Source organism: Ochotona princeps, chromosome 2, assembly GCF_030435755.1.
Source record: "Ochotona princeps isolate mOchPri1 chromosome 2, mOchPri1.hap1, whole genome shotgun sequence".
NCBI classification, from domain to species: Eukaryota; Metazoa; Chordata; class Mammalia; order Lagomorpha; family Ochotonidae; genus Ochotona; species Ochotona princeps.
The window spans coordinates 22,163,436-22,233,062 of NC_080833.1; the positions used below are offsets into that span (position 1 = coordinate 22,163,436).

The window sequence follows — 69,627 nt, forward strand, 5'->3', positions numbered from 1 at the left end:
CAAAAATCTAACTTCCCCATGATGACACGGCGTGCAAAGCTTCCCCTCTGAAATGAGAAACAAGACAGCAGCAGATGCTACTGTCACTTCTAGGAAGGTGAGAAAAGAAACGAAATGAGAGATTACGAGGAACAGAAAGGGAAAAACAAAGCTGTCATTATGTTAGATGTGATTGTGTGGAAAATCTAGAAGAATTGAGATAAATTGAATTAATGAAGTCTCACAAGTTAACCGGATATCAAACATATATACTGAATTACATTTCCGCACATCAGTAAGTGGGAAGAGATGTCATTTACAACTGGGAGAAAAATATCAGACATCTAGCAATGAATCTAATGCCAGTTGCTGCAGCCCTTACTGGAGAAAATCAATAGCGTCCACTTAACCTGCTTAGCACAGCCCCGAGCACGGCACAGTCCTTAGTGTGTACGCATTCCTTTTTCACTTCCCCGTAGCATCAGTATTCATCATCACCAACCCAAAGGCAAGAAAAAGACCAATTTATTAGGACAATGTCTGTTGAATCCCAGTGACATGTCGCTTTAAAAGAAAGCTTAACATTTGCCTAATGCTTTTGAATTCCCCTCGCATTATCACCTTCCCTGCCTTTCACAATTGCTTAGCAGGTTGAGCAAACTGAGGCTCAGGAAGGAAAAAGACTTGCCAAAGGGCTAATGAGCTATGCAGGCAGGGTCTGGATCTGGCTCTGTCTGCTGCCACAGCTGAGTTGTGTCTGCTCCACCAAGGCTCACTTGCTAATTAATTCCTCGTGTGTTTATTAACATGGGCTAGAAGCTGGGTTCAATCAGCAGTGAGGTGGACTTGAACTCACTTGCACAGGGTCTAGAGTCGATTAAAGGAAACAGATCACTCCAGGATTATCGTAGGGTTGAATAGTTCTGTGATTGGGAGAACGCAGAGTGGGAGCACAGGAGACGTCCTAGAGGAAGGGCTATCCACTTGTCAACCACAAGAGGGATGGGCATCGTGCTGATAAAGCAGCGGGCTGGTGGGTGAGAGTGAGGTGGGAAGGTATTCCAAGCTGAAAGAACACCATGTGCCAAGGCCTGGAGGAGAGAATGGCCTGAACACGCAGTCTGCTCTGGCTAGGGCTTAAGCTGCACCCACTGAGGGCTCGAAGCAGAGGCCAACTGCACACACAGCAGAGTAAGGAGTTTTTGCTGGATCCTAAGGATCATCAATGGCCCTGCACCTGAGACAGCAACGCACGATGGTACAGGTGCCTGGGTCCCTGCACCTGCAAGATGAGAAGCCAGAAGACCTGGCTTTTGCCTAACAGTCCATGCTCTGTTCTCACATTCTTAGCCAGCCCAGATGGCCCTGCCAAATCCAGCCTTGATTTCTGGGACAGGCATTTGGTGCAGCAGTTAAGATGTTGCTTGGAGGGCCCAGCACGGTGGCCTAGCGGCTAAAGTCCTCGCCTTGAAAGCCCCGGGATCCCATATGGGTGCCGGTTCTAATCCCAGCAGCTCCACTTCCCATCCACCTCCCTGCTTGTGGCCTGGGAAAGCAGTCGAGGACGGCCCAAAGCTTTGGGACCCTGCACCCACATGGGAGACCCAGAAGAGGTTCCTGGTTCCCGGCATCGGATCGGCACGCACTGGCCGTTGCGGCTCACTTGGGGAGTGAAACATCGGATGGAAGATCTTCCTCTCTGTCTCTCCTCCTCTGTGTTATCCGGCTTTCCAATAATAATAAATCTTTAAAAAAAAAAAAAAAAAGATGTTGCTTGGGTTCAGAGTACCTGGGTTCAAGTCCCGGCTCTGCTTCTAATTCCAGCTTCCTGCTAATGCATGCTCTGCAACCCACCCATGTGGAAGACCAAGACAGAGTTCCTGACTCTGACTTTGGTCTGGCTCAGTCCCAGGTATTGCAATCATTTGGAAAGAAAGCCAATAGATGAGATTTCTTCTCTCTCTGTTTCTTTCTCTTTTCTCTCTCCCCACCCCTCTGTTATCTCGGTCTTTCTGCCTTTCAAATAAAGAAAATCTTTGTTTTAGAGAGAGCGATCTTCCATGCACTGATTTCTTCCATAGGTGGCTGTAGCAGCCATGGCTGAGCTGGAAGCCAAGAGTAGCATCCTGGCTGCCCCCCTTGGGTGGCAGGGGCCCAAGCACTTGAACCTTCTACCACTGCTTTTCCCAGGCCATTAGCAGGGCAGCTGGATCAGAAGTGGAACAGCAGGGACAAGAACTGGCACCCATGAGATGTCAGTTTCTCAGAGAGTGGCTTTACCCACTATACCACGATGCCAAATAAATCTTTAAAAATAATGATAATGCTGTGTAGAGATGACCCCCAGCAGATGACCTACAAGACTGTTCTGACAATTTTAGCCAAATAATCACATCACCAGGTGGGAAGATATTTCTTATTCATTTATTTATTTATTTATTTATTTACTTGCTTGCTTATTTTATTTGAAAGGCACCAAGATAGATGATCAGAGATCCCTCACTAACTGGTTCTCCCTGTGAATTCCAACTGTGGTTGGAGCCGGGCTGGAGTCAGGAGCCAGTAACTCAATTCAGGTCTCCCATGTAGGTGGCAGGACCTAAGGATTTGGAGCCTTCATTGTTATCCCCAGGATACATGTGAGCAAGAAGCTGGAATTGGAAGCAGAGCCGGGACTTGAACCCAGGTACTCTGAACCCAAGCAGCATCTCAACTACTGCACCAAACTCCTGTCCCGGAAATCAAGGCTGGAATTTACAGGGTCACTGGGTCATCAGACAGCTTATCTCCTGCTGCCCGCACCTCACAACCTCCTAGAACCCACAGCCCAGACTCCTGTACCTCACACAAGACCCAACCTGGCAAACCCTTCAGCTGAGGAATTGCACGTCAGAGTGTCAATACAGGAAGAAAGCCCAACGGGCACACAGAGCAGCATGCACAGGGAATTTGAGGGCTAGATTTTTATAGCGGGAAAGAAATGAAGGAGCCCACATGCCTGTCGATAGGGAAGTGGTTTAAAACAAGATGATACATTCACGCCAAGAAATATGATGCATGGCCTCACTGGAAAGCAAGAGGCAGCTCTGTGTGCATTGGCAGGGAAACACATTGCGGCAACACCAGCAGGAACAGCAGCCAGACCCCCAGCGTGCAGTCACTAATAGATGTTATGTCCTGCAAACCCTGCAGAACTAAAGTGCCTGCATAGAAATGGGTCTGTAGGAATTATTGGCTGCCCTGGTAACAGCGGCTGTGTGGGAAAGGAATTCAATGGTAGAGATGAGTTGTGGAGGAGGCAGCCTAGGGAATGTGGCCTCCCTCTCAACAGCTCCATTACTCACACGTGACAAAGAGAACACATGAATGCAGAACCCAGGGCCGGCACCGTGGCATAGTGGGCTTAGCCACCATTTTTGCAATGCCAGCATCCCACTTCAGAGCACCAGTTTGAATGCTGGCTGCTCCACTTCCAACCCAACTCCCTGCCAATGGGCCTGGAAAGGTAGTGGAGGATACCTCGAGTGCTTGGGCCATGCACCCACAAGGGAAACCTGGGATGAAGTTCCTGGCTCCTGGCTTCTGCCTAGTTCAGCCCTGGTTGCAGTCATTTGAGGAGTGACATATATATGTCTCTGTGTCTCCCCCACTTTCTGTTAACTCTGCTTTTCAAAGAAATAAATACACTTGTTGAGGAGGAGAAGGAGAAGAAGAAAGGAAAGAGAGAAAGAAAGAAAAAGAAAGGAAGGAAGGAAAGAAACAAAGAAAGAGAGCGAGAAAGAAAGAACTTAGAAACTATGCAATCCAGTTGAGGATTTGGCCAGAAGTTGGAGGCGGAGGTGCGGCGGGGGGGACAATGCTGTGTGCATGACATCGCCGAAACTCACAACCAACCTCAGCACCCTCTTGCAGGAACCAGCTGAATGAGCACAGGTGCCTCTGACAAAAAAGATGCTGAAGAGCAGCTGTAAACAATGGGACGGCCCCAAACAGAAAAGCACGCTCCGCTGAATCAGGCAAGCTGCAGAGAATGCTGGATCTCGGGGGTTTTTCAAACAAAGCCAAAGGTTACCATCCACGTGGGATGCAACTGTTGTCCAGACCCCTTGCAAGGACAGGGGAAAGATGTGCTCCCCAAAAGGCTGGACTGAGTTCAGTCCCTGTACTGACACCGGCTGAGGGGTCTTGGGGCTTACCCTGGTGCCTGGAGCTCCTTCTACCTATTTAGCACGGGATGACAGAAGATGCCACTCCCAGAGTTGCAGGAGAGAAGGGATCAGATCTGCTCTCCCAGGAGGGATCTGGGTGGTATGCTCCCTGCCTGCCAGAAGCAGGTTTGAGCTGGGACAACTGGTCACCTAAAATCTTCAGGCACGTATACACTAAACAAGTGTTAACAAGGAGCTCGCGTCGCTCGTGTATCTATCTACTAGAAACTAAAAGGGGACGGTCACCTGGTCCAGAACTGCCCGTGACACGTCCACTTTGTTAGGGTCCCCACCCATGCCTGTGCTGGTGGTGTGGGCTCCAGAGCCTGGCACGCCAGCCACCCCTGGTCACTGCCAGGAGGGCACCTGTCCAGCTGCCACCAGCCCTCACCTTGACAAAACTGCATCTAGTTCTAAGACTGTGACTGCAGAGACAGGGCAGCCCAGACAGGCCCAACCCTCAGAACACAGCCATCCTCCCTGCTGTGGTCGCGACACCAGGGGGACAGGCAAGGACCAGTGATGAGTGTTCTCACCTGCCTGCATCCTGCGATTTAATATAGTTTTGACATTTCTCCAGCTGAGTGGCAGCCAGGTCTCCAGCCGCAGGAAATCAGGCGGATAAAAGCTGGAGCAGAGGGCACGGAGACCTTGACTTCCTGTCATTTTGCCACCAGCTCTGCCAGAGATGAGCCAGTCCACAAAGCCGCTGGAGTCGGTGGCAGAATGGATTGGGACAGAGAGCAGCAGAGAGTGAGGAGCCCATAGAACAGCTCCCCACTGGAGAGTCACGCAGCCCTGATGCTGCCGCCGCCTCCTTGGTATAGCAGTAGCTTCAGGAAACTCCATCAGCTGTGCAGAGGGGACCCCAGGCAGCTGGCAGTGGGACCCAGGGGACTCCAGGCTGGTGTATGGAACACCTACTGTGTGTCAGGCCGGGGCAGGCCCATGCTGAGCTGGACTGACAAGGCCCCAGCTATCAGCAGCACAGTATCCTCCAACCCTGGTGGGCTCCTGCAAGCCCACCCCCATGCTAAGTGCTCCACATGCAGCTCTCACATCTAAAATCCTCAAAAATACCCTCAGACTGATTTTTGCAGAAAAGGAGGCTCTGGGAAGGTCAGAGTGTCACCTGTCATGAAATGGTAGAAACTAACATTGGAGTTTGTACCCCAGCCTCTAGAACTGCTGTGGAGCCCCGGAACCTGAGTGCATGCCCTGGCTATGGTCAGGTCATTAGCCTCATTAAGCTGGCTGCAAGGGTGCCCTCCTGGAGTGAGTGGTGGGAGAAAGAGACTCTTACATATATCTGTTCTCTAAATTATGTGTATTTGAAAGAGTTACAGGAAGGCGGGGGGCGGGCAGAGAGAATCCTCCATCCATTGGTCCACTCCTCAGATGGCAGCCCTAGCTAAGAGGACCAGGTCAAAGCCAAGAGCTTCTTCCAGATCTCCCACAGAGATGCCAGAGCCCAAGCACTTGGCCATCCTCTGCTGCTTATCCTAGGCCATTGGTAGGGAGTCGGATCCCAAGTGAGCAGCTGGGATTTGAACTAGCATCCACAAGGGATGCTGGCACCACAGGCAGCTTTACCTGCAGTGCAGTGTGGAGCTATATCCATTCCCACAGCATACCTGACTGCTTCCTGCCACGCAGAGCCAGCGCCTGGTAACAGGGGACTACCCTTCCCATCCTGAACAGTGCTCCCATGGCTTGAGTCACCCACAAGTTCCTTCACAGTCCCCTCCAGTCCCTGCACCCCTGCTCTGGCATCCCAGGTCCCCTGTGCCCACAGCTCGTTTCCCCTCATTCTCACACCCCAGTGATGGGCGCTGACTGCTGAGTACCCAAATCCCTGATTGGACCATGAGATACCTAACACAGGGCACTGCAATTGAGTTTGGAGTTGAAAATGAAAGCCAGACCCTGACTCCAGACAAGGAGACCCTATCCAAGAAGGGGGAAAGGGAGCTGGGGTGGGAGGAGAGGCCCCAGGATTGTTTCACTCAGGCCCTGCTACCCCCTACCTAACCCAACAGGTTTCATTCCATAGCCAGCTCCCAGCACTCACTGACGGGGGAGGGGCACTCCTGCCTCCACCCCTGAGCAGAGAGCTCCCCCGCCTTCCTTTCCCCTGCTCCCCACCAGCCAAGTCATGGCTGCCTTGTCCCCCAGCTCCCCTGAACCCACCGCTGTCCAACCCGGGAAGTAAGAGAAAGCTGGAGATTGGGACTCTGGGATTTTAATTTGAGCCACAAGAGGGAGAGTGTTTCCAGTTGCAGAAATGGGGCTGCCGTGGTTGCAGGCTGAGGAGTCGGGAATTCTGTCTGAGAATCTGCCTTGGAGAAGCCCACTAAATGTGCAGATTTGGCACTGAGAAGGTCGTAGATACAGCACCGTGCAATCCCAGGCTGGAGAAAAGCACTCAGGCAGGGCTGGCCATCTATAAACTCCTACTGATGCAGCAACACCCAGACTCGAGACCTCCTCTCCCAAAAGGCCCCCCTCTGCCTGTTCTACACTCCTGTGATGTAAACTGATGTACATCTCTCTTCTGTCTCTGCAGTTTAAAGCCTCCTCCACACACAGGACCACACCATGATTTAGTCCTGCGTGTCTCATTCCCGAGCCACAGGAGTTCTGCCAGGACTAGCTCGCTCTCTCTCTCTCTCTCTCTCTCTCTCTCTCTCTCTCTCTCTCCCTGTCAGCAGCATATAGGCTCTGGGATCTTGAGGACACAGCCCCCTGCCATAAGCACCAGAACCCCCATCCCACTGCACAGGACCTGCACCTGCAAGCACCTCTAGACAGAGAAACCACTGACAGGGGAAAACAGCTCAGCCTTAACCTGCTGGCCAAAGCTGAGCCCACGTGAGACACCCCACGGGCTTCAGGCAGAGGACTTTGCAAAGGACAGCTATTCGCCCTGGGGCAGGAGCCTCTTGGGCCACCACAATCAGTTTGCCCTGTTACCTGCTGCACTTTGCATGGGCCCATGAAATCTTGTGTTGCAACCCATGCCTTCCAGGGGAGTGGAAGACACCATTCCCCCTGTACCCCGCTTCCCAGAGGGCCCCTGAGCTCAGTCAGTGTCCATGTCTGCAGTCAGGATGAATACATGACACATCTGGGGTGAAGAAATCCCCAGGCCTCCAGCCCCAGCAGCCCTGATCCCATCTGTACCTCCACCTCTAGAGCCATCAGCACAGCCGCAATCCAGCCCATTTGCACAGATATGGCTGCACACTGCCCACCACCGAGATCAGTGCCAGACCTGAGAGCTGGCAGCCTGCTGGGCTCCCTCTGCTAGCAAGTTAGTATGTTTCTGCCAGAGCTGAGCAGCAGGGAGGGAGCAGCGCATGCATGCATGCAGCCGAGGCCCTGAAATCAATCCCAGCTCTGCAGGTGCTGCTGGCCTCACTGCCACCTGCTGCATCCGCCATCCCAGCCCCAGCAGCACTCAGGTCCCGACTGTTGCTCTCCAAGCCCCGAGCCTCCATCCCCAGCACAAACAACCGCATCTGCTTTCCCTTCTTTTATTTTTCCTCCCCATTCTTGCCTTTGCCCCCTTGCCTCCCTAGACCCATCACCTTTCTCACAGAGCTTGGAGACTGGTCTCCAAATGAGGTGAGAAAGATGCTGAGCACCTCCAGTGTCTTCCTGCTCTGTAGAAAAACAGAGGTTTGTCCTCAGTGTGGGTGTGTAGTCGCAGAGCCGACCGAGCAGGGCAGTCACTGGAAGGTCAGGCTACATACAGAATAGCAGATACTGCAGCAGGAAGAAAAAGAATTCAGAGGAAAGGAGATGGCCACGCTGAGAGCAGAGAGGAAGAGCTCAGAGACAAGATCTGAGGAGGAGCATGGGGCTGGGGCCAGCCTGACCCCCTTGGCCTGGACAACTAAACACTCTGGGCCACAGAGTGGAAGAAGAAGGGGAGGCTCTTCCTGAATTTTTCCTAACTCACTTGGTCTACTTGCACACCCCAGTTGCCCTGGCTTTAGTGGAGGGCCCTTTGAGGAGATAGTAGGAAGTAGGGACTGGAGCACTGGCTGAGGTTAATTCAGGGCAGCCTCGAACGCTGAGCCCATGAGCTGAGAGTTGGCATAAAGGCAGCCAAGAACCTTGTTGGAGTCGGTTTTCCTGCATGTGTGCTGTGACGTCTTCGGCCGTGCCCCTTGCTGCAGAGGCCTTGTGGGCATCTGCCTTTGGAGTAACCACTAGGTGGGGAGAGCCACATGTGGCAGGAGGACCAGGGAGAAGCTTTCTACTTCATCAGCAGAGGTGACAGTGGCCTGAGCTGGACTAGCATGTGGGGCGAGGAGGTACAATGAATGGGATAGGATCACAGGACGGGAGGAAGCAGAAGAAGAGAACCCAGACACCCAGTGGTTGGCCACTGGGCATCCAGTAGGGTCTCCGCTGGGCATTCCACAAGTTCCAGGTCACGTACCTGCAGGCTGCAGCCCCATAGAAGTCCAACATAGGCCACTGCATCAGAGACTCAGTGCAGCCACCAAGCAAGCGCTCGTCACAGGCTGTGCCCAGAGCAATGGGACACTGAGTGATCCATGCGTCTCGTCCAGGGTCAGCAGAGCCCAGCCCCAGCACCATCCTGTCTTGATCAGAAATGAAAAAGGACTTTTGGATTTTCTGGCAGAAAGAAGGATGAGACAGGGTCTTTGTTCTTTTGTGTTCTAGTGCCACCCCTCAGCCAATCAGAGATCTGGTCTCTGCAAGCCTTCTGTCAGGTTCAAGCTCGAGGGTGCTCAGACACCGTTGCTGGACTTGAAAGGACTTCCAGGGCAGAGCCAAGCAGGGGATCTGATCCAGCTCAAGTCACAGAACCACTAAGGGCTGCAGATCCCCTCCAGCTGGACAGCTCTGACCCGCCCTCCAGGGTCCACCACCACATCCAGTCGCTGGGCATCCAAGCCAGACAAGAAAGTGGCAGGGGTGGAGGGCACAATGTGAGGCTCAGGGGCCCCAGGACCCAACTGAAGTGCTGCCCTGGAGCCTTACAATTCCCACCGGCTCAACCCAAATGTACACCATGTCCAGGACTGCTCTAGACTGAAGCCAGGAGCCCAGAAATCAATTCAGTTCTCCTATATGGGTGAGAGGGACCCAAGTGCTTCAATTGTCACTTGTGCTCCATGGCATGCATTAACAGGAAGCTGGAATTGGAAGCAGAACCAGAACTTGAACCCAGGCACTAAGAAATGGGATGCCAACATCTTAACCATTAAGTTAAATGCCCATTCCAATCACATGTTCTTTTTACCAGCCAAAGCCCACATGCTAAAGAAAGGCTGGCTAGCTACAATGACTATCTATGCTAGAAGATAAAAAAAAATTAATGCAATAAAGGAGCAGAAAAACAAGTAAACTGAGGTCTGGATACACGAATGAATGAGCTAAATGGAGAGATGAGCGAGACATGATACATTGAAGAAACCATAGCAGGATTACTCTGAATAGAAGGAAGCTGGTCTGCCCAAGCAAACAAGGCTAGAGACCATCACTGACATTGTCCCACGACCATCTCTCAGGACAGGAGACCGAGGAAGAAAGAGCCTGGGAACTTACTGGTACAAGACAGAGCTGGGACTGTACCGCAGAGCCCACACAGCCAGCTCTGCCTCAGGCCGGAGCCATGGCTGAGCCTTCCTACCACATCCCAGCCCACTCCCAGCTGGCAAGATGAGGTCCGGCAACGCATCTCTGAGGGTGTGAAAGCTGCTTCAATTCCAAGATGCTGCCATGTGTCCTGGACACTCTGAATGGGAACCACTCCAGCCATAGCAGAGGAGACCTGGCGTCTTTGGAGGGGCACACTCCGTCCCCCATCTGTACGACATAACCAGCATCCCTGTGAGCTCCAGCTCCATTCTCTCCCTCACCTGTCTAACTCCCATCTCTCCCACCAAGAACCCAAGCCACAGATCTCTCAGACACAGCATTTGAGGCCTACCAGGGACTCCCTTGCCCAGTGGGAGGTGGGGCATTCAAGGATCCAAGATGCCCCGCCCCTTAAACGCAGGCACCCTCATGCACCTGCTAGTAGCCACCATGCACATACTCAGCCCCTGTCCCGCCCCAGGTCCATAGGCCTACTTCAACCTGGAGACACTGTGAAGGCCCTGTGCTCCTGCACAGAGGAACAGGGTGACCCCTACATCCCGGAGACAGAGGTCAGGAGGGGAGAAGGGTGGGGTGTCACTTAGGGCCAGGCCAGGTACACCCAAGAAACTGCTAGCTGCAGCCCTGAAGCCCAGCCAGACACCTCTGGAAGGTGCTGTCTGGCCTCCTCTGGCCAGATGTGAACAAACTGGAGCTCCTGCACCACTCAGGACCCAGCCAGCCGGTGGCAGCCTCACTGTGGGGAGGATCCTGGGGAGCCACAGCCACCAGGGACAGAGCTGTGTGGCACCCTGGCCTTTTTTCCATCCCCACAACTGAGTGGTCACCCACCCACAGAGGTGGCAGGAAGTTCCTGGACCTACCACAGGGAGATTTCAGACCCCAAAGCCACTGGGGCCCCAGGGGACACAGGAGAAGAACTGGAACCTTGAGACCCTAAGGGGAGGGGTGTGCTGAAAGAGAAAGGAAAAAGACAGGTGCACTTGGAGCCCCATCCTCACAGGCTGGGGGATGGATGCTCACACTGTCTCAGGTGATTATCAGCACAGCCCTGGGAACTTGTGCTAATGTTACAGATAGGAAAGCTGAAGGTCAGATGGGCTATGGCGTGGCCAAGTCCGCGGCTCCTCGGCAGCAAGGTCAGGAGTCCCCAGCATGCCCATGTGCCTGCAAGCCTCAGTCAGCACAGACGAGAAATCACCAACAGCCCCTACCCGCATCCGGCAGAGTGTGGGGCTCAGGGCTGGAGTCGTGAACTCTGGAAAAGCCTGGACTGAACTAAGGGCATGGACTCTGAGCCTCCACTGGGGCAATGCACTTTCAAGATGCATGCCCCTCCCTCCAGGCAGTCTCCCTGATTTTCCCACAGAGCAGCTCATCCCCTCACATGTTTATGGTGCTGGGTACTCAACACCAGTCATTCTGCTAGACCATAGCACCCTGAAGGCAGGGACCGTAAGCGTCTTGAGCAGTACTGTCTGTATCACCAAATCTGACATGCAGCAGGTGCTCAATTGGCTATTAATGCACTAATAGATGGACAGATAGATTATGGATTGATGGATGGATCATGGGTAGCTGATGGAAGGATGGCTAATGGATGGGTGGGTGGTGGATGACGGATGGTGGATGATGAATGGATGGCTAATGGCTGATGGATGGATAGATGATGGATGCACAATGAATGATGGATGGATGGGTGCAGGATGATGGATGGAACAGAAACCACAGGTCTAACACTCAGAACTGATTCAGAGCCCCTTGGATTCCAGCTCAAACCTGTCCCTACTTGGCCAGGAGCGCCTCATCCTACAGAAGGACACATTTTTACGTAAGATGTTCCCTTGCTCCCCTGTGGTCTCAGCCCACAGTCAAGGATGTGGCAGCTCTGAGAAGCTGTCATCACTCAGTGGATGGCCCGGCAGGTGGTTCTGTGAGGTGCAGGGAGGACACCTGGGGGAGACTCACAAAGCTCTGCCAAGTATCAAATGACAACAAGTTCACAGCCTGGTTCTCCACGAAGGGCGTGGTCATCTCCCACTGATCGGCCAAGTTCCTACCAGACTCTTCTCCCCTCATCTCATTCAGCTCTCGTCACTCCCCTGTGAGCTGCTGCTGCTCATCCCTGCAATGCAGATGGGGAAACTGAGGTACACAACGGGCAGTAACATGCCCAGCCCCCCCCAGCCGGGCTGGCCCCTGCACATCAGACCACGGGGTTTTGCATGCTCACGGTGCCCTATCCCGCATCCCCTGTAACTCTACCAGTGTCCACTCTACAGTACAAAGCTGATTCCAGTGAGGCTGAGAAGGTTCCACAACCAAGAAGATGTAGCCACTCGAGGGCCTTAGCACCTTCCAGGCCTCACACATCACTCTCACCTTCCTCTGCTCCGCAGCTACCAGGGGGTTGTGCTCTACTTCCTGGATGAGCCACAAGGGCTCCCCCAGGGGCAGTCACAATCCAGCCACCCGGCACACTGGACAGACCACTCCCACCCAGAATCTGGGATCACACTTAGTGGCCCTCCGGACTGCCTGTCCTGGGACCCCTTGACACTCCCCTCTGGCCTGAAGACTCTCACATCCTACTCCGGGCAGGAAGGAGGCAGTAATGGCTCCAAGGGCCTGCTGGAGTGTGTAGCAGTCAGATGTGCCCCCAGGAGCTCCTGTTTGATCCCAACCCACCCCACCCACAAGGTCTCTGCTGCCACCCCCTGACCCAGCAAAGCCTCTGGACAGGAATGAGGCACATCTCACAGGCATTTCAGAGTACATGTCTGAAGTTAGGGATACAACTGTCTCCAGGGACAGCCACAGCTGCAGTCCTGTCCTGTGAAAGGAGTTGCCACCACCCTCAGGGGCCTTTGTTAGGAGTGGAAAAGAGTGTCACAAGATTAGAATAGGTGTTCAAGGTGCCACAAGTGATCAGAGCCCACCCAGATCCTAGCGACCACAGTGGCAGAATTCCATCCCCCAGCCGGGCCCAGCTACTCCATTTCCGGGCTGATGGTGCCACCGTGTGGCCGGATTCCTCCATGACAGCCCCAAGGCCTGTGACTCCCACCCCACTGAGACCCCATGGCTGCAGGGCACTCATCATTTCACCACACAAACATGTATCTTCTATCACATGATGCACCTGCAACACGGGCAAGAACAAATCAATCAGTTTTAAGTGTTTGATGCCATAATACCAACAGCCAAGGCAATCCCTGAGATTGTCATGGGGCCCATTTCAAAGATCAATAGCAAAAGGCAGGACTTGAATCCAACAGATCTGGCTTCCTCCCCTGGCCCCATCAAAACACGTCTATAGAGAATCCTTCCCATCTCTGTGTCTCGGGATGTTAGATAGTACTGATGCCATTTTACTTTATCTGGTACTTATCCACATGGAATACCATCCAGGCAGCATGACCACATAGGAATGCCCCCTCCGTCTGACACAGGCCTCAGATCTCACTGTGTGTGCCCATGCTCAGAATCCAGGCTGCAATAACAGATCCAAGGCACAGTCACGCTGGGCTCCTTAGGGTGACAGCCAATGTTCCCGTGCACCTGTGCCAGCCTGCAGCCTATTCCACTGGCTGTCCTCAGCCCTCCTCCACACAAAACACTCCCCAACTTCATTCAAACCCTACAGTCTTTGTTGTCAGGTTCCCCAACAGCAGACAAGAGTAGTAAAAACTACAGTGGATCTGGCACAGTGCAACTTCTGGTCTCGGGTCCCAGTACCCAAGGAACTTTGTTCCATTGTAGTGTAGCATCGTCCTGCCCGTGCACCCTCACACAGTGGTGTTAGATCAGCTCAGTTATCCCTGGGAAAGAGAGACCAGCTTTAGCCCCAGCTCTGACGCTCACCAACCACAGCACACCAAGCAGGCCCCTGCCAGTCTCTACACCTGCCCTGTGAAACAGAACGATCAGCACGTGACAGGCATGGCAAGAAGTGCTGCGATTCAGGCCAGGTTTGTGCAAAGTGCTCACAACAGCGGCTCCCACACAGCAGGTGCCCAGCCCTTAGTTCAGCAGCGACTCCCCTCGAGTTCAGCCTCTGTGAAGCTCAGAATCCTGAGTTTCAGTCCCAGTTTGGGCTTGGGAGTGAGGGATGAGTTATTTAAGCTCTCAGACTTCAGAGCCCTTCCCTCCATCACCACAAGAGGGAGCAGCAGCAGCCATGCACAGCCAACACACGGACTGCAGTCCTTTCCCCAACAAAGGAGACTCAGAAGAAATTTCTCCCCACTTCCTACCACCCCGTGACCGTCACTCTGGCATCAGTGCACACAGAGGACGACAGAACAGGAGCCTGGAGGCAGGGAGGCCAGCTAACCAGCCCCAGCCCTAGCTTGCGCCATAGTGAACCTCAGAGAGGCCGCGTTCATTCTCTGAGCCAGAGTCCAGGGTTCAAACCCCAGCCCTACAGTTGGCTGCCCATGTGACGTTTTACAGCTGGCAGCCTTGATTTCCTGCAGAGCAGTTTCTTAAAAGCCTCTGTACGAAAACACAGCCCAAAGCTGCTAACTCAGGACAGGCATGGAGCACAGTGGGTAAGACGCCTCCTTGGGTGCCTGATTCCCAGATGAGGTGTTAGGGTTCAAGTCCCAGCTCCACTTCTAATTTCAGCTTCTTGTTAACACATAGCCTGGGAAGCAGCAGATGATAGCCACACTCTAGCATCTCTACCACCCCATGGGAGACCCAGACACAGCTCAAGACTCCTGGCTTCAGCCTGGGTCCAGCCCTAGCTGTGATGAGTATTTGAGTAAATGATCATTCTCCGTGTGTGTGTGTGTGTGTGTGTGTGCGCGCGCACGCATGCGCGCCTGTGTGTCTGCGTTTCAAATAATTTTTTAATATTTTTAGTATATTTTGAAGGCCAACAACTCCGTGGGTAATGCAGACCCTTAGAGGTTGCTCCACCCCATGAGCAGAAAAGGCCCCTCCCCACATTAAGGGGTCCCAGTGCCCCAGCCCCCTGGTTTGTAGGCAACTCAACAAAGGAGGTCAGCCCCAGCTCAAGCAGCAGCAAGCTGAACCGTTCCCATCACCTGCAGAATTAGTTGCTTTTACTTCTGGAACGGATGGGATACTGGGACTCTCCACCTCCACCACTTTTTTCAAAGACTGTTGGTCCAGAAGAAACCATCTAATTAAAAGAGAAGAAATGCAAAAACAAACCCAAGGGTGGACCTCGTCTTCCTCCACCTCTTGTAAATCCATTCATTGAGTTGTAATGGCAGAGACAAGCCCCTCGTGGAACCTAGCAAGGGACTCAGCTCGCTGTGTGGCCCAGAGACTGCCATTGTAGTCTAGGGCCGCAGGAAAGAAAAGGGGGAAGATCTTAATTAGTTCCATCCTGCTTATACAAAACTGGGACCAGCAGAACTGTAGCTTACAAAGTAACTCACCATCTGCTTGTGGGTTGGGCTGTCCTTGGAGATGCTGGTTCTCAACTCCTCCTCCTCCAAGAATCAAACCTAGAGCCCAGACTGCCACTGAAATCAGGCGGAGAGAGTGAATTTTCTGAAGACCTGGAGCAGATGTCAAAAGAATGGGAAAGTGTTTGGGGGTGAGCCATCCCGGGAGGGGGCCTCTGCCTTCATCAGAGTCTGGGTCTGGGGGAACTAATACCAGCCAAGGCTGTGTGTGGCTTCCTTCTGGCTAGAGCCAACCAACAAGGATGCCAGTGGCTCTACCCACCTAGCTTCCTAACGCTGGCATCTGATAACAGCCCCTCCCCTTTGAGAAACCACTGCTCAGCTCCCTCTCCCCAATTCTGGGAGAGTTCCGGAGGAGCCACGCACCTGGCACCACCCCTGGCTCAAGAGATGGACAGCACCCCAGGTCTAACCCATCAGAGCCTTACCTCCCGCTGGCTACAGTGATGGTTCCAGGAGGATCCCATAATGCAGTCTGCACTAACAAGGATGAGCTCCGTGACCCAGAAGCTTGAAGCAGGTGATTGTGTAACAAAATGGCACCATGCCCCCAGGGAGACCTGGGTGTCTGTGTGCCTGAGCAGGAGGCTGAGGCCCTCATGGCAGAAGCAGAAAGCATGAATGGAGATAGAAGCCTGACAATGTTGCTGAACCCAAGTCCTGCAGTGCTGGGGCTCCTTCAGCCCTCTGCTTGTGTGCAGGTGGTTGGTATGGCCCCTTCAGCCCTCTGCTTGTGTGCAGGTGGTTGGTATGGCCCCTGCAACCTGCGGCTCCAGCTCACCCACACTCAGGTCTGGCACCAAGACCCAACCTATCTATTGGGGACATTGTCCCTTCTGCCACCAGCCGCGTCTGCTGTTCTCTGCCCTGCTGTGGAATTCCTCGGGCAGCAATGTTGGAAACAAGAAGCACCGCTTCACCACTACGCAGCAACCATCCTGGTCACACATCACCCCCACCAAACATCTGCTGCTCAGATCCCAGACCCACCAGCTCAGCCCCGGGGCCCCCACCACAGCCACAGACCCACCAGGCAGGAGCCCTGGCGCTGTGACATCCACCAACTGGGACCCCTCCTGGACGTGACATTTGAATCCATTCCCATGCCCAGTGCCTTCTCCCAACCAACCACAAGCCTGCTTGGCAGGGTCCTCACTCCCTGACTGGCTCTCCCGGCCCCTTCCCCAGGTTGTCAAACCCTGCCCTGCTCTGCTCTTGAGTTAGGGCCCAGCTCTGCCAGGTTGTGAGTCTGCTAGCTGCCTGGGCAGATGACTGAGGGAGAGAGAAACCATTGAGTCAGTTGAACACCTGCTGTACTCAGGGATCGGACACTCACTATCACAGGCCTGGAGCTGGCTCCTACGACCATGAAGGAAACCCATGAGCCCCCTGAGCCCCCTGCCTTGCTCGAGTCCCTCCACCTGTAAGGATGTGAAACCCAGAACCTAGAGGTCACTCTGCCTCACCTTCAACAGGCAGGTCAGCTACGCTGTGGGGAGCGGGGTGTTAAAGCCGCTCCTGGCACTGAGAGGGGCCGTCGCAAGATGGCGGCTAGCCCAGGGCCAGGAGGCGGAGCTGGTATCGCCAGCAGGTAAACAGGATAGGCTAGTTCCCCCAAGGTGATTACTGGCCTATCACGTAGCGCCAAGTGGACCCACGGAGAGAAGTGATTGGTGGAGAACTATATAAAAGTAGCCGGTAAAAGCTAGTGGGAGGACAGACGGACGAAGATGGACAGAGGACGGATGGACAGACAATAGAAGACAGACAACAGACGATGATGACGAAGAAAGACTGGGGGGCGATGAGGATACTGGGGGGTGACGAGGAGAAAGACTGTGGGGAATGAAGCAGAGAGTACAGGAAGAAATGTGGGAAGAAGGTGGCGGAAAATGGGAGGAAGGGTGGTGGAAGAAGCGGGTAGGAAAGCTTAGACCAATGGGTACAGGAGCAGCAGAGAGACGGTTTTAAATGCAGCCGCTTTCGGCAGTGAGAGGTTCGGTTGTCGGCTTTTCCCAGACCCTCAAGAGTATGACCTGGCGTTTTTAGTGTCGCCGCTGCTGGGCGGCAGCGACACTACCCTGCATGTGACCAGGCAGGGCCAGCCTCAAGACCACCACACCCTAGGGATGCATGACCCATTGGCTGCTCCCTGCCTCGGTAGCAGGAGAATCTGCCCAGTCAAGCTCCTGACTCACACCCTGCAGGAACCTCATGCCACCTCCAGGTCAAGGCCAGGGTCCCTGAAAGGCCACAGCCAGGAAAGCAGCCTGGACTTGGGCCTCCTGCAGCTCCTGGCCATCCCAGGCCACAGAGAGCTACCTCAGGCCCTCTGAGGGCTGCGCTTTCTTGCCTCCTCCGCTGGGCCCCTATGCCCATCATTCATCCTCTCTAAATGACCTTCAGATCCCACCCAGGTCCCCTCTGTCCTCTCTCCTCCTATCCTTCCCTGCAGCTACCCCCTTCTGCCAGCCCTGCTGGCTCTCTGTATAGCTTCCTGCCTAAAGTCCTTCTTCTCCCAAGACCAGGAGCCACAGGCAGTCACACGACCACAGACCTCGGGCAGTGTCTGCCTTATCTTCAGGGCCTGGCATATGCCTGGTGCTTAATACTCAGTGAATGAATGAATGAATGAATGAATGAAAAGGAACCTTCTCTAGGATTCCCCTATTTCCCTCCTGCACCCCTTCTCCCTCTCCACATTACCCCTGCTGGCTTTGTTCCATCTCCAGATCCCCTCCAGCCCCCTCTCTGTGAACCCACCTGCTACTCACCCCCAGGAGCAGGCAGAACCCCCCAAACACCCATGCCTTGCCCAGCCCTGTTCCAGGTACCCCCAGTATGGCCTCTGTGTGAGTTGGAGACCAATGCCTCAGTTTATTGCCAGGAAAGCTGAGGTCAAAAGTGGAGTAGCTTGAGTGGCTCCAAAGAGGGCTCCCAGGCCTCTCCAGCGTCAGAGCCAGCGGCCTCCACCCTGCCCAGCAGGTGCCCCAGGTGTCTCTCCCTTACCTGAACTCCACAATAACAGCCCTGCCAGGCTGGGTCATTGCAATTTCTCCTGGTATATTTCTTGTTGTACATCTCCAGTTCACAAAGCATAAGCATCCAAGGTATTTAGTCCACAAGCTGACCATGTCCAGGCTTGCCCAGCAAGAACATAACCCAGCTGAGCGCCAGTCCATGGAGAAAAGGGGTCCACAGGGGTCCTTGCAGGACTTGTCACCCTCAAACCTCAGGCAGAAGTTGATTCCCAGAGTCTCTTGTGAGAAGTATTGGGAAACTGAATCCAATCATAGCAATTAGACCTGGGATCTTGGGGAATCCACCAGAGTTAAGCGTCAGCTCATCACACAGAGATTTGTCTGTCTGCAACTCCATTTCACTCCTGGCAGCCAGCATAGGTCTAATCTACACGTGCTACAAGTATTTGCTGCATAACAGAGTGATGTCCCAGAGTGGCACACTCTTCCCACCCTCCACACCCTGCCTGCCTGAGCTCTGGTACATGCAGTCTGGCTCTGCTCAATCCAGAGAATGGCTGTCATCATCTATGCCTCATGGTGAAGCTATTTGCCCCTAGAAGCAGGCAGAATCAGGGGGTGTTGCCAGAAATAGGTGGGCTCAGCTCCCACAGGAGGGCCATGAACTCTGCGGTGCATGCTTTGGGATGGCCCCCACCCCCAGCAGATAACAGGTGCCCCTGGGAGGAAAAGCCCCAGGAGGACAAGTGGCTGCACTAGCTCAGAGGACCAGGGAGGTTTTGACGGACCAACAGGTGTGGGTATTCCCCAAGCGGCAGCCATGTGCCATCTTCATTCTGGGTACCTGTGCAGGGGGCACTGTGTGAGTGCTCCCCACTCACCATCTCATCCAACCCTGCAAAGGGGCTGGGGTTTCCTCTCCATGGCTGGAGGATGTGGGATGCAGACAGGGAAGGGCCTTGCCCGTCACCAGGGGCAGAGAGAGGGTCCTGGAGCTGTCCTGTCATTTCCCAGGAGAACCAGGACAGCTGAGTGAAGGACAGCTGAGAACAGGGGACAGCTGAGTGAAGCCCCTCAAGCATTTGCTCAAGTTGGCAGAAAGGTTTCCAAGGTGTAGGGAATGTCCCAGGCAGGGGGTATAACCAAGACTGATGAGGGAGACCCATGTGGCAATTCAAGATGGCTGCAAATTCTGCATTAATCTCCTGGCATGGAGAAATGGAATCTTCTCCCCAACCCTGGATGAAGGCCAAGTGACCGCCACCTTGGCCAACCAAATGCAGTGACAGCAACATTCTGTCCATGAGGTGGCTTGGACTTAAGAAGCTTTTGGAAGCCCTGTCCTGCCTCGTAAGAAGTCTAGTTCCCCTGCAGGAGAGCTCACTTGAGACTGGAGAGAGACAGAATGAATCAGCCTTGCACACAACTCCAAGAACCCAAGGTTGCAAGCAGGTAAGTGGACCATCCTGGGTGTCAAGACACAGATGTCTGCAGTGCCTGCCAATTAGAATTGGAGCTTAGGGAGCAGAAGAACCACTCCCCTGAGCCTTGTCACCCCCCCAGAATCGGGGCAGTGGGAGGTGGTGGCTTTGAACCTGTATGTGCTGAACCAGGTTTTGACACAAACTCGCTGAGACACCCTTAAGCAGGAGCATCGTCTGCAGCCCAGCAAATGTTCTCACCATCTTTCCCAACGACAGCAGCGCCCCACCCCACACTCACCCCAACCCCTGCCCAGTCCCTGCCTGTTAGGTTATCTGGACGCTCCAGCATCCCAACCTGGAAGCTGGGGTCTCCACATCCACATTCCCAGAAGAGGGACACTGCATCGTTGAACCTGGACCAGGTATCCACCCACTGGCATTGCATCAGCATGGTTGCAACTCCCTGCCCCACGCCATGGGGGAGTCGGGAAGCAGGTAACCTCAAAGAAAGGCAGCCTGGCCTGAGCTGAGTGGTCACCATACAGAGACTATAGCAAGAAGCTTCCGTGCACAGCTCTGGGCCTGGCCCAGAGAAAGACAAGCTTTGGGAGTAGGCGTAGGAGGCAGTGGCCGTGTCATGGTTGAGCTGGACTCATGTAGCCATGCCATCACCCTGATGTGGCTCCTGGGCATGGTTAGTGCTGTTCAGCTGATTCCTGGCACAGCTGCCAAAAAGGTCTCTTGAGATGGTCTGAGCTGCTTGTAAAAGCCTCTTACAAGCACTCAGGTGTAAATGCCGCTGCTTCATTCAACAGAAACGGTTCCCAAAGGCTGCATAGGGGCTGCACGGCTCCGGCCCTGAGTGGGGTCTGGGGGCATGGGTGGGGTCTCGGCCTGCGGCTGGCACTCCCTGCAGCCATGTGTGCTGAGGACACGGTGACAGCACTGATGCACAAGGAAACAGCTGAGAGGTCCCCAGCAGGAACCCTGGGCCAGTCCAGGCTGAAGCAGAGCTTCCAGCTGACAGGTGTCTGCGGGCATCTTGCTGGACAAGTAAGCCCTATGAGAGGAAGGGCAGGGACTGTCTGCCTCCTAGGCCAGCACTGCCGACACAGTATGCTGGAGAATGTGGTGTCTGAGCAAATGAACGAATGGACACATGAGTTCCAACTGGTGCCCCTGCCCTCCATCTCCAACCCCATTTTCCTCTGCAACTGACCCCCTGCTAAGCCAGCTAGTGTATCACATAGATGCTCAGTGTTCCTATCTGCAAAGTGGGTATGATTTAAGCCTGTCCCAGACATGGTTCCTAGCAGGATGAAACAAGATCACCTTCACCAACCCTTAGTCCTGTGCCCCAGTCACCACAGTGCCCCAAATCCCATTCTGACTCCAATTAAACCATATTTGATCGTTTGTCACCATGGGCATTCACAGCACTTGGAGTCAAGAAACGGGTTAACTAAAAACAGGAATATATTAAGCTTTTGATGGGAGGAAAAAATCGCAAACACAGACCCTGTCCCACTCGCCCCTGAGGTCTCCCTGGTGCACACACATTCTTGCTCGGGGGCACACACCTGTCCTCAGGTGTGTGCGTGCATACATGCACACACACACATACACACTCTCCCAGGCTGGTAGAGACTCCCAGGAAGCTGCTGCAGCTCCCAGGCTTGCCCTTCCCCAGCCCCACACACAACAACCACAGAGCTAAACTACATTCAAGGATGCAGAGGGCACACACAGGGCTTGCAGAGTCAGGCTTGCGCTGGGCAGGTGCAGAGGTGAGGCCAGGCCAGGGACCACACTCCTAGACAATTCTGTTCTCCAGGACAGCCAGCCGCCTGCTTACAGCTTCCAGTGCAAGGGAAGTTAAGGACAAATGCAGACCAGCCAGAGCCCCCAACCTGCAGCCCACCTCTTTTCCGTGGCAACAGACCCTGTTCCAGAAGGTTCTCTCACGTTTCCAGTGCAGAGGCTCCCCCTCTGTTGAAACCGAGCCACCTGCTCTGTTCAGAAAAGTGCTTCCCCAACACGATAGCCCCATTCTGCCGGGGGCCCTGCTGGCCCCCACCTTGTCCTGGCTCAGCCCATTGGGACCCAGCTCCTTCTCTGAGCAGAGACTGGCGTCAGTCTTGTCACTTCAGAAGGCATCAGGTCCACCAGAGCTCACCCAGGCCCTGGCAGGCATGCGTGATGTCCAGCTGGTGGGCTGTGTGAGGCCTGTGAATCGCTGCCAAGGCAACCACAGGCAGGACTGGAAAATCAATAGGAGTACAGCAGGCGCGTTTTGAAGGGTGCAGTTCGTGCGGCCCGCAAATGAGATCATTAATGTCCAAGTGACCCTTAGCAGAAAAAAAAAAAAAACGGCCCCAGAGCTTGGCTTCTGCCTCAGTTTCCCCATGGACCCTCAAGCAGCCTCAGCTTTAGTGACACCAGCCCATCTGGCCAGCACCCAGGGTGCCCCCACTGGAGGCAGGGAACAGGAGCCTGTTCCCCAGCCCAATCCTGCAGCCCCGGGTCCTGTGGGCTGCCCGCAGAGACTCAGAGAAAGGATATATTTCTTGCTTACAGACTTCAGCAGCTCGTCCACTGTGGCCTGGAACTTCACGATGGACTCACAGGCACACGGGTCTTCCTCTGCGGGGGATGCAAAGTGGGAAGACAAAATTGCTTTGAGCAGTTGCTCGGTTGGGCATGGGGCTCCCCGCTCTGGGGGCAAGAGCTGGGAAGGCTCCAGGAGTGGGCAGTAACAGCGTCAGCCTCTCCCCGCGCCCCCTCCCAATCCTGTCAAGGGACTGCGAGGACCCACCACACAGTTGGCACTGCAAGGGTCTCTGCGGCAGGGGGCAGTAGGCACTTCTCACCCATCTGGCACCCAAAGGCTCCAAGAAGGCCATAGGTGTCAAAGCAAAGAGGCCAACGCAGGCCTGGCTGCCTCTGGAGCCCATCCTGTGGTACCAGGGTGAGGCCACAAGGAGGGGACAGTGTTCAGGTCCCAGCTCCTCCTACCCCTGTGCCCTTGGTTTTCCCATCTGTAAAATGGGATGGAATTCTGGCTAACTGGGAGTGAATTTGGAGTCATCTTTGGAAAGTACTAGGAGCTGCCACTCCTGTAGTGAGCTTTGTCTGTCTGCCAGGACCTGGGTGGGTGTGGAGGGTGGGGAGGGCAGCCCACCTGCCCCTTCCGTGGCTTCCAGCCAGCTCCCCGCCTCACTCACCCACGCAGATCTTCTTCTGTAACTTCTTGCCAATCTGGCTGATGGTCTTAAAGTCGGCCGTGTAGAAGTAGTGTTCGGCCACGGGCTCCGAGGCGATCTCCCTCAGCTCGTCCTCCACGGCATTGCCCACGCCCACGGCAAACATCTTAAAGCCTGAGGCGGGAGTCCCAAGGGGTTAAGCTGGCAAGGGGACAGGCAGCAGCTGGACTGACCATCCCCAGGGACACTAACACCCGTGTCTGCCGCTGAAACTGCAGACCCCGGGCTGGGGTGGGAGGAGAAGCCACAACAGTGTTTATGGTAAAGTTTTGCCACGTATCCAGCTCTGTACCGACCCTCACTTCCTCCAGCTAGGAGCCTCGAGCTGAGGGCTTCAAGGGACCCTCAGCACTAGCCACTTGATGGCTTTCCCCTGGCCACAACTGGAATGTTCTTGGGATTCAACATTCCCAGCCACCAAGACCCCACACCTTTCCCCCCAAAACAACCACCAAATCCCTTCCTCCTCCTCCGGGACCCCAGCTCGGTCATCACTGACAGAACAGCACTTCTCCCAGGTCAAAGCCACGGGCTTCATGGCACTGACCAGGGGACACAGTGGACAAGTCCCCAGTGATCTGTGCTCCTGTGACCTCTATGGGGTCCAGGGACCAAGCAGTCAGTACCTACCAAGCTCCTTCGCTTTTTTGGCTGCATCATTAATGTAGTCCTGGCTCCGGCCATCGGTGAAGACGATGCCCACCTTCTGGGCCCCGGGCCTGGCCCCGCTGGACACAGTGAAGGAGTTGTCGACTAGGTACTGGAGGGCAGCACCCGTCATAGTGCCCTTTTCCATGTAGGACATGTTCCGCACCGCCGCCTTGATGTCCTTCTTGGTGTGGAAGCGGCCCAGCGGGAACTCCTGGCGCACTGAGCTCGAGTACTGCACCAGCCCCACCTGGGCCAGCCTGTCCGACACATCCAGAGTGTCAACAATCTGGTTGATGAATTTCTTCACCAGCTCAAAGTTCTCCGGCCGCACGCTCTTGGACCCGTCGATGAGAAAGACCAGGTCGGTAGCTGAGCTGCCAACACCCCCCTGGCAGACTGGAGAGGGCAGGAATGCAGATGGAAGATGTTTAGGGACATGGCCACCCATCCCGACCCCCAGCTGGGCACCCACTTCACACCTGGCCCTGGTGAGGGTCCTGTCTCTTTGTCCTCGAAACTCCCTCTCTAGCACCAGGGTAACTGGCCCTGTCTTAGAGCAGTGCCCGGAAGTAGAAGCACCAAGATTTGAATTCAAGACCCACGCTAACCCTTCACCCGAGGATGAAAAAGGACAGCAGACACCAGACGCCAGTCTGCTCTGCTCGCCAAGCCAAAGAGCAGGGAGTCCCCCATGAGGCAGTGACCCAGGGCCAGGACCCCCTCCCCGCCCCGCTCTGCCATTCCCAGAGCTGGCGGGGCCTGGGCACGGCCCACTGACCGTTGCACGTCTTGCCATCGCTGTTCAGTGTGAAGCCGTGGTGGCAGGCACAGGTGTAGGAGCCTGGTGAGCTGAGGCATACCTGCTCGCAGTCATGGTCGCCCGTGGCGCACAGGTCTGACACCACTGCGGGGACACGAGGGGCTCAGGGCTCGCGGCCACAGGGCCCCGGACCCCATGCGCCAGGCCCTCACTGCCGGGTGGACACCCAGTGAAAGGTGAGGCCCGAGCCCCAGGCTGGGGACTTGCAGCTGAGGACAATGATAAAACATCCCCCCCACACGGGAGGAGCCCCAGGGGCAGCATTTTTAACCTTTCAGTCACCCTTTTATCCCAGACGTGTAGAACAGCGCACAGCACATACAAGACGCTGAACAAATGCTCGTTCAATGTCACACGCTGAGCGTCATACCTTGTTATCTCATGGGGCGCTTACAAGGTACCTGTTCGGATACCCTCAGTCTCTGCCTCGACCTTGGCCCTGCCCATGCAGCAACTCTCCGCTTCAGCTCCTACCCAGGCCAGCCCTGAGGTGCCTCAGAGTCCACCTTCACCCTGCCCTGAGGCCCTGGCTCAGGCCCCGCCCCCGCCCTGGCCCCGCCCCAGGCCCTCTCAGGCCCCGCCCCGTGCTGGCCCACCCACGTCATCTCGGGCTCCGCCCCCACCCTGGCTCCGCCCCGGCATCCTCTCTCAGGTCCCGCCCCCACGCCCCCAGGCCTGCCCTGTTGGCCCCGCCCCTTCATTCCCCGCCCCTCCTAGCCCCGCCCCACGCCCTCTCAGGTTCCGCCCCCACGCCCTCTCAGGCCCCGCCCCAGACCCGCCCCACGTCCTCTAAGGTTCCGCCCCCACGCCCTCCAGGCCCCGCCCCCACGTCCTCTCAGGCCCCGCCCCCTACGCACCCTCAGGTCCCGCCCCGGCCCCGACCCCACGCCCTCTCAGGTCCGCCCCTCCTGCCCACGCCCCCACGCCCTCTCAGGCCCCGCCCCCTATGCACCTTCAGGCCCCGCCCTGGCCCCGCCCCACGCCCTCTGGGGCCCGGCCCCGCCCCCACGGCTACCCCCGCCCGCCCCGCGCACCGCAGAAAGCCTCCTGGAACTTCTTGGACAGCTTCTCGATGACGCTGTAGCTCTCCACGTAGTCCACGTGCTCGTCCTGTGGCTCGCTGGCCATCTGCCGCAGCGTCGCCTTGTCCACGCGGCCGCCAACGCCGATGGCGAACAGCTCGACGCCGCTGGCCCGGGCCCGCTCGGACACGTCCCGCACGCTGTCCTGGGGCCTCCCGTCCGTCACCACGATGACCACCTGCGGCACCGGGGCCGAGCCTGAGGGCCGGCTGCCTGACGGGCCCCTAGGGGCCGGGCAGAGGCGCCCCTTCCCCGCGCCTCCCCGCCTCCCCGCCTCCGCACGCCTCCCCGCCCCGACGCGCGGCGGAGGAGCCGGAGCCGGGAGCTCCGCAGCGTGCAGTTCCGCGCCGCAGCCACCGGAGGGCGGCAGAGACCAGCGAATGGCGCTGCTGGCCGCGCCGGCCGCGAACGCCGCTCAATGGAATGCCGCTTTCTTCTGTCCACTCCGCAGGATGGAGGAAGCCCTTTCCAGCCGGGACCCTCCCACAAGGCTCTATTCTGTGCCCTAGGAAGCCCCACGGAGTCTGGATTTGCCCTCGGCCCCCTGGCCTGACCCTGGCCCCAGTGACCTGCAGGTCAGAGCGCCTTGTTCGTGCCTCAGTTTCTCCATCTGGAACAGGGCTGATGATGAGGCCCCTGGTGCTCGGTGCCGGCCAGCAACGGGCAAGGGTTCGTTTTGATGTCATCGCCCTGGGCTCCTGGCACTGACAACCTTGGAGTGGGTAACCTATTGCTCACACCCCCCCCCCATTGCCACACTGCCTAGGCCTCTGTCCCTGAGTCACAGCCCAGGATGGAGAGTGCCCTGGCCCTTGTCGGGACCTCCCCAGGGGAGCTCTGGCCCTCCCACCCCAGGCTGCTTTGCCCTGGGAGGAACTGATTGGCTCTCGTGCTTGTGCTCAAAGCTGAGGGCAGAGGGACACAAGAAGGGGCCATTCCCTGGCAGACAGCAGACAGCAGGCTAGGGAGGGCTATGGTGGGGGGTGTGTAGGCGCCAGTGGGAGGGAACCACGCAGGGAGGGGACATCTGACCCCACCTCAGAGTCTCATGCTGAGCACCCAGAAAATAGCCTTGTGAGAGCAAGGCCAGGAAAAGATCTGAGCCCTCCCTGGCTGGGGCATTATGGGCCGGGGCTCCACGGGCCGGGGCTCCACCTGCCGTGGCCTGTGGCCCGAGTCTACTTTCCAGGGCTGTGGCTCCACCTGCCCAGGCCCCACCTCTGTGGTCTCCAGCTTCTGCCATCACCGACCCGGGCTCTCGGAAATGCCCTGTTCTGAGCATCTGCCACCTTCAGTCCTCACAGCAGTGCCTTGGGAAAGGGTTAGGGAGGCTCCCATTCTATAGGTGGACAGACTGAGGACCAGTGAAGCACTCCCTGTGGAGCTGCGCGGCTGCAGGACACTGTCCCCGCTGCACCTCCTGCCCCATCATATTAGCGTCCAGACCTCCAGACAGCCAAGGTTCATTACAGCAACACAGCCCAGCACCCACCAGGACATGAGCTCAAATCCCAACTCAGCCCCGTGCTGCTGGCAACCTCTGGCTAATGACCAATCCCCTTGGACCCTCAGCTGCCCTCACTCTCAGAAGACCACCTCACTGGTGCTGTGAGGAGTTAGGTGCATGCCTGGAGCAGGTGTCTAAAGATGGTTGGGGAGCAGTCCCAGCAGGACTGGGTGGGCCTACCTTGCTGATGCCAGGGGACTTGGCACGACCACCCTCGGCATCGCTGAAGGCCTTGGTGATGGCGAACTGGATGGCCAGGCCCGTCATGGTGCCCGTGGCCAGCGGCTGGATGCGGCGTACAGCCCGCAGCAGCGCAGCCTTGGAGCTGTGGGCCCGCAGCGGAAACTCCTGCCTGACGGAGCTGGCATAATTGACCACGCCCACCCTGGTGGCGTTGGGCCCAACGTCCAGCGACTCGATGACTTGGGACAGGAATACCTTCACCTTCTCAAACTCTACAGGCCGGACGCTGCGAGAGCTGTCCACCACAAACACCAGGTCCGTGGGCCGCGTCCGGCACAGGTGTCCTGGGAGGGGCGTGAGGGGGGACAGCAAAGAACAGGGGGTGAGGTCAGGGGAGCAGCTGTGGGAGCCAGGAGGCATGACTGGAGTGAGCTGGGTGTGGTTACTCATGCAAAGAAGTTCCCAGAGGCTGGTCATGGCTCTACCCCAGGGGAGAACAGCAGAGCCACATCCTGGCACAGGTGATGCCAGTGGTCAGCAGGGGCTGCATGCCAGTGGTCAGCAGGGCTGCACACCTGGCAGGTGTTCAAGGTCCCACCCCGACTTGCTGCCAGAGACAAGGGCCACTGTTGCTCCTCACCGGGTGCAAGGGCACTGCCCAGGGCAGGCAGGCCCTCCAAATCCTTGAGGGCGAAAGCAGTGCCCCCCAAAAGCACACCCGGAGGTGGGCCTCACCAGGGGCTTGCTCAGCCCAGCTGGCTGGCGTCGAAGGGCAGGAAAAAGGCACAGCAGTCCCAAGCGGTCACCCCCAGCACAGCAGTGTGGCCTCGTGGGCCAAGACACGCACACAACCCCCACCCCATGAACCACGTCCCTCCAGACCCTCAGCTGCTGGGAAGTTCATGGACTTGGAGCAAAGCAGGCTTGGGTTCAAATCCTAACTCAGACACCCTAGAGCTGTGCCTTTCTGAGCCTCTGTTTGCTCATCTGCCCAATGGGGAGAACATTTATCCCAGGTCAGGCTCAGTACAAAGGCCGTCCCCTCCCCTCTTATGCTGAGTCTGGGCAGAGCAGAGGGGCTCCCAGCGTGGCTGTGGGCAGCGGGAAGGGGAAGGCACTCAGGGATGCACCCCACCCCCCAGTCTCAGTGCCCTGTGCTGGTCCTTCTTAGAGTTCCTGGAGAGACTGTGGAGTCCCCTGGCCACTGGCTCCCCAGTCCTCCAGCTGAGAGAGGGAGGGAGAACTGGGCAGCCCTGGAGCAGGCGACCAGGAGTCCGGAGGCGCAGGGCTATGTGCTGCTCTCTCCAGCCTCACCTTGTGGAGCTGGCTGTTCTGGAGTTCAGTGCCCAAGGCTGAAACCCAGGCTGGGGTCGCCCCTAGCACACCCCACACTCTGGGCTCCCAGGTCTGCGTTTGCTCAGCCTACACTCAGCAGCTCCAGAGGTCCCCAGCACTGTCCCATCCATGGTCCCCATACAGTGTCCCATCCTGGAGGCCCCTGTTAGACTCCCCTCAGCATCACGGTGTGTGCTCCTATGTCTGCCCCTGCCCGCTTTCCGTCTTGGAGCTCATTGAATCTCGGCTCATCTGGGTAGTTAGGGCCACTCAGCCAGTGTCCCCCCCCTCCCGCCCATATCCTCCCCAAGCCCCTCACCTCTGGCCTGGGGGGCAAGGCCCAGGCTGCCTGGGACCTGGAGTAGCAACGGCAGCAGCAGGCTGCAAAGTACAAGCCTCATGGTTCTGGCAGCACAGGCAGAGCAGGCGGCACAGTTGGGGCCCCGCGGGGTCCCGGCCTTATCAACCTCCCTGCCCAGGTGCCCCCCCAGCCCCCCAGCCCTGTGCCTTGGGGGTGGGGTCTGACTGAATGGAGGTGTGTGTGAGGCAGAGGTTCCCCCGCCTCCCACTGCCACCACAAGGGCTCCTTTGCCTACAGAAGCAGCCAGAGCCACTCCTGGAATTCAGGAAGTCTCGGGTGGGTGGGACGGCTCCCCCAGGGGCGGGAGCCCAGGCCAAGTGGGAGCTACCACCCCAGCCCAGTGAGCCCTGCATCCAACGGCCTTGCCCCAGTCCTGCACCTTCGACCTAAACCCAAGCCCTGCTCCCCACTCGGCCCCAGAATTCCAGCCTCAGTCTCCCCTCCTCAGTCTCCACATACCCTCTTGCTCCCCAGCTGCTGTCCGGTGCGGGGCCACCCACCAGGGAACTCCATCATCCTGCCAACTCCGACCAGCAGAAATCGGGCACCTTGGCCCTGGGTCCATGCTGGGCACATGGGTGGGTGGGTGGGATCCAGGTTGCCGGGCTTGGCTGCTTGCTATCTGTGATGTCTTAACCTCTGACTTCCAGCGTGACTTGGAGTCATGGGAAGCTCTGGGCCTGCCCCGCAGGGATGCTGGGAGGAGGCTCTGGGAGCGCAGAACAGGCAGCGCTAGGCGTGTCCCTTGCCGTCCTGTCCCGTCCGTGGCACTCCATCGAAGGGAACGCATGGGCACCCTTGAAACGTGCTTGCCAGGTGCAGTGGAACCAGCAGCCATTTTGCTCTCCTCAGCTGTGGCCATGCCCTGTTCCCTAGACACAGAAGACTCCCTGTCCTTGCGTCTCCTTTGCACTCCCTCCAAGCCTGTGAACCCCGCAGAGCTGAGCCTGTTGGTCAGATGGCTCAGAGAGGTTTGTAAGCAGACCTAACATTACCCAGCCCACTGAGGGACAGAGCCAAGCCCCTGTGCCCCACTAGCAGGAAAGGAAGTTATAAACGTGCCTCCCTTTGACTTTCTCATTCAGACTTCATTGGTGCCTGATTCACAGCCTTCCTGAGCCCGGAAACCCAGCCACGGCCGCTGACGGCCTTTTCCCTGCCATTGCAGGCACAGTGCACCTGCCACTGGGGGCAGGGATGCCGTCATGTCCAGCTCCCGCCCTGTGGAGAGTCCCCCCTGCCCCAGACTGCTCCGCCTGCCTTCTGCATGGGCTGCAGCACATAGCCAGGCACAGTGACCTTAAAAGCAACCCTTGTGACCAGCACGTTCCAGTTCCCCTCCAGCCATCGGGGGTCACACAGCGGTCAGCCATGCTGCCCAGCGTGCTCTCGCTGTAGCCTTGCACACGATGGGCAGTTGTCAGGAGCTGGTCCCCCTCCGGCTGGGCTGGGCAGGACACACCCACCATGTTGGTCAGGAGCGGCAGCTGCACCCGTGAAACAGCTCTTTGAGCCCCAAGTCTGAATGGCAGGTCTGTGGCCTCCCGGACGGGACACAGGCGCCTTCCCTGGGCCCGCTGCCACCCTCATTAGCGGAGCCACAGGTTAAGTTCTCAGCAGCAGCTCGGGCTTCCCCCAAAAGATCAAGTTCAACATTCCAAGGCCAGGGTTGGGGAGGAGCCCTGGAAGCGCAGCAGAACCATTGAGGAAAGAAAAAAAATATTTGTGTTTTTTAAATGAGAAACATTTTTTGCCCAGGACCCAACACCGGGGACAGTGTGTCCGGCGTGGACCAGAGGAAAAGACGCACAGAGGGACTTTGTGGTCAGATGGCTCATGAGGCAAACAAACAGCCCACACCCTGACCCAAGAGGCTTCCCAAGGGCCTCAGAAGCTTAAAGCCATTAGCACTCTGTGTCAGAGCTTCAGTGACCTGCTCAGTGGGCCCTAGCCGTGTGGTGCAGTGGGCAGCGTGCAGGACTCCCAGTGCAGTGCTCCTGGTGCACGAAGCTTGGAGCAGGGTCTGCGTCTCTCCTGGGCCCGGACCAGCCCCACTCTCAGCACAGGTTCCACGGGACTCCGTCTGTGTGGGTGAGGTTCAGGACAAACTCTACTCAGCACCAGCCCACAGTCACCCTTGGAATGGGCACTGTCTTTAGGGGCTCCGAGAAAAATCTCTGAGATTGGCACTGGGCAGGTTGTTCAAAGCAGACATTCTGGGGCCGGCATGTGACCTGGCAGTCACATCACACACCTGGATGCTCTTGTGCACTGTGGGAGGCTGCAGAGACAGCCCGGGGAGCCGGGCCCTGCCCCTGTGCACTGTGGGAGACTGCAGAGACAGCCTGGGGAGCCGGGGCCCTACCACCCATGTGGATTACCTGGAGTCCCCAGCCTCCAACTGCGGCCTGCGCCAGCCTGGCTGTTATGGCCATCTGAGAAGTGAACCAGAGGGTGGAAGATCCTCTGTCCTCTTTGTCTCTTCCTCTCTCCCTCGCTGGGTGACTTCTAGGGCCACAGGTGACCCCCACACCTTCCTGGGGACGCTGGAAGCCTTTCCTGCGAGGGAGCTCCCACCTTACCCCCCTACTCAGGGGACAGGGCTGAGGGCCACCCTGGGAACTCTGTGGTGACCAGGTTGACCCCCACCCCGTTGACCAGCCACCCCTGCCACCCCATGGGTCCAGCTTCCCACAGCTACAGCAGGTGGGTCTCAGGGACAGTGATGGTGAGAAAGGCCACCGAGGTGCACAGTGCTGCTCACAGGCAGGCTCAGCCAAGGCAGCCTCCCCACACCCTGGACGAGACAGTTCCGAACTGTGTTCCTCCCAGACCCTCAGAAGGTCCCCTGGAGGGAGCCCCCGCTGCACACCGAGGGCACCTGCTGGTGAACACACCTGGTGTTGGCCTCTGCCCCGTCCTTGCCTTCCTCTCTCACACACCACCTACACCTGAGCCCCTGTCCTCTTCCTGACATGACAGCCATATTTATTCCAACAGTAATCAATGTTTTTCTCCCACATCATGTACCCAAAATTATGTTGCAGTTGCCGGTGGTTTACCTGCCAGATTTTAAGGCATGCCTAGGGGATTCCAGACTTTTTCAACTGTGGGAGTCAAAGGCACGAACCTGTTTTGGAGACTTGGATGGGTGAGGTTCCTGCAGCAGGCCCCAGACAGGTGGAGCAGGTGTAGGCAGGACGCTGTGACCAGCTGGAGCTGCAGAGCTTGGAGCAGAATCTGCATGAAGATACATTTGAGCTGACTGGATCCCCAGCTGCTCTGCTTCCAATCCAGCTCCCTGCTAATCCTCCTGGGAAAGCAGCAGAAGACGGTCCAAGAGCCTGGGCCCCTGAGCCCACGTGGGAGACCAGGAGGGAGTTCCTGGCTTCTGACTACGGTCTGGCTCAGATCCAGCTGTTGCAGCCATTTGAAGAGTAAACCAGTGGATGGAAAAATGCTCTCTCCCTCATTCTGTTTCCCCCTCCTCTCTCTCTGTCTCTCTAAGTATGCTGTTCAAATAAATAAACACATCTTTAAAAAAAAAAAAATCTGAGCTTGGGCCTAGCATAGTAGCCTAGTGGCTAAAGTCCTTGCATGCACCAGGATCCTTTATTGGCTGTCACTCATACGCTGCCTGCTGTGCTTCCCATCCAGCAACCTGTTTGTGGCATGGGAGGGCAGCAGGGGATGACCCAAAGCCTTGGGACCCGGCACCCACGTGGGAGACCCAGAAGAAGCTCCTGGCTCCTGGCTTCAGATCGACTCAACTCCGGCCATTGTGACCACTTGGGGAGTGAACCAGCAGATGGAAGATCTTTCTCTCTGTCTCTCCTTCTCTCTGTAAATCTGAATTTCCAATAAAAATAAATATTTAAAAAATATATATCTGAGCTCTGAATTCAATATGAACAGGGGAGACTCTGCCCCCGGGCCTGGGTACCTCTCTTCTCTTCATGCTGCTTCAACCCCTGTGTTCTCTCGGACTCACAGCAAAGCCCATGAAGAACCAGGAACCGCACAGGATGACATGCAAATAGCAACCAGCACCCCCGTTCACCCTTCACTTCCCAGACACCCACCAAAACTTCTGATGCTCAGATTGCTGTTGTGGCCACCCAAGAGGCGGGAGGGTGGAAAATCGCTTCCACTGTCAGCAGGGGCATGAACGAGGCAGGCCACAGGTCAGCTGAATGTCCTGCAAATAGGTGGGCACTTCCAAGCCCACACAGCATCTCAGCCACTGTGACCCTCCCCTGGGAATTAAAAGACACAGCAGCACCCATGGCCCCACTGTAATCTGCACCCCACTGTACATTATTCCCTGTAATCTGCACCCCACCAGCAAGGTGACACCCAACACCACCAAGCCCAACACACACCCTGTCACCTTTTCTCCTGGGTCCCCAGCTCTGAGCTGGCAGCACCATCTCCCTCTGCCGTCGCCCCAGCCCTTCCTCTCTCTCTGCCTGGTGTGCCCCAACCCTGTGGGTCCCCCTACCCCCAGCCCCTCAACCACTGCCTCAGCCCATGCACCTGGAACGCTTCTCCCCTCATCTGCTGTCAGGGTCTGACCTGCGATGGACCCCACGCCTGCCTCCCAGAGCAGCCCTAGGGCCTGGTAAGCAGGCACTGGTTCACTGCCTGTCATGGGGACTTGAGCCAGCCCGTCCACGGGTGATGACAAGTGACATTCACATCTCCCTTCCTGTCTGCAAGAAGCTCACTGAGGTTCTAGAATGTCGAACTCTGCTCACTCCCCATCAATACCAGCACCCCCAAGGCCAGACTCCCCAGCATGCTGATGACTGACCCTTGGGACCTGCTCCCAGTCTCATCCCCTTCCTCTTGCCAGATACAACCTCAGAGCCAGTCCCGGGGACACGACTCTGCTGCCTGTACAGCAGCATTTTCGGAGGGCCACCCCAGGTTTGTAGACAGCATTGCTGGAAACATTCTTCCAAAAACCCTTACAGAATACCCATGTTTCCCCCTCTCAACCTCTCCGCTCCCACAACCAGCATCCAGCCTGCAGAGCTGCAGGGGTTCCGCACAACTGCTCTCGCCTCGCCCATGAGGGTAGAGACAGGAGGGGTTTTGTTAGTTGAAGTGGGTGGGAGAAGGTTCTTGTCTCATGCAACAAAGAATCCAGCTGGGAAACCTAGGGCAGCGGTGATCAAGGGAGCAGGGTCGAACAGGGCAGGGCATTAGAGCAGATGGACACCTCTCCAGGTGGCAGCCGAGAGCGAATGCCCACTTGCTCAGACTGGGGAAAGCCAGGGGACATGGTGTAAGGGAGAGAGGACACCTGGTGGGCAAGGCGGGCGGCTCTGGAAAGAGCTGAGAGTCCAACACAGTCTGTGCTCAGGCTGGGGCTTCTGGGGAACAGAGTCCAGTTCTTCCAGTCCTTTCTCCTTCCTCTTCTCGCTGCAACAGGGCAAAGCATTTGCCGAGTGAGTTGGGTGACGCTCCTCCCTGGTTTCAGACACTCACACTCACACCTGGCAGCAGGTGGAGGCACTTCCCCGAGGGGGAAGGCTGTGAAGGTTGTACAGTCCAGGGTCATCAGGCTGGGTAACCCAGTTTGGTCTGAGCACAGAGGATTCCTGAGGAACTTTCATGGGAGGTAAGGCTGGGCCACCTGCAAAGTGACCACCTGTAAAACTGTTGGGATCTAGGCACGGCCTCATGGGGTCTAACTCCAGGCTGCATCCGCGGTGGGCCTCTGAACGTCTGCTGCTTTGTTCTCCTTAGGCCCCTCTCACACAGAAGCACTCATTTCGAACTTCCTGCATAACAGCCCCAGACCTAGCATTCAGGAACATTCTGGAATAAGTGAGCAAACACGCAAGTGAATGAATGAATGAATGAATGAATGAAGAGCTATCACTGAAAGCTGAGGGGCTTCAGTGGGAGTAGGAGTGATGGGGTTCTCTGCGGGTGAGAGGATGGTCCCTGAAGAACAGGCCTTGGGTCCAGGACGTGGCCTGTGTCACCTCCTCAAGTGGCCACCTTGGGACACAGTGTGACAACGTGCCCTCTGGAAGCCCCAAAGCTGAAGTTAAAGGCCGGAGTGCAAAGACAAACCGAAAAACAACACTACGCCGAGCTTAGCTCAGCGGCGGGAAGTATTGGCCATGGCTGCAGGTACCCCAGACTACCAGGAGGGAACGCCCCCTCATGAGCTGCATGCATACCGCAGCAGGAGGCTGTGCCAAGGGCCAGAGGGCCCAGAAGCCACCCCAGCCCCTTTGAGTCCAAACCCCCACTGCTCTGGGACCAGCTCCAGGGGACCAGAATAGCCTGCAGTCTCCGAGGCCTCCCCAGACCAGGGCCCTCTAAGAGCCTTCAAGGCCTGGAGTGGGCATGAAATGAGCACCACAGGAAGTTGGGGCTGCGGGGAGGAGGGGTGAGGTGGCCCAGAATGGAGCAGAGAGATACAGCTCAGACCCAGGCGAGCCAACTGGAGCCAAACCCCAGCCCTGCCCTTGATGGATGTGTGACTTGGGCCGGTGCCTTCCCTGGAACTCGGGGCCAGCATGGGGCAGCACCTGCCGCTCACAGCTGCTGGATGCTCATGGGAGAGACACTGTGCAAGGCCCCCCACAATTACCTGGGCTGTTCCTGCTTCAACCCCAGCCCCCCAGCCCCAGGGAAGCCCCAGCTTCTCCCGCTGGCTGCCTGAGTGAGTTTGGTCATGCCCCTTTCTCTCCACGATCTATCCCAGCGCCCACACCTGCCTCGCCTCCTGAGCAGCCCTGCTTCCTGGGGCCAGCTCCTGTCCTGTACCCCCCTCACACAGGCCCTCTTAGTGGGCCCAAACCATCCAGGCCTGTCAAAGGCCCCCTGTATGAGCCTCAAACAGGGCATTGATCAGGCCTCAGCGAGGGCTGCCCAGGCGACGGCAGACCCGCTTGGCTTGGCCGGCCACACGGACTTCCCTGAGCCCAGCTATTTCCTGTTCCCCTCCCAGCCACCCGGCCACAGGCACAATCCCACCACACAGCTCAGCCCGGGCCTTGGCGCCTGGCCAGCGGTACAGGGCAAGGAGGGGAGGAAGGACAGGGAGCCACATCAGCGAGCTTGGGGTCTCTTGGTGTTCGGGGCACACAGCCCTTTAGTGCCCTCTTCCGTGACCCCCACTTCCAGACCCCACTTGGTTGGGGGAATCCCTCAGGGGGCATCTTGTATAGAATATTACAAGAAGCCAGACCTCCCATGAACTGGGCCTCACCTCTCTCCGCTCAAAACAGAGGACAAGATAAAGGACACTGTGTGGCCTCAGGAAAGTAGCTTGATATCTCTGGGCCTTGGCTCCCCACCCTGTTTGTGTTGGGGGCAGGGAGGGAATGGAAACTGTTGGAGTTATTCTTCAACTGCTTGACATGAGAAAAAGCAGAGAAGTCCAGGAGGAAATTGGCCACGCTCAAGTCTGGCTTACCCAGCAGGCAGCTGAGGCCCCTCCCCAACCCCGTCCCTGCTGCTTGCCCACAGGACACTGTCGGTCCTCCCAGGTCCCTTGGCCTTTGTCTCTTCCCTTCCTAAACCCAGACCCAACCCTCCCACGTCCCAGGACAAGTCTGTGCTCCTGGGCATGGCTTTCAAGGCTCAGTCTCTCAGGACCGGGGACAGATCCCAGCCCAGTCTGCCCTGGGTTCCCAACCCACCTTGCTCCTAGGCAGCTCAGCAATTGCGATGTCGGGAGAGAGGAAGGCCAGAAATGAAAGGAGAGCAAGAATTCTAGTCCTGGGCCCGGCACAGTAGCCTAGTGACTAAAGTCCTCACCTTGTGTGTGCCAGGATCCCATATGGGCGCCGGTTCATGTCCTGGCTGCTCCACTTCCCATCCAGCTCCCTGCTTGTGGCCTGGGAAAGCAGTGAAGGATGGCCTTAGGACCCTGCACCCACATGGGAGACCAAGAAGAAGCATCTAGCTCCTGGCTTCGGATCAGCTCAGCTCTGGCTATTGCAACCACTTGGAGAGTGAATCAGTGGATGGAAGATCTTACTCTGTCTTTCCTTCCCTCTGTAAATATGACTTTCCAATAAAAATAAATGAATCTTAAAAAAAAAAAAAAGAATTTGCTTCCTGGATCCAGCTGCGCCTAAAGCAGCCTCCTTGGATTTGTCTTGAGCCTGTGTGTGTGTGTGTCTGTGTGTGTGTGTGTGTGTGTGTAGCAAGCTTGCTTGCTTTTGCTTCAGCAGGATGTCCGGTCCTTGCAGCTCTCTCCTTCCTGTACACACCCATCGTGGCTCAAGGTAGCAGGGGAAGCTTGCAGCCACAGAGCTCTCCTGTCCCGCAGCCCCAGCATCTTGCTGGTCTCCTGCTCCCCGCCGGCGGCCTGGCTGAGCATGTGTCCCACTCCCACACACCACCGTGCACCTCCATGTGGCCCTTGCACATCCACTACTGTGACCAAACACATCCCACCAAGGCCCGGGGTCACCGGAACCACCGGCTCCAGCGGGGAACAGCCTGAGGCCCCTTGGGCCTCCCTGCATTTGGGGTCCATCTCAGGCCCCCCAGGCCACACTGAGGTTAAGTGGAGTTCTCCTTGGCTTTGGGGGCATTGGGGCTCACTGGACATGGCCCATGGGAATTCCTGGGCTAAGTGGGCAGGTGAATAAGTGTGTTTGCCCATTTGTGCATACATGTGTGTATATGTGGTTCATATGGCTATACTCCTGAGTGTGCATGTACATATATGGGCCTAAGTGTGCATATGTGAGTCAGTCTGTCTGTGCACGTATGAAAGTGCAGGGGTGTGTGTGTGTGTGTGTGCTGGTAGAGTGGCAGTAGGAAGCAGGCCCCAGCTCTCCACGTCAGGAAACACACTGGCCAGAGACAAGCTTGTTGCTGCTTTATTAAAACCTCACACAAAGCACGTCCCCCAAGGGGTTTTGGGGCGGCCTCTTGCCCAGCACTCTCCCTCTGCACCCCAGCAGACACTCTAGCACCTGCCTCAACCCCAGGGCTCCAGCCTGTACGGAAGTTCCCTGCCAGCACCCCAGCCAAAAGCCCATGGCAGGGTCTACTCCCAAGAAGGTTTATCTACTTGGACAGAACCAACTTTGGGGTTATTCCAACGAACAGGCGTGCCCATTCTCAGGGCTGAATTACTCCTTGCCCACAAGCCTTGGACCCCAGCCAAAAGCCCAGGCCTGGGGAATGGGCTGGCAGCTACTACATGACCCTATTCTGCACACCCCCACCCCCACCTTGCTACGTGACCACACTGGCCATGGCAGGGGTCAGGGGGAGGCTGGTGAGATATTGGAAGTGCAGAAGATGGCAGGTCCTGAGCTGACCCACTGTGTACTGGAAGTGACAAGTGGAGGACTGAAACAGTTACTATTTCCTTCAGCCAGCCAGCCAGCCAGTGGGGCACATGGGTGGCCAAGTTTGCTCCAGAATGAACCACCACCCAGCCACGCAGAGGCACGAGACAGAGCAGTGCGGGCAGTCAGTTGTTGGGTTTAAATTGGAAGGCTTGGGAGCTAACCTGATTTTTTTTTATTGCATTTTATTTCTGATCTCTGGATGTTTTCTATCACCATTCTAAATGACAGTTGGCTGTCGCCACAATCGTTTAAAGCAGGCCATTTGAAGAAATTGATTTAACGAGTCTATTTGGCAGGTGGCTAACTGCTGATTCCATCACCATGAAAACTGACAGCGACTGACAAATGGAAGCAACGGCTGCTAGTTGAGCAAATGAGTTTACTGAATGACAGGTGTGGTTTGGGTTTGTTAGTTGCTTGCTTAAACTGAGTCAGCTGGTAGTTGTTCCACCCAGCGCACCCGGCTGAGAACAGCAATGGCCTGAACTACAGCCAGAAGCCAACGGAAGTTTGCCAAGGGTTGTCGGACTGAGTTCTCAACAGACCCATGGAGTCCTTCAGTCTAGAGGGTCGACCCGGTCTCAAGCAGCTCACCAGCCCCATGGAAGGGACAGGCCAGCCAAGGGGGACGCAAGCAGATTGTCCTGAAGTCAGCTGCATGGCCCACCGAGGCCGCGGGGGCCACCGAAGCAAAGAAGCGATGAGGCGGCAGCTCCACCCTCTGCCGGCACCAGGACCAGTCCTGGTGAGGTCACACCTCTGAGTACGGGGGTGGTGCAGGGCCCCACTCTGGGGCTTTCGGGGGCAAAGCCAGGGCCTCCTCGTAGGTCGGCAGGGCCACCTGGGGGAGACAGAGATTAGGATTGAGAACTGCCGGGAGGGGCCAGAAGCCTCACCCTCAGCAGAATGAGAAGGGGGAGGGTGAGGAAGAGGAGGGTCATGAACCTGGTGACATATGCTGGCTTACTGTGTGTGACAGCACCAATGGCATGAACTAGGAGCCCCCACCCCCCCAAATTGACTTGAATTTGTACCACCCACCACGGAAACTATCTTGACTAATACATCTCCATTTTACAGATGGAAAGTGAGTCACTAGTAAGTCAGGGACACTTTCCCAACCAACTGTTTCTTAGGGTACCCTCTCCTCTCTTCCTGGAAATCGTCCCCACCCCCACCTTTCCCAGCTACCATTGGCTATTCAACACCAGGCCAAATGCCACCTCCTCCAGAAAGCTTTCCCTGCTCTCTCAGCTGAGGCCAGGCACCACCATGTGTTGACTGTCCCTGTGTTTCTTACAAAGTTGTGACTGCAGCTCCGTGTCTGGATTCACTCCAGAATACACCTGGCATCTCAACCTCGTCTGCCTGCCCGGGACAGATGTGAGCACAACGGAAAATGCTGAATGAAGGATGAGAATCCTAGTCTAACAGAGCTGAAAAAAATCACCCAAGCAGGGAAACCAAAGCCTGGGGAGGGCAGGGACGTGCCCAGAGTGGCATGGACAGCGAGTGGCAGAGCTGGGATCTGACCCCCCCCAGTCAAGCTCACCTTCGGCAGCACCTTGGAATCACTCCTGTTGGCCGAGTTCATGCACTTGATGAATTGGTAGCATCTCCACACGCATTTGAACATGTAGACCTGGAAAAGGGCAGGGCCAAGCTGTGCTTTGCTGCCTAGCAGGCCTGGGGCAGCGGCCACCTGCTCCCTGGGAAGCCACACTCTCCAGTTGTACTGTTTGTACATCCTGTTCAGGCTGGCACCTCCTCGTGGAGTATTCTAGGCACTGCCCTTTTCGTTACCTCACAGACACTGCCCAGTAAGGAGCTTTTAAGAGCTGCTGACCTGGGCCCGGTGGCCTGGCCTAGCAGCTAAAGTCCTCGCCTTGAAAGCCCCAGGATCCCATATGGGCGCCAGTTCTAATCCCGGCAGCTCCACTTCCCATCCAGCTCCCTGCTTGTGGCCTGGGAAAGCAGTTGAGGACAGCCCAATGCATCGGGACACTGCACCCGCGTGGGAGACCTGGAAGAGGTTCCAGGTCCCCGGCTTCGGATCGGCGCGCATCGGCCCGTTGCGGCTCACTTGGGGATCATGGGACGGAAGATCTTCCTCTCTGTCTCTCCTTCTCTGTGTATATCTGGCTGTAATAAAATGAATAAATCTTTAAAAAAAAAAAAAAAAAGAGCTGCTGACCTGCCCTCCTGCCCCACCTAGCAGCAGCACTACAGCCCCAGCCTGGCCGCCCCTGGGGTGGAGAGCTCCCTGCCTGGTGAGATCACTCCCACCCCCTTGAGGCAAAGCTGACTGCGGACTGCAAGCAGGCTGTGTTCTGAATGAGCCTGCACGTGTAGATTTGTGTAGATGCAGTAGTCTCTGCTGGCGCCAGACTCCGCTTTCTCTTAGCAGAGATGGCAGAACTGAGCAGAAGAGCTCCAGGCTGGAGCATGAGGTGCAAACGCCTAGGTGGAGGCAGCCCAGGAAACAGAAACAAGGGCTGGAGCAGGACCCCACACATGCAAGGTGGAGAGCAGATGAGGGGGACTCCACAGTGGTCTCACCCGGAAAGCTCTCGCTGCACCTCACAAATGCACGCATGCTCAGTCTTGGGGACAATGTCAATCAAGCAAGGTTCTGGGGGCCGGAGTCTGACAGGATGATTAGAATGCCACTCAGGACTTCCACACCCCACATCTGCATGCCCAGGTTTGAGCCCTGGCACCACTCCAGGTCCCTGATCATGTGTATCCTGGGAGGCAGCAGGTGGTGGTCAAGGACCTGGTCACGCTGGGGACTTGGAGACCCAAACTGAATTCAGAATTCCTGCCTTCTGCCTAGTCCAGGCCCAACTGTTACAGATAGGAGTAAAGGGAGTGAATCAGCAGATGGAAGTTCTCTCTCTCTCTCTCTCTCTCTCTCTCTTTTCTCAAAAATAAATAGATAAACAAACAAACAGTGACTGAATGAACACAATTTCATCTCCAGGTTGCCACTACATCAGAGCCCACACTGCTCAGGGGCACAGGCGCAAGGAGGCAGCCGGCACCTGGCGAGGGCAGCCAAGGCTCCCACAGGTACACAGGGGCTGCCGGCCCTGCCCACCTCCTTCCCAGCACTCTGGTTTTAACTGTCTGCAGTGATCACGGCTGCTTTTCCAGGCAAAGACCAAGAGGGAAAGCTCACCCTTCTGGGTAGTGACAGAGCCACTCATGGCTTCCCTGAGGCTGAAGCCCACAGGCCCTTCTGGTAGCCTCGGGATTCTCTGGGGCGTGGGATCATGGTGGCTCTGAGAGTCATCTCGTTTCCCCTTCTTGCCTTATCTCCCAGGACAAAAGAGTTTTCCTGCCTCTTGGCTCCACAGGGATACCTACCAGTGAGTGTCACCACTTCCCAAACCTGCAACGTGAAGCTGGACTCCACCATGAGGGCCAGACCACCCCATCAAACCCCCTCTGCCTCTGACCATCAGAGGTTGCTCTGCCTGTGACCACCAGACATCTGTGACTGAGGCCTTAGCTCACCCTTCAGGGGATGGGCACAGCATGACTCAGGTGCGACAAGCAGAGATGGATGGATGCAGCCAGGATCCACCCCCACATGGAGAGCTTTGTCTCACCAACCCCTCCCCCACAAATCCCAGACCCCAGGGGAGGACGTGTTAGGTTCCTGACATGCTTATACACACAGGTGGTCAGTTTCTACATGAAGACTCCTTGCTGGGCTGGGGAGAGCTGGAGAAGGAGGCTTAGCAAGGGAAGGGGGCGTAGAGAACCATACTCCCATCTCCTAACCTGGAGCCATGGTGCAGCCACAGCCACCCCCTCCCGGAGCCATGGGGCAGGGTCACTTACCTTCAGGATGAGCACGGTGAAGAAGGCCACAGAGAAGATGATCATCATCTTGATGAACTGGCTGTGCGCCATCCCCTCCTGGCTGGGGAGGTAGTTCTGCAGAACACAGAGCCACATGAAAGTCTATGGGGGTGCAACGCTGCCCCTACATGCAGGACGGACAAGCTCACCCTTCACACACACAGTAACACAGCATAGTACCTCCTCTCCCTGGCACACTGATCACAACGACCTTTGAAAACAGGTGCTACCTCCCAGGTCCTGGTAGCCGACTAGGGATAGGGGGAACCCAGAGAAGCAGAGAACCTGACACTTCCGGGAGCCACTTTCCACGCCCAGCTGGTGGGCAGCAGGTGCCCGTGGGCTACAGCCCTGCCCTTCTATGGAGAAACTTCTTGACTATTAAGAGGCAGCTGATCCTGGGACAGTGAGAGGCCCCTCCTCCCGCAGGCACTGCAACAGTGGGTGGCCTCTGGGTGATGCCACCTCTGGGACAGTTTTCACATATAAATGATCTTCAAAAAGTTCATGGAAGTGTGCCACACCAAAAAAAATCGATGTACAGATTTCAAACCCTTTTTGCACCGAAATAAGCTTTTCTTGTAGTTCTATTCCCACAGATTTGTGAGGGACCCCTACAAATAATTTCTCTGAGTGACTCACAACCCAGGCTCCAGAGGTAAGGCCAGAGCACTGCTTCACTTCCTGCTTTTCTGGAACCATTCCTTCCAACTTGGGTCACTCGCTCATGACTCCGCCTCCCAGCTCAAACATTAAGACACAAGGAGGTGATCCAGTGTGCCTAGGGCCACACAGCGGTGAACAGGCAGGGGGACCTCTGGTCCAGACTCACCATGTGGTTCATGGACTTGAAGTTGAGATAAGTGGGCACTTCCATGTAGGAGCTGCAGAGGGTCAGGATACTCAGACAGAAGTCCAGCAGCTGCAGAGTCATCAACGGCACCTTGGAGGGGCCCTGGCAGGGACAAATGCCGAGGAGAAGGAGTGAGACACAGCACCTGAAGGTTTGGTGGCCGTGGGGCACACCAGGAGTCCTCACCTGAGAGACAGGCTCAGCTGGGGACATTGGCCACAGAGATAAACAGACACGAAGGTGTCCGTTTCAAGGGCTAGTGGCAGACCCAGGACAGGAACTGTGCTCTCCTGCTTCTGGGCCCACACCCTATCCACCAGACAGCCCCTCCATGTCTCTAAGACCAGTGGACAGGAGAAAGGTTAAAAGCTTGGGGCAGGAGGTGAGCTGCCACCTACAGCACCAGCATCCCATATGACACTGGTTTGAGTCCCAGCTGTTCCATTTCCAATCCAGCTCCTCGCTAGTGCACCTGGGAAGGCAGCAGATGATGACCCAGTCCTTGGGTCCCTTTACCCAGGAGGAAGCTCCTGGCTTCTGGCTTCTGCCTGGCCCAGCCCTGGCCAATGCAGCCATTTGGAGAGCAAACCAACAGATGGAAGATATCTCTCTTTCTCTCTGTCTTTCAAATCAAAACAAACAAACAAACAAAACAAACAAAACAGTATCATCAGGGAGACCGCTGTGCCAGCTACAGGCGCCACAACATTTGCTCCAAGGACACTTAAGTTGCCCTCTTTCTGTCTTCAAATTGGTCCCCAAGGAGGGACAAAATGGACTGGAGTCAGGAAAAGGGACACGTTCATCCCTGTGGGAGTGTGGACTTGTGTGAGGACCCGTCAATCTGCAGACCTCATTTCAGCCTCTGAGACTAAAGATGAGATGCGGGCAACATGTGGGCAGAGTGTGAATCTGGGCCTGTCTGGGGACCTCCGGCCACTCGCCAAGGACACCTGCTGCAGGGAGATGTTTACTCTCCAAGGCATGAGTGGGCGCATGATTGGCCACCTGCCATCTGCCTGGGCCTGGGCTCTGCTGGCCAGCACGGGGCAGGGCTGCATACTCACGGCACGGCTCCGGGAGGCGAACTTGAGATAGGCGGGCAGCTCGATATAGGAGCCCAGCAGTGTAAGCAGGCACAGCAGGAAGTCCATGATTTGCAGGGACAGGAACGGCAGCAGGTACTTCTCCCGGTTCTGCAAGGCAAGACCCTCGCCATCAGGGGGTCCCTGGCCTGCTGTGTATGTCATCCCTGGCCCCCCTTCACAGCATGGGGCAGTATCAGCTCATTGACCCCCTTCACCCCACATGCATCTACACAGATTTCTCTGTGTGGGATGGGGACAGCGTGAGATCTAGGTCCTATACAGCGTCTGGGCGTTTGGGGAAACAAGGGAACCAGCCCAACCACAGGGGCTCAATGAGCAGTACCTGGACCAATTGGCTTACAAGAACCTGACAAGGAGCAGGCCTTGTGTCCACTCTGTAGAAAAGAAACCAGAGAGGACTTCCCGGAGGTGGGGCCATCAGGGTTAGATCTGGAAAAGTGACTAGGAAGCAGCAGGAGGGAAAGGGCGTGGTGTCACAGGCTGAGGGGCTGGTGGGAGTGGAGGCCTAGAGCAGAACAAGCATGTGCTCTGTCAACAGGTGCGCTTTTTTTTCACTGAGCTCACCCCAAGGACAAATCATAGTGCGAGACCTCTGGCAGGCCAAGGCTGGGGTCCCTCTCCTTCATTTGAAAGCAAGTGACTCTCTCTAGCCCTCTCTGTTGTCACTCTTTCAAATAAAATACTTTTTTTTTCCCCGTAAGAGGCAAGAGGAGTGGTGTTGTGGTACAGAGGTTTAAGTTGCCTCCTTTGACACCAGCATCCCATATCAGAGCGTCAGTTCAAGTCCCGGCTGCTCCACTTCCATTCTAGCTTCCTGCCAGTGTGCCCGGGAAGGCAGCAGAGGAGGGCCTCTGCACCCATATGGGGCATTGGGCTGGAATTTCAGAGCCTGCCTACTTTTGCCTGGCCCAGCCTTAGCCATTGCCGCCATCTGAGGAGTGAACCAGCAGAGGGAAGAGCTCTCTCTCTCTCTCTGTCCTTCAAATAAATAAGATAAATCTTAACAACAACAAAAAAAAAAAGGCAAGTGGCCATTGAGACCAGGATCCATGCATGGACACCCAGAGGTGGGGACACAGAAAGAGGGAGAGCGCTGGTGTCTCACAGAGCTGCCTAGGACTGCTTAAGGACCACCAAAGCACGCTGGATGGAATCTCAACATCCCAGGGAAGCCTGCTCCTTTTTCTGTCGCCCTGCACAGGGCGAGAGGCTTCCCCAAGCTCAGGGCCCCAGGGTGTCAGCCAGGGGAGGCCCACAGCCCCTCCGGCCAAGTGTAGACCTTCCACCAACCAAATGACTTCTCGGCTCTGCCTGCCCTGCAAGTGCTAAGCCACCTGCTGACACAGGAAGGCCCCTCCACCTGGGTGCCGCCACTGTGGCTGCGTGGCAAGGCCCTGGCTTCCTGCCCCGTCTGGGACCCAACGGGTCAAGCGGTTCCTCTTTTGTGAGGTGTAAGCCACAGCCTGTCTCACCCTCCCAGCAGCTTTGCCTTGGGTCCAGCAGTCCCCAGGCTGTCTCCCATGACCTTCCCCGCCTGTGCGGGTCCCTCTGCCCACCCCACTAGACCATGCTCTGCAGACCATGACTCCTGCTACAGACCCCTGGCTGCATCTGCCCCTCTGCGCCCTGTCTCCAGTTCATTTTGTTAATGATAATCCCAGTGCTTTCTCTGTACTCCCCAACCCTTCCTCTTTCTCCACCAACCCCCTTGTCTCCATATGCAGTGAGAAAGGATGTGGGTGCCCAGCCATCTCTCAGCCAGGAGCCAGCGGGCAGCACAGCCCTGCCATGCCCGGCTGCATGGCAGCAGAGACCTGAGACCTGCAGCTTGGGAGTATCTGGGGAAGTAGGGCCATCTGTAGGGGGAAGTTCTCTAGATACCCACCCAGGAGGGGCAGGAGGCCCGTGGGGCAAGCCCCCTGCTCCTACCTCCCTTCCACCCCCTCACCTTAATCACACCAATCAGGAGGCTCAGGCTGATGGCAAAGAGCATGGAGATGAGCAAGAAGCTGGAGATCAAGTCGGCTGAAAGGCAAGGTAGAGCCATGAGGGCCGGCAGGCGCCCACAGGGACCCCAGCCAGGCTCCAAAACAGCACTTGGGGAACCCCAGGGGCCGAACTTGAGCATGAACAAGGACCTCAACCTCGCCCTCACACAACTTGTAGGCCAGGAGAGCAGACAGAAGGAGGTGGGACAGCCAGAGCCTGGTGTGTGCGCCTGCCGGGCTCTGCCTCAGCTGTAGCGGGGCTGGGACTGGGAGATGTGGGGCATCCTGTGTGTGGGCCCGAAGTTGGTCATGAGCCTTGAGGGAGAGGGTGCTCCAGGTGTGGTCACTGTGGCAAGAGCGTGGTGTGAGAGGGGCGCCCACAGAGGATGTGGTCAAGGAGTGGCAGTAGCCAGGGCTTGAACCCCAAACAGGAGTTGAGATTTGGTTTTAGTGATGGCAGCTGAGATGGAACGTGGGGTATGGGGGTGAGCTGAGACCTCGAGGTGCTGCCTGGGTTCGCAAAGTAGTGCCCCCTGTGTTGCCAACACCCGCAGCTTGGGCCAGGGAAGGTGGAGCAGCCCCACCTGCAGAAGAAATCCCAAGGTTGGCAGAGGGGACAGGGCCTGCCAGAGGTTTTCCGGCAGGGGGAATGGGCAGGACCTCCCACCTCAGCCTGTCCACCCCAGCCAGAATCCTCGTTCCCTCTTCCTCGATGCCCGCCTCACCCTCCCTGCCCCCACCATGTGTCTTACCAATCCTGAGGTAGCCTGACTTGGAGGTCTTGCAGGAGGTTTTGCCTTGAGCCACCTCCACCGAGTGCTCAACAAACAGCAGGACACTCATGATCTGGGGCAGAGACAGAGCGCCAGTCAGTTAGGCCCGTGTGGCTCCACTGCCATCCCCCTCCCCACCCCCAATCCCCCACACATCACCCCAGGGGTAGGCACAGGAGGCCTGTAGTAGCCAGAACATCCTGCCTCCATGCGTGGCCATTACACACCAGCTCCTGGGCTTCTCCGCACCTCAGTTTGCTCATCTACAGAATGAGGCGAATAGACAAATCTCCCCCAGGAGCCCAGTTAGAATGGCACCCAGTACTCAGTGAGTGGTAATTGTGGCTACTACGAAGGTGAGGCCTCAGGTGGGGACTCTAGCCCCTCAGCCCCTGCAACAACAGCCTCCAGGCATCCCGAGCCACATCAGAGTTCAAAGCTCTTGGAACCATCCATGAGGGTCTTGGAAGCCCTGGAGGTAGCCCAGGCAGGTGGACTTCCTGAAGGCATCTGTGCCACCTGTATCACCTCCCTGAACACCACTGTCCCCATGGGACTGTGGGCTGCAGGCTGGAAAGGCCGATCCCTCTTCCCTTCTGGGCTGTAGCCACTGTGTTTCCTGAACACGTGAATGAAATGACGACTCCCACCCTGCACCAAGGATCCTGGCCAACAGTGATGGAGAAAGGCCTGATCCCTGAGGTGCCTGGGGACCCCAGAAGCCCATAGACCTTGAGGCTACCTGGTCCATGCCCCCCTGCTATTGTTCTGCAGCCTCTGTGTAAATGCCTCCCACCCTGGGGAGCTCACTGAACTCCGTGTCCATGTACACACACACACACACACACACACACACACCAAAATTCTAGAGGAACAGCAGCCTATCCCCTCCTTTTCCACCAGTGGCCTACCTCTATTAATCTGGCCCACACTCACACTGACTTTCTAAGTAGCCCTGTGCTAGTAACTCAGCTGACAGGCGGCCAGACAGCCACCATCTGTTTCCCCCTTGCTGATGGGTGGTTTTGTTTTTCTTTTTTTTTTTTTTTTTTTTTTTTTTTTAGCTCAGACACCGGTCTGAATTTGTCTTCCTGTCAATTATGCCTGTTCATGGGGGTGGAAAAGGGTGACATAGAAACATGATGATGAAGAAGCAGCCTTCAGGTTGAATTCAGTCCACTGTGTGCCCCTGGCCAAGTCACTTGGTTTCTTGGAATTTTCTCATAGGGGAAGTGATGGTCACTGGATTGAGAGAGAAGCAGATTACCTTGCGTTTGCACAGTGATGACCAGATGAGTCATGCCAAGGGTTGGAAAGGACCCCCTAGCATCCGTCCTCCTGGCAGGCCAGGAGAAGCCACTGAAGCTGGGGTGTCCTGAGACTGGAAACAAAGCTGAGTCAGGAAGTCCCAACTCCCAGCTGCTGGAAGGAGCCCAGTCGCTGGTTTCCTAAGTTCCATTCGCTGCTTGCACAAGCTCAGAAAGGGTAGGCAGCTCAGCCCAGGACACGCAGTGAGATGGGGCCAGCAGCGAGTAGGTTCTGTCCTTGTGTCCCTTCCCTCCCCCTACTCTCAAATCACCCAGAGCCCTGCTAGTCCTGATCCCAGCGGACTCCGAGATCCACTTCACGCACTCTGCTGGCCAAGATCTTCTAACCCCTGCTCCATATCTAGTTCTAAATTCTATGCCTGCGATGTCACAAACATCACATGACAGCTGTGGAACATTCCAGAAGTCACTAGAAGAAACAACTGAAAGTGGAGATAAGGCCGTTCTGAGGCCCTGTGGTTATCCTGGACAGCATGCCTTTCAGAGGCCTGTGACACCCTCACCCCATCTCCCGCCTCTGCAGTGGCAGTCCTAAGCATCTCTTACTGCCAGGTTACCAGGCACTGTCCAGCCATCAGCTCCTCAAACTACCCAGGCCTTCCCTGTGGCTGACAACCCTGGGGAGGGGCAGGAAGCCTAACATCATTCCAGCTCAACCAAGCTGCAGGACCATTCCTAGCAACCTTATCCCCATTGCACGGATAGAGTGAGGCTCAGAGAGGCCCACCAGCAGCCCCAGTCGATTCTCTTCATACCTCCGCAGCCTCTCCAGGCCTCCTGGCTTCACATGAGACCCACCCTTTCCCCCACTCCCCTGCCTGAACCTCAGCTGGTTAGAGCAGGCCCAACCCCCACCCTGCTCCCTGCTCACAGCCGGAGCAAGCCACAGCAGGTGCAGAAGTGTCTGCTTTCCTGAAAACCACATGCGATTACAAGCCCAGTTCACCCTGGCGATACAGACCTGGGGCCTGGTGGGTGCGGGTGATTCTATTTCCACTTGTCAGGGAAGAACCCTGAGGCCCCTCGAGAGCAGGGACTAGGCCAAGGTCACATTGTGGGGTAATCTCAGAGCCTGACTCAGATCTCCTGCTGGACCCTCAGCCTTGGACAAAGGCCAAGGTCGGGTTTGGCACTTATAAGGCTCTGGAACAGTAGGATGGAGAGGAAGTCACACTTACTGGGCACCTGCTATGTGCTTGGAGGTGCACACACACCGGCCTGCATAGCAAGCTCCCCAAAGCCTGCAAGGCTGGCAGCACTTCCCCATTATACAGATAAGGAAATGGAGGCTGTGGATGCACAGCCCCTTGGTCAGGTGGCCCAGCTCGGACGTGACCCTGCCATCACCACCACCATCTCTGTCCAGGCCAAGGTCCCACTCAGTTGGAGCTGAGCTGGTGGCCCAGGGGCCAGACACTGATTTCACCTGCCCCTGCCCAGGCCAAGTCCCAGATCCCAGAGCCTCCTCCACAGCCTCGCTGCTGTGTAACCCGGCCAGCTCCGATTCGTCCCTGGCCTCAGCCTCCCTCTCAGACCAAGAATCACTCAGAGCATTCAGTCACTGCCACTTGCCCAGGAAGGTCAGGGGAACAGACTGCATGCAGCCCAGGCTCATCCAGCCACGCAACACCCAGGACCCACCCTGCCCATCCACAGGCCCTCATCCCCACAGCCTCATCTGCAGCTCTGACCAAGAGCTCTCTGTGGTTCCAGAAAGCACCTGGCTCAGCCACAGGAAGGTGGAAACTGCACCACGAGCTTACATTTCCAGGCTCCTGATCTTCACCTTCTCCTCCTGCACCCTGCTGTCTCCCCAAACTCTGAGCCCAGCCGGCCTCTGGGACAGGAGCAGGGTTCTTCCCTGCCAGCATGTCAGGTGAGAGCATTCACCTGTCCTCCTCCTATAGCATCTTCTCAGCAGTTGCTCTTTCCCACTTCTTGGCCGCAAAGAACTGAGTCAGGTGGCCCAGGGCTCAACCTTGAGCAAGCCACTAGCCTCTTGGACCTCGGTCTTCTCATCTGGAGGGTGGGGACAATCCTTGGATGTGCCTTCTGGGGCTACAAGCTGCACGCAGAGCAGACACATAGCAGGTGCAGCACAGCTGAGTCCCTGCACTGAGCAGCTGGCATCACTCATGTGGGCATTTATGCTCTCCCCGAGAAACATACTCTGAGCACCCACCACCCCCACTCACTCTACCTTCTAGATAAGCCAGTGTCCCTGGCTCCCAGACATTCCAGTCTGCAGGGGCAGCTGATAGGTGGACATGTGTTCAGAGCTATGACAAAGGACATGCCAGGGACAATGTTGGAGGAGAGCAGTGCAGTAGGTTCCTGATGAGGACGTGATCATTAATAACCTGAACCTGGAAGATTCAGGGGAACCCTGGAGAACAGCTTAAAAAGATCAGTTGAAGTTTCCCAACAGAGAGGAAGGGGAAATCCTCCTGGGATGGAAACAGCACGTGCAAAGGCCCAGGGGCCAGAGGTACAGAAAAATCTGGATCCCTCCAAAAACATGCCGAGGGTGTGGAGAGGGGAGGTGCTGCCAGTGGGGAAGGGTGGCCCAGAGGGAGTCAGCGACCAGCCCAAGGTCAAACAACAAGACCACTGCATGCCTTCAGAACCAATTCTGTCATCATGACTCCCAGCCAGCACGCAGGCTGCAGGGTCCACCCTGCTCAGCCCACTCCCCGCAACACCTACTCTCTGTTCCCCTTCCCACCTCTTCCCTTCTCCTTGGTTTCAGTTCCCATTGCCAACCACCCAACCCCTCTTGCTCAATAGTAAACATGACTATCGAAACCGAGCAGAGACTGGACAAGCGGGCAGGGGAATTTTTACTGTTTCTCTCGGAGACTCCAAGGATCAGCAAACAGCTTGAGAGCAAAGCAAGGGGCAGAGGTAGGGAAATCATTGAGAGCGGGGACCACTTGGCATACGACCACAGGGACAATGGCCGAGATGCCAGGGACGGATGCAGATGTTGGATACAGAGAGGATGTCAGTCAGGTGGGAAGAACAATGGTGACCACGTCGGAAGTGGAGCGGAAGGCTATTGCGATGGTGTTGGAGTCATGTGGTGTGACAGTGTGGAAGTGCGCATGGGTGGCAGTGGACATGACCAGAAGGGTAGGGAAGAAACATGCCGGTGGACACGCTCAGAGGAGAGAGTAAAGATACCATGGCTACCTGTTTGAGTCCCAGCTACTCTGCTTCCCATCCAGCTCCCTGTTGACGTGCCTGGGAAAGCAGAGGAAGATGGCCCAAGTGCCTGGGCCCCTGTACCCACGTGGGAGACCCAATGAACTTTCAGGCTCCTGGTCCCAGCCATTGCAACCATTTGGAGATAGCAGGTAGAAAATCTCTCTCTCTAACTCTCCAACTCTCTCTAACTCTGCCTTCCAAACAAATGAAAAAAAATCTGAAAAAGAAAAAAAAAGAGCAGAAAATAAGAAGCTGTGTAGCCTTTTATAAATATATAAATAATGTTACTGCTATTAATGACACTGGTGGGTGCCAATGGTGATGACATCACAACAGCACATAGCTGGAGTAGGTGTTGGTGACACCCGGCCTCCCTACCCCACACCGCAGCCTGATTCTGGGTTTCAACACCAGTTTCTTCCGCAGGCTCAGATCTCAGAAGGGGCTAGCAGTACCCGCTACCTGAGGTTTTGGGGGTGAAATTGACACCAGGCCAGCCTGGGGCTGATGTGTCTTGACCCACCCACTCACTTGCTGCTCCCAACAAATGCGCCACTCAGGACAGCTTCAGGCTTTGCACGGAGGACAGCAGGCCCTGCCGGGCACCCAGCAGAGGTGGCACCAGGAGTCAGGCCCAGGCTTGACCTTAAACCTTGGGTCCCAAGGACCACACCCTCTTCTGCTCTGCTCTCTTGGGCTGCTCCACCCTGACCCTGAGTCATGGTCAAAGGCTGCTGCATATGTAGGCCCTGGCGGTTGCTGTCACCTGGACCCCTGGCTCAGTCTGCTCACCTGCTCTCCCTTTTTTCTCCAGGGGCCTGCTGAGGTGTCTGGGACAAACACGGCAAGAGAGAGCCAGACGTGTCAGCAATGCAAGAGGAAGCTCCCTGCCCCCACCCCCAGTTTCCCAGCAGAGCCTATCTGGAACCCTGCCAGCACCATCTCCCCAACTGCCTCTCCAGTCTCACCAACCCTGTCAGAGGGACGCCCCGTCCCAGGCCACACTCTCAGATGCAGCCCAAGGAGGTCACCTTTGCGACTCACTGTATTCTCCACTTGGCGCCTTCTGGGTCGCCCATGCCCCTCAGGCCCCTCCCTGATAACTGGCACTGGGCTGGTATCTCTGCTGGCCTCCCCAGCTCACCAGGCCTCATTCAAGACCCGGGTTGAACTCCTGCTACCCTGTGTTTGCCTCATCAGGCCACTTTCTTGCACTGTGCCTCAGTTTCCCTATCTGTGAATGATGAAAATCCCATCCTGTCTACCGATAGAGATGGTGAGTCAGGAAGATTGCCCAAGTCCCGGGACACCGTATGGCCACCACCACACATTGAAGTCATGAGGGGACTTCAGAATGTCATGAACAAATGGAATTAAAATGACAGGTTCAAATGTCCTTGGGGTGCCACAGGCCATATCAGAATGCCTGGCTCAATCTCAACTCCATTCTTAGTTCTAGCTCCATGCTAATCCGCACCCTGGGAGGCAGCAGGCGAGAGTTCAAGTACTTGGGTTCCTGCCACCCCCATGGGAGAGCTGGATTGGGTTCCCAGCTCCTGACTTCAGCTTGGCCCAGCCCTGGCTGCTGAGGGCACAGGGAGCGTGAATCAGCACATGGAGGATTTGTCGCTGTCTCTGCTTTTCAAATAAATTAGATCTATTTAAGCAGAAAGATGGAATGAAGAACTGTTTATTTTGATGCAAAACATTCAAGGCCGTTTTGCACCCAAATTAGCTTCTCATAGTTTTGTTTGCCACCTCCTTTTTGAAGTCCCCCGGGCACAGAAACACAGTGGAGACCGCGGCGGTGCCGCACCATCGGCTGCCGTGCAGTCATGGGGAAGTGCACTGGCCCACAGTGTCTGGAGAGAGACGCTCACGCAGGAGAACACACGGTGGAGGATGGCTGTTCTTGGCAGTTCTAGAACCGCAAACAAGTAAGGTCGTAGATAACTATGCATCGGTTGAAGCCAGTGAGATGGAGTGTGAGGACTTGGGCCCTTCAGGGAGCACTCTTTCCTATTTCATAGCCTGGGGGGAAGCCCCTTGGGTGTGTATACTTTCTAAGGGTTCACCAGCATGTACATGTGGGGTATCTGCATGTTACTATAGGTAAAGCACACAGAAATACAAGGCAGGACCAGGCCCTGGGACTGAGAAAGGTAAACAGGCCAGGCCGACTCCCCAGTTGAACTCCCAGGCCACAAAACCCAGAACCGGCAAACACTGGGAGTTGGAGTCCAGAGAAGGTAAGCATTAGGGAATACTTCCCTTAAAAAACAACAGGGAAGGGGGACCAGGCAGAGGGGCTGGGGTGAGCAGTGGTGAGAGTGTGGAGACCTCCTATGGGGAAGGACACTGAGCTGAGGCTTGGGCTCCCACTAAGCAGCAGGAATAGGGCTGGGTCGGGGGAGGAGGATGCTGGGGCAGCTAGGGACACAGGGATCCATTAGTTTCATGTCGTGTGAGTGGAAACTTTGGGCTGGTGGGCGGTAGGGAGAGGAGAACACCAGAAGTGACACCTAGTGCAAAGGCCCAGGGGCACCTGCGGCCCAGGAAGGGCTCCGACTAGAGCCCTAGCAGCAAGGCCTGCCTACTGCTGGGAGAGAAGACAGACCATCAGGCTAAGCCCACAGGAGCAGAGCGCTGAGTGAGATGACTGGCTCTGTGACTCCCAGCAACAGGGATGGCCTGGCTGGGGGCAAGTTCATGGACCCCCTCCTGTCTGGTCAGCCACTGGGGACTCAAAGTCAGGCTCCAGGCTCGTCCCAAGACTCCAGCATCCTGCACCCACTGCATCTCTCGGGAGCCATAGCACAACAAGAAGTACAGGGGATGCCAGATGCTTCTAAGAACAAAGCTCCAGATGTCACAGCTGACCTCCCCTCCCCAGCCCCTACCACACCCCTGGGGGGACACCTGGGAGCCTTGTTCTGTGTCCACCATGGGCTGCTAGGCTGCCTGCCCCTCCCTTCCCCAGCCTCAGTGTGTTCTTCCGGTGGCAGCTGCATTCTGTCCAGCAGTCACACATGGAGGTTTCTGACCCCCCATGGTATGGAGGAGGAAACCCAGGCAGGGAGGCAGGAGGCATCCTGGAGCAGCCCCTGAGCTGCCCTGAGGTCGCTCAGCTTCCTGTCCCACCAAAAACTCTCGCTTTCCCCATGCTGGGCCCGGTCCCCTGGGAGGCCAACACCAGCCTCACCCAAGTTCAGAGCAAAGTCAGGGTTCTAGGACACTGCTCAAAGCTCAAAGTAAAAGCCTCACTCCCCGCAGGGACTCAGCCGGCAGGGGTGATGCCAAAGCTGTGGCCCATGCCAGGCTCTGCCCACCCCCCGGCATCCATAGGGTCCCCTTGTCCTACAGGAGGGACAGCAGATGGCTGGCACCACCAACACCAGCTACCTCTCACTCCCAGAAACCTTCTGCTTCTGACCTTGAGCCTGAGAACAAGGCAGTGGGGCAGGCAGAGGGAAGACCAGCCTGGGGGTCAGGCCTGTCCCAGCTAGAGACACACAGGCATATGATCACTCGGTTGCAGCAGCAAGAGCTCAGCCACCCCCAGCCGCCCCTCCGAGCACCCAGCACAGGAGGCAGCTGCACCTGTTACAGGCCAGAAGTTGAAGTTGTCACCCCAGAAAAGACCACAGCCCAGCGCTCATGGGGCCCCTGACCATGGCCATAGTGCTGGGAAAGTCTGCACTCCCTCAACTCGATCCAATAAGGACACTCAATCCTACCCCATTCATGAGGCTTCAGCAGGCTAGCCCTTCACAGGGAGGAGCCTCAGATCTCAGGTCCCTTCTGTTCTCACCAAGGCAGCAGCAGCTCAACACCTTGAAATGATCACCCTTGAGGCAAAGCCCATTTCACAGGCAAGGAAGCTGAGGCCCTGACAGCAAAGGCACTGGCCCGCTCCAGGTCCCATCACTGTGAGTGAAGAGACCATTCAGTGCTTGGTCTCCTCATTGGACCATGATGGCCTCCCAGGAGCAGACAAGAAGGAATCCTATGAGTTCTGAGCAGGAGAAAGTATTGGAGGACTTCCTGCAGGAGGAGGAAGCCATCACGGATGGCTGGGGGTAAAGAAGAATCTCTCAGAGACAGATCACCCCAGCCATGGTCCTCTCTGTGGTCCATTCCTCACTTCTCTATGTGACCTGGAGCGGGTCGGAGACCTGGCCCAGCCTCTGTCTTCTCATCTGTGAAATGAAGAGATGCCTGAAGCCAAGAACAAGGGGCTGGAGCAGCAGCACCTCGCTGGCCTCTCAGCTCCGCTGCTCCCACGGGTGCGTGGTGACTGTTCCTGCAATCCCCTCTCCACCTGGCCACCCCGCTCACAGCCTTCTGGCACCCAAGCAGCTTACCCTCTGCTAAGCCTCTGTTCTCAGGACTACCGCCAGCTGTGTGCCCACTTGTCCCAGCATGCTCCAGTCCCCATCATTCTGGGGACTCGGGAGCCCTTCCACACCCCCACCCCAGGGCTGGCCACTCTTCTACATGCCCACAGCAGTCAGCAGTATCATCGTCAGCCGCCTGGGCCGCCGTGCTCCTTAAGGGTTGTCCCCTGCTCCGGGACTGGCCTCAGAGAGATAGCTTGGAAACATCTCAGGTCACATCGGGGCAAGTGAGGCCCCTTCTTTTGGTACCAGACACCCACAAAAAAAGTCTTGCTCACACACACAAAGGAAAGCCCCACTGGATTCTAACCCAAGTTTGAGGTAAACCTCCAGCTGCTCTGCTCATTTATCCAAAGTGGCAGATTTGGCAGAACAGACAAATCTCTGAGGAAGAATTCAAATCAGCATTGGCCGCCACACCCCGGGGACAGGAGCAAAAGACCCACTCCTCGCGCAGAATCTGCACAGGTGTCTGCTTCCATAAGGACAAAGAGAATAAGAAACCCGTGACTGCACAGGAAGTTGGCGACTCCACCAACATCACCAAGCTCAGGTGACCCAGGTCCCTCCCCGATGGCCTTGAGGCATGTTCCTTGCATGTGACACACGGAAGTTGGCACGACCCCTCTGCCATCCTCTATCCAAAAGCATCTGACTTTGGTGAACTCTTGGGAAAATCACTGAACTAATCCCAGCTCAAGAACATCTGACAAAATGCCCAAACCACCAAGATCACTCAAAACATGGAAACTTGATAAACTGCCAGGGCCAGTAGAAAGAGACCTCGAGAGGGAGCAAAAGCTGAGGGTGCATGGGATCCCCAAGCAGAGCTAGGATGCAGGGTAGGGAAGCTGGAGACGTAGGGATGGCGAGTGGCCACCAGGCAGCAACAGGTGTCAACATGGTGAATCCATCCGTTGTGACAAGTGCTCTAATAATGAAAGGTACCAGTCACAAAGAGAGCTAGGCAGACAGGACCCGGCACAAGCATCACATCCACAGCCCTTCTGGAACTAAAACTGTTCTACACTAGAATGTCTATTTTTGAAAGCAGAGCATACTCATACCAGATGCGGCAAATGGGAAAGTGGAAGAGCATTTGCACAATCCTGGAGGCCAGAGACAGCACCGTGAGTGGCGGCCCCGCTGCCTCTCTGTTCTGTTCTGACACATCCTGTTTCCACTTGCTTGAAATCAGCGTATTTTTATTTATTTATTTTTTAACCACAACAGGTGTAACCTTTCTATTTCGGCAACACACTTTCAGTGACAGGCTCCTTGAGGACGAAGGGCAGGAGACATTTCCAGGTAAGAGGTTCTTCTGGTTGGAGGCGGGGGACAGGGAGGGAGCCTTTATCTTCTGCCATCCACTTGAAGCTGATGACAAGCCAGGACCCCAGAGACCCTTCCAGGAAAGTCCTCTGCCTTCCTGAGGGTGGGAGTGGCCAAGAAACCCTCTGGCAAGGCAAAGTCACTAGCAAGATCTCCCAAGTCAAGAGCTAACTTCCCCACCCCCACCCCTGCCCTTGAGCACCAAAGGGTTCTTGGGCAGTAACGGCCCCTAGACTCGATAAAGTGTGACGCTGGCTTTGGACGTCAATTACCCGATTTAACCTTCCCCAGAGGGGCCCCACAAATAGCTCGCCTCTTGCAGAGCCGTCACCCGCGGCTGGCTCCAGATGATGACGGATGCAGGCAACTGGCACATCTGGAGGGCAGCTTCTCTTTCCCATCCAGATCTTCAAGGTCCTGCCACACACCTGCTGCCCGACCACTGGGCCACAGGAAAGCCCCCAGCCCAGCCCCTGTCCTTCTGAGAAGACACAGAGCCCCCCTGCCCCACACCAAGCAAAGGAGAAGGGAGAGGTCCCCACTGCCATCCCCTAAGCAACTCAGATCACAGGGCAGCCAGGCTACTCTGCCACCTTCTCTTGCCCTGGAACCGGCCATGGCTTCCCCGTGACTCATGTCAGAGGCAGTGAGCCTCACCTGGGAAGGACAGTGCCCAGGTCTAGAAACCTCTTTGACTGTCATCACTGGGAAGGCAGTGTGGCTGCTGCTCTGGCATTCAGCAGGTAGAGAGCAAGGGTGCTGCTGAACTTCCTCACAGGCAATGTTCAGGACCCCAAGCCAAGGAATCATCCCCAAATATCAACAGCACACCCCAAGGCCACACCACTCACTCACCCTATCCCTCAAGATTGCATCACTCCCCTATTCCCCAGCCTCCAGGTCAATGTTTGTGCACAACCCCCCCAGCAAGCTTCACACACCCCCTCTTTACTCATGCTATCTCCTCCACATCCCTGCTACCCACAGCAAAATCTGCATCCCCTACAAAGGCACCATCTCCAAGAAGCCTTTCCTCCTGCCCTGGACCCAGCTCTGTGGGTGGGGCCTGGCTCTCACTGCAACATTGTTCTCGGAGGACTTGAGACTGCAAGATCAAGAAGAAAGCTGGTGGCACCTGGGCGCAAGTGGACCTGCATGGACATTTCCATTCCACCCTGCATCACTCAGCCACATGGAAACATCAGAACATACAGCAAAGAAGCCTAAACATCGGGAAAGCAGCCACAGTCCCAAGCCCTCCGTGACAGCAACCAGCAGGAGCAAAGGGTCTCCTGGGCCCATCTGTCCCACTTGTACTCACATGTGTGACCCATCTGGACTCTGTAAAGGGAACACAGAGGCTAGTCTAAGAGGTCACAGTTAGTGGCCAACTGGGGTAATAGAATGACCTCTGTGGCGGGGGGGGGGGGGGCGGGGAGGGGGAAGAAAAGTATGCAAGGAAGGGAAGTGGAAATATCTCTGCATACATTTCTAGCACACAGTACCTAGTCACTCCAGACCAGGCAGCTTCTGCATGCATTTCTATCCCTGCAAGAATGTTTTCATCTCCAAGCTTGAAAATCCTACAGGGGCCATTATGGCAGCACAGTGGGTTAAGTAGCCACTTGTGACACCAGCATCCCATATGAACACCAGTTCCAGTTCCAGCTGCTCCGCTTCCAATCTAGCTCCCTTTTAAAGTCCTGGAAAAGCAGCAGCAGATCATCCAAACTCTTGGGTCCCTACACCTACTTGGGAAACCTGGAAAAAGCTCATGACTCCTGGCTTCAGCCCCACCTACCCAGCTCTGGCTTTTGCAGCCATGTTTGGAGAATGAACCAACTGATGAAAGATTTCTGTCTCTCCCTCTGTCTCTGTAACTCTGCCTTTCAAATCAAATGAGTGCATCTTTTAAAAAAACAAAGCCCTATTGACTTGGTGTGGGAATCAGCCAAGACGTCATTTACTGCTTAACTCTGGCCCGTGGAACAGCTGTGGAGGACTGTCTGTGGGCTCCCCCCAGAACCACTGTCCCAGGGTCGGCCAAGTTGCCTTCAAGTGAGCCAAAACAGGTGCATGCTTGACCCCCACCTGTAGTGCAACATTCAACTGTGGATCAAGCCCCGTTCCACCTGCTGTGTAGCCATCCTGTCCTCGAGCTTCTGAACCTGCCAGACGGGTATTTTAGATAAAAGGAAACTGACACTCAGATGGGTAAGTGGTCCAAGGATGTAGAGTGAAGAAACCACGGGGAAACCAGGATTTGCACACAGGTGTCTGTGTGCTAACCACTGAGTGGCATTGTCTGCTGAAGGCCGGGCTCCTGTCTGTAACAGGAAGCTGAGGCAGCCAGGGCTCAGCCGTTTGGGGCAGCCCACCACAGCGTGCAAGCCCAGGCTGATTTTGAGGAAGCCCTTCCAGGCTCATGATCAAACTGCCAACCACAGGTCCTGAGTCACCCAGGAGGAAGGAGCCTGGGGGTGGGGAACAGAACAGAGCAGAGACCCCAAGCTTCAGCCACCCCAGACAAAGGGGAAGCTGTGGCCTCGGGGGCTGTCACTGGGTCCCCAGGCACTCCATGAGCCACAGATGACAAAGCTTTCATGCTGCCTGTGTGCATTGGCCTCCAACAAGCACCCTGGCAGACCAAGCCAGACACTCTACTCTGGCTTCTTAACCCAGAATGGCAAGTTTTCAGTGCTGGAGAGAGGTAGAAGTTTAACTTATGACCCTTCCCAATTCCCCCTCCCAATCCACTGGAAGCTCAGAGCGAAGCTGCTGATGTCTGGGTGTCCAGAGTAGCCTGCACATGTGAGCTGCCCCTGTGGCCAACCTCACACCCTAGAGCCCAGACCAGCCTGCACTCCCCCAGGCCCCCAGCCCCTCAGCGTGCACTTGCACCTGCTGCTTTGTGTGTAGCCATAACCTTGTGCCCCCTGCTTTGCCTGGCTCAGACAATATAGATGCCGAGTTGCAGTGCGAATGTTGCATACAATCCAAGCTGCAATCCTGCCTTTGACAGAGGGGGATACTGAGGCCAGGGGGTGGAAAAGGATGAGCCCAAAGTCCCATAGAGAGGTGGTGGGCAGTGGCCTTCCCTTGAAGGGGTGTGCTCTCTCTCTGTCTCTCTGTCATACACACACACAGGTCCCTGGGGCCGGCTGCACACTCACCACATGGTAGATGGCCAGGGCCATGGTGGCAATGCGGACATTGAAGCAGCAGCAGGTCTGGCGGACGGTGGCCATGTGGAGGACCATGGTGCTGCTGTCCCCTCCTCTGAGGCTCTGAGGAGAAGGAACCCGGTGCCTGGAACAGAGCAGAAAAGGGGAAGCTGTCTGCTGCTGTCCTCACTTCCGTCCTGCCCCCCAGAACTGGGGCGGAGCCACTGAGAAAGGGCTGGGGGAAGGGCCCCACCCAGTGTTGCCTCTGCCTCTCTCTCTCTCTTTCTCTCTCAGGAGCGGCCCCCAGGGAGAACAGACCTGCTCACCATCCATACCCCAGGATCCCAGGTTTACAAAGAAAAAACATGCAGATCCAGAGAAGTCAAGGCACTCCCCCCAAACCACACAGCAGTTAACACCTGCAAAGGATTCAAACTCACATCTGTCTACTTGTAAAACTAGCTACATCTGGCGAATCCTAAGCATGTTTCTGGAGTAACCTTTATCCTAATCTCAACCTTTGGAGACAGCAGCTGCTATTATCCCCATTTTCATATTGAACAAACAGAGGCACGGGGTGGGGAAGAGATCTGTCTGGGGTCACGCAGCTGGGACTGACTCCTTCTGGCAGCCTGAGTCAGTCCAAGTTCCCTCTGATGGCTCCAAGGTCCCTGAACATGACCCCACTGTTTAATCAGAAGTAATAAGCCTGGGCGCTATGTGAGCTGCCCCGGGCCCTGCACATCCTTTCTCCACACTGCGATCAGCAAGGGGAGGACAAGACACGCACACAGGCCCACAAGAAACCCTGCCTTGTCCCAAAGCTGAGCTCCCAGTGGACAAAATAGAGCAGGGCCCACCCTCCTGTGAAGTCAGAGGGTTTGGATTGGACAGCACAGCAGTTCATCATTTCTACCCCAGAAGAGATTATAGGTCTCTTGGCTCCTCCCCCTTGGCAGGAGTTGCCCTTTCGGACCCACACACCTTAGCTGCTACACATTTTTCTTCTTCTTCATTTTAAACATTTATTATTTATTTGAAAGGCAGAGTTACAGAGAAATGGGAAAGAGATCTTCCATCTGCTGATTCAATCACCACATGACTGCAATGGATGGGACTGGGCCAGGCCAAAACCAGGAGCCAGGAACTCCAGTCTGATCTCACAGGTGAATACAGGGGCCAAGCACTGGAGCCATCTTCCATTGCTTTCCCAGACACATTGCTGGAGAGTTGAATGGGAAATGGAGCAGCCAGGACTTGAACCAATGCTCTGGCATAGCTTGCTGCTGTCGCTGCACCACACCAGCCCTGGCTGCTATGCTTTCTAACTGTTCTACCTGGGCTAGTGAGACCAAAGGGTTCTGCCAGGTTGAGGATCCCAGGAGACTCGGTCAGTGGCTTCCACACTCTTTCCCATCCTAGATCTGGCTGAGACCTGACATCACAATGAGCTGGTGCCGTGCTATGATGAACTCAGGCCCCACATGTTCGTGGCCCGAGTTCTCATCCTGGCCCCTCTGCTTGAGTAGCAGGTATGGCAAGTCTCATTTTGTCCCTGAGCAGCGAGGTCAGAGGGATTAAGATTGAGAAATCAGGGGCCAGGAAGACCCTGCAGTCACACTGAGAGTCTGGGAAACCATTGGAGGGACCCCAAGGTCTCTCCCCACCACACCTTGTAAATGACAGCCATAATTAACACCACAATTCCATGGGACCAAGGCTGGGGTGGGGCTGATCCTAAGTAGAGGGCTGACAGTGGGGATGGTGCTGCGAGGGCTCTGAATGAAGACTTTTCATTTTCACAGTGATAAATTGATCTTAATGCACACTATAAAAATATACATAACTGAGTTCTGTGATTTTTCCATTTATGAGAATCATAAAAAGTCTCATCAGTAAACAGATGCACTTAAATAAAAATGGCAGCAAGCCCCCGCCTGGGAGACTCAGAACTACAGCAGAGGGCCTTGGAGCTGCAGCCGGAGTGGCCGCTGGGTCTCCTGGAACCTGTGGGGTCCCAGATCCCCCACTTAACCGCTTAATCTCAAAGTGTTTCATCTCTCCGAACTGCTGTTTCTACCTCTGCAACCTGGCAGGGCCCACTTGAGCTCAGCTATTTGCATCTTCCCTTCCAGCTTCCCCACCCACAACACACCTGGAGGTGGGGCTGAGAGAAGAAACCTGTTCCGTGTGTCCTGGAGGTCTGGGTTGACCACTGAGGGCATCCACCTCCACAAGGAACTGCCTTCTCTCCCAACACCAGAGTCAGCTGCTCTCCAAGGGTCAGCAGCCTCCAGCCCTTGCAATCCCTGGGCAGAGAGGGGTCCCTGTCACTCCCAGAAAAATAGAAGCCTGGCTTTGCTCATTGTCACCTGCACAAAAGTTCCAAGGAGAGGAGGCATGTCTGTGATTCAAGAGGTCTGAACCCTTAGCCAAAGCCAGTGCAGTAGGCAGAATAAAGCGTACCTAGGCCTTGCAAATCAATTCCCACAGCCTCATGCCAGGAACTTGCGCACTCTTGACCTGACATGGCGAAGGGATCACACAATTGTGATTAAACTAAAGGTTCTTGAGCTGTGGGCCTAGCCTGCACGCGGGGCCCAGTATAATCAAAGATCTTCGTGAGTCAGGAGGAGTGCTGGAATCGGAGAAGGTCTGGGAGGAGCCACACTGCTGGCTCTGAAGGCAGAAGTGGCTGAGAACCATGGAATAGAATATGGGCGGAGTCTCAGGGCTAAAAGCCTCCATGGGATCCAACAGCAATACAGTCCATTTCAGACTTCTGCCCCCACAGACGGCACCATAGCAAGTCTGCACTGTTCTCAAGTCATAATGACTATGGGGATCTGTTACAGCATCACAGTACATGGACACCTGTACCAGTGCGATGTTACACCATCACAGCAGAGTCTGCACCTGTACCAGTGAAGCCTTGGACACCCTGATGATCCTGGAGCCCAAGCACCACCCACAAGGACCACAGTACCCGGCCACACAAGTGCAGGCCTAGAGGCAAGCCATAAGCTTCTCTGAGCCTCACATTGTGTGTGTGTGTGTGTGGTGGAGCAGGGTGGAGGGGAGGTGGTAACAGCCCCGTTGCTCCCTGTGAGGACTGAGTGAGCAGACACACCTTCAGGAGGCCGTTGGCAGGTGCATCGCTACTAATGCATTGCCCTTTGCTGCTACAAACATCAAGTGCCCCTCACCCCCCACCACCTCCACCCAAGCTGGCGGAAGCAGTCCACAGTTCCAGCAACACGGCTGCTCCTAGAAGGCTCAACCTTTGATGAGGGAATCCGTTGTGTTCCCCTGGCTTCCAACTGGACTCCCTTTTCTGCCATTCTGGCTGGCAACTCAGCGTGGGGATGTGCTGCCGGAGTGGGGCGGGGGACATGACATCAAGGCAGGCAGCTGCTTCCTGAAAAGGTGAGTGACTCGGTGAAGCCGAGGGACAAGGATGACTACTGGAACCTCCCTCTTCACTGACCCCCCCCCCCACCTGGAGGTAAACATAAACCTGCCATTTGACAGAGTGAAGCCAGAAGCAGAACTCTGTCCTTTTGGCGACACAAGCCCACAGAAGGCACCTCGGAGCAGGAGCGGCAGGCCCACAGGCAGTGCCCATCACTGTTGACCTCCCTTCCCCATTCAGCTCATGTGGGGTCCCCAGGGATGGTGGTCTGCTGTAGGGCACGCGGCTTGGCAGCAGCAGAACCACAACTCAGATCTGCCTGGGTGACAGCTGTTTGTGAGGCCTATAGGAGTGGTGGTAGCCAAGGGCAGCTCAGAGCTCTTGCCCTCTCCCAGGGAGGGGCTCCCACGTGCCCCCTGACACTCACTCATCCCCCCACCGAAGTTCCCTGGCCTGGGAGACCCTCCTAGCTGCCCTCACTACCCTCCTGCCTTTGGGGTTAGTGGCTGGGATCTTTCAGGGCCCAGGCCAAGGCCAAAAGCTTAGAAGTATGAGAACCTACAATGGCTAGTTAGTCCTCCTCCTCTGTCCCCAACAGAGCCTGCTTACCAGGGCCAGTAGCAGTGGCCGGGACTGAGCCTAGGGGACCCCAAGATCTCTCCAAGGTCCCCTGATCCTGATGAACAGATCTAGACCTTGACCTCTGAGGACCAGCTAGGAGAAAAACAAGGTTCCCCAGCAACCAGCCAGTCCCAGGGGCAAGCAGGGTCCTGAGGATCTGAGGCCATCTCTGGAACACTCCATCAAGGAGGCTGTCCCTCAGCCAGGCTGTCCAGAGCTCCCTGGCTGTCCACAGGGGCATAATCACACCACACAGAGGGTCCCAGGGTGTTAGCATGTGCTGTTGGCAGGGGTAGCAGCCAGCAACAGTAGGACAGCCATGCCGTGGTCTCCAGCTAAAGACCAGCAGGTGAGCTCCCAGCCCCCAACACTCCAGACCAAGGGTAAGGTCAGAGTTTTCAGGGGGGCGGGGGGCGGCGGGCAGCGCCAGGAGCGGGCAGACCCAGAGCCAGGAACCAGACTCCCCTCCTACCTCTACCTGCCCCCTGAGCCGTTGCCTAGGGACTGTCAGTCTTACGTCCAGGGTTGCTGGGAGCCCTGGAGGTGACTTCCAGGAAGTGTCTGTCTCTAGTGGTGCCTGACCTCCCACTCCCAGGGAAGAGCTGAGCAGATCCAGGCCCACCGCACCCCATCACCACCACCACCGAGAAGTCCTTGCTGCCGGCAGAAGTGCACCTGCTGGGAACACTACCTTTAAGATTACCTCACCAGGGCATTTCCTGCATGGAGGGGATTTTTATTTAGTCAAATAACAACAACAACAACCATCAAGCAACAAAGGGTAGGCCCTGCAGAGACCCACCTGGGGCCCGAAGTCGGGATTGAAAAAAAAAATAGCAAGGAGCAGAAACACTACAAACAGTGTAACAGTTTTTGCCAATGTAGAAGCTGTAGATGCTTCTAGTAAACCTACAGTCTTCCTGATTTAAAGGGGATAAGTTCTGTAAAACCATCCATCCCAGCGTCCTTCTTCCTACCAGAAGTGGAGATGCAATGCTTGGAGGGATGGCAGCCATTTGGGAAGCCTGAGGACAAAAACGCTAAAGCTACACGTTAGGAACATCATGAAGGCTTTATGCCAGCCTTGCATGTCCTTCCTCGGGACCATGTGGGGCTAAAGAACCTACCAGGCCCTCTGCTCTCATTAACCTGCTGGACCAGACCTGTGGTGTAGGTGCTCGATTTGCAGCTGGGAACAAGCCGGAGGAGGTCTCCACTTGTAGAGCCAACATTCTCCAGGGCAAACAGCCAACTGGGACCCCGTAGTCAAGGCCACTTTCACAGCAGGGAAGCCCACCACTCCACTCTGCTGCCTCCTTCACCTGCCTCTGGTCTTGGCAGGAGCACGGATGGGATGCAGGGCTTTGGGGGGTCACTTTCTTACTCTGACCTCTGTTGTCCACGTCTGTGACATCAGGCAGACTCCTGGTGCCTGCTCTCTAAGGCCTCTTCTCAGCCCAGGCTGGGGCCAGACAGGCCCCTTTCAGCCACTGTTCAGCAGCTGGAGCCCCTCCAGGCAGCCTGAGCCGTTGCCAACCCTAGAGGAGCTGGGTAAACAGCTGGGAGGCCCCGCTCAGCCAACCAGGTCCCTCTGGCAGCAGCCAACTCAGGGCCACCAATAAATTTGCAGCAAGTGTTAAAGGCTCCATCCCTAGCCAGCTATAGGCTAAAGAGCCTCATTGTAACCTGGGTATCTCCCTGCCAATGCTGGGACACAGCCTCTGGGCAGGTTGGGAGGCCTGGCCATGAAGTGCCATGCCTACTGCTTCCCCAGGGCCACTGTCCCTGCTCTGGGTAGCCCATCTGCTGCCAGACCCACCCAGGTGTTCCACTGGGCCTCAGTCTCCCTATATTCTGTGCACGCATGCACACACACACACACACAGAGTACATTTCAAACAGGATGCAGGCACCACCTCTCTCCCCATTATCAAGCTCTGTGACTTCTGCTGCCCTCTCTCTGCCACTCTCCATTTCCACCACCAGCCTCCAGCCACCCCCTCCCGACTCAAGGCTGGGGGCAGGAGGATGAGGGAGTCCCAACTAAGCAGGCGCCATCCTGCTCCTCCTTGGCAGGAAACAGGTTTCTTGGTCACAAAGGCCTGGAGGGCTGCGATGTTCTGGGAGACCCTGGCCTTGAGAGCCAGGTCTTCCAATGGGTATCTTAGGAGCAGGTGGTCCAAACCATCAGTTCTGAATCCACGTGAACTTGAACAAGGGAATGAGAACAACCAGGACCCATGTCTGGCCAAAAAAATCGCAGTCTCAGACCTCTGCCTAGGTGAAGGTCTCAGCTTATAAAGACACCTCTGTGAGGACACACATATCCCTGCACTTCCTGGCCCTTGCACCCACTGGCCTTGTGGTCAGGGGAACATAGGCCCAATCCAGCATCCCCTCTAAGGGGCACTGCTGACCTACAGGTGCCCAGGTCATTCCTTCCCTCATTTACATCAAGCTTCATGGAGTACCTACTCTGGGGCAGCCACTGTGTGTGGCCTCAGGGACAGAGCAGGGAAAAGTCATCTGCCCAGAGTACGCGTTGTGAGCAGGGTACCTGCCAGACCCCAGTCCCACTCCCAGAAGTCAGGATCCTCCAACTGCCCTCCTCCCACTCACACCTGCCGCCCAGATGAGTCTGGGGCCACAGGTGGCTGCCCTGGTGACTTTAGCCAAACCCCAGCAGCAGCAGCCGGCAACAGCCCCGGCCTCAGTAATAGTAGCTCAGGCGCTGGCAACACCAGCACTGCTGAGTAAAAGGTGTAATCGAGATGACATGTGGGCTCTAAAAATAGCAGGTCCCTTTGTTAGAGACTCATCTGCTGAGTGGGGGGGAAATCCACACACTCAGGAGGGTGGCCAACCTGGCTTCACAGCCCGCCTCGTCCCTAGCAGGCCACACAACTGAAAAGCTGGTCACCCCTCTCCCTCCAAAGCCCCAGTTTCCGGGTCCATTTAACAGAGGTAATAAGCGGTGCTTCTCACAAAAATGGCCCTGAATATTACAACCATGATAAGGACACTGGTTTGGACAGGTGACCTGTGAGACTCCCATCTGCCCCAAACCATCATCAGGCCCTCTGTCAACCATGCTTCCTCAAGGCTGATTCCGAGCAGGTACTGCCCACCTCAAGAACCTTCAAGAACTCCCCATGGCCTGCCGGATCTGTCGCTCCTGGGCAGGGGCCAATCCTCTGCCCAGGCTCCCCAGGGATGGCTCAGATCCAGCCCCTCTTCGAGGTGTCCCAGAGCGGGGTTTCACTCACAGGTGCTCTCGCCATCCCCCTCCAAGACATCTGGGTCCCAGTGGTTGGCCCTCAGTCATTCTGAAGTTACCGCTGACATCACCAGCCTCAGCCCCATCCTGCCCGCCCAAACTCCCTTCAAGGAGGGAAATGTGGGGGCGTTTGTGGTTCAAAGAAATATGATGGTTCCCAGCAGGCCTAGCCAAGGCTCATCTTTTCCTTCACCCCTCAGTTGTTTGCTGAGTTCTGCTGGCCACATTCTCCTGCCTGGGGAGGCAGCAGGGCTAGGCCTGCAGTGCCTGGGCAGAGACAACGCCCAGAGGGCACCTGCAGGGGCAGAGTACCTCAGAGGGCTGTGCTTCCTGGAGGTGTCTTATCCACGCAGCCCTCAGAAGGGAAGCTGTTCTGCCCTTTTCTGACAGACAAGGAACCGAGTGATCACAGCGACCAATCAGGTGATTGGAGTATGTTTGGAACTGGAGAGAAGGGTTCCCCCACATCACAGGGGTACCTGGGCAGAAAAGCACTTTGAGGCAAGCACTGGTGGGAAGGTAATGTTGTTTGTTTGTTTATTTTTTTGAAAGATAGAGAGATCTTCCATCTACTGGTTCACTCCCCAGAAGGCCCCAACAGCCAGGACTGGGGCAAGCTGAAGTTAGGAGCTTCTTCTGAGTCTCCCGTATAAGTGCAAGGACCCAGAGACTTGGGCCATCCTCTTCTGCTTTTCTAGGCACATTAGTAGGGAGCTGGATTGGAAATGGGACAGCCAGGACTTGAACCAGAGCCCACATGGGATGCCCATGTTATAGGGCCATAGCCTGTTAGCTCTCTCCCTGTGTGTAAAGAATGCCCTTGCCACCCACTTTTTTTTTAATTAAATTTATTCATTAATTACATTGTGTTGTAATTACATAGAATCTGGGATTCTCCCCCCCACCCTCCCCCCATGGTGGGTTCCTCCACCCCGTTGCATAACCATAGTTCAAGTTTAGTTGAAATTCCCTCCCTGCAAGTATTTGCCAAGCATAGAGTCCAACATCCCATAGTCCAGACAAGTCCAACTACTTATTGGGAAGACCCTCTCTGGTCTGAGGGCAGAGTCAGCAGAGTATCTTCCCAGTCAAATAAAAGCACTAATATACCATCTGCAACAATTAACATCATTATGGAATTAATTGACATATTGCCACCCACTTTTAAAGCTTGCTTTGTGGATAGGTAATAAGTACACTTGGTACAAAAGTGAAGGGCACAAGGAAGTGAGATGAGTGACAAACTCTGCCCCCAACGGCTATGCCACTATCCCCACCCTGCAGCCTGGTCCCAGGTCTATTTCCCTGCCATGTAAACACGTGTTTACAGACAAGCACCATTCTTATCAATGGTCGCTCATCATGCGGGCTCTGAGTCACGTGTTCTCTGCTCAGCATGCCTGGAGATTGCTCCTCTTAATTACATGAAGGCTTCATCAGAACTGCGTGGGGCTCTCCCAGCAGCTGACTCATCACTAAGCACCCTTTGACCAATGGCCACATCCATGTCTGAATGCTGTGTCTGTAATGAATGCCGCAGGCTGGGCCGGCTACAAAGAGCAGGTGTGCGTTCAGCTCACAGTTCCAGAGTTCATGGCCACATGCATGGTGCTAGCTTGCTGCAGCCCAGCACGGAGTGAAGCAAACACTGGGGACCCCTGCCCTTCTTTCATAGCCACTGATTGCATCACAGCCCCTACCCATAGCTTTATTTCATCCCACCCGCCAAAGCCCCAATTCCAAAAGCATGGACACAGGATCTTGGGAATAAAGCTCCCACATCTTGAACTTTGGGACCCATCTGAACAGACCATGGGCTGGCTGCTGAGCCTGTGCAAGTCGTGCACCTCACGGTGATGAGCAGTGCACCTGCTTGAATACCTGTGAGAGTTAGGGTCCAACAGGTGGAAGCATCCGGTTAAAGGATACAAGCTTTGGACCAGCACTGTAGTGTAGCAAGTAAAACCACTGCCTACAGTGCAGGCATCAGATAAGGACATTAGTTCGAGTCCCGGCTTCTCTACTTCTCATCCACCTCCCTGTTAATGTGTCTGGGAAAACAGTGAAGGGCAGTCAA

The 69,627-nt window shown here is 56.0% G+C and overlaps 2 protein-coding genes across 3 annotated transcripts; both read right to left on the minus strand.

Annotated features, from left to right (window-relative positions):
- Positions 1 to 21,139: 21,139 nt before the first annotated feature.
- MATN1 (matrilin 1) lies at positions 21,140 to 28,950 on the minus strand. The gene is made up of 8 exons (XM_004591741.2): positions 28,837 to 28,950; positions 27,180 to 27,526; positions 25,445 to 25,670; positions 24,369 to 24,494; positions 23,570 to 23,986; positions 22,901 to 23,053; positions 22,239 to 22,319; positions 21,140 to 21,539 (listed from the first exon to the last, which is right to left on the minus strand). The coding sequence occupies exons 1-8, from the start codon at positions 28,916 to 28,918 to the stop codon at positions 21,490 to 21,492; spliced, it is 1,482 nt and encodes a 493-aa protein (XP_004591798.1). The 5' UTR covers positions 28,919 to 28,950; the 3' UTR covers positions 21,140 to 21,489.
- Positions 28,951 to 38,581: 9,631 nt separating this feature from the next.
- On the minus strand, positions 38,582 to 60,408 carry LAPTM5 (lysosomal protein transmembrane 5). Of its 2 annotated transcripts, none has more exons than XM_004591650.3 (8): positions 60,250 to 60,408; positions 46,792 to 46,885; positions 46,000 to 46,076; positions 44,010 to 44,138; positions 42,922 to 43,044; positions 42,069 to 42,164; positions 39,772 to 39,861; positions 38,582 to 39,060 (listed from the first exon to the last, which is right to left on the minus strand). In XM_004591650.3, the coding sequence occupies exons 1-8, from the start codon at positions 60,334 to 60,336 to the stop codon at positions 38,971 to 38,973; spliced, it is 786 nt and encodes a 261-aa protein (XP_004591707.1). In that variant the 5' UTR covers positions 60,337 to 60,408; the 3' UTR covers positions 38,582 to 38,970. The 2 variants fall into 2 exon arrangements, with proteins under 2 accessions (XP_004591707.1, XP_058533959.1); XM_058677976.1 differs by lacking the exon at positions 60,250 to 60,408 and adding an exon at positions 48,080 to 48,544.
- Positions 60,409 to 69,627: the final 9,219 nt, after the last annotated feature.

What these genes read in the sequence shown, in the direction of transcription:
- LAPTM5 (XM_004591650.3), bottom strand. Translation starts at nt 60,336, where the DNA reads ATGGTCCTCCACATGGCCACCGTCCGCCAGACCTGCTGCTGCTTCAAT. An exon ending in TCAAGTCCATGAACCACATG is followed by an intron (nt 42,165 to 42,921) that starts GTGAGTCTGGAC and finishes TGTGTTCTGCAG; the next exon opens with AACTACCTCCCCAGCCAGGA. An exon ending in TCACCGTGCTCATCCTGAAG is followed by an intron (nt 39,862 to 42,068) that starts GTAAGTGACCCT and finishes GCCCTTTTCCAG; the next exon opens with GTCTACATGTTCAAATGCGT.
- MATN1 (XM_004591741.2), bottom strand. Translation starts at nt 28,918, where the DNA reads ATGAGGCTTGTACTTTGCAGCCTGCTGCTGCCGTTGCTACTCCAGGTC. An exon ending in CCTTGCCCCCCAGGCCAGAG is followed by an intron (nt 27,527 to 28,836) that starts GTGAGGGGCTTG and finishes CGCCCCTCCCAG; the next exon opens with GACACCTGTGCCGGACGCGG. An exon ending in AGTCCCCTGGCATCAGCAAG is followed by an intron (nt 25,671 to 27,179) that starts GTAGGCCCACCC and finishes CCGGTGCCGCAG; the next exon opens with GTGGTCATCGTGGTGACGGA.